The following is a 72,089-nucleotide window of genomic DNA, read 5'->3' on the forward strand; positions in this document are numbered from 1 at the left end:
CGTATGTTACACGAAGGCTGCTAGGTGGCCATATCTGCCCACATGCTACATTTCCTGCCACAACAGTCTCACATGACCAGTTAAGGACCATAGTAATTCCCCTCCTTTGGGCAGCTGAGGCCCATGCTGAAGCAGTCACCAACCTGCTCTCCCCACACAAATCCTCCAAACCTCCTGACAGTGCAGCTGGCCCAAATGATGGCTATCATATTAAGGCCTGTGTTTTTCCACTGCCCCAGCCAAACTGCTTGCGTGTCCCTTCTCTATTTCCTCTGATGTGCTGCAATACTATAGTCACATGGCATGTACGGATGACTTTTTTTCCTCTAAAGGAGAAACTCCCTATCCCATCTCCTTTGTACAGAAGCAAGTAGCCCGTGTGTATACCACCATAAATAGCTTTCCGTTGCCATCACATTCTACTGTGAATGCGTGAAAAAATGACCGTCTTAGAATTGGTTTATATATTACATTTGATGACAGGCATATTTGAGGAGAAATGTAGATTAATGTTTATCTGTTGAATGTATTTTTTGTTCTGGTGTATTACTGCAATAAGAAATACTGACAAAAGAAATTAAAAATATACCTTTGGTTGCAAAGAAAGAAAGAAAGAAAGAAAGAAAGAAAGAAAGAAAGAAAGAAAGAAATTGTAAGCTAAACTTCCTTCAAAGGGTACCTCTGTGGAAATTTTCAAAATCTGTTTGATAGGTAAATTGCCTAAAAGAAAAATGATTGCCTAAAGATACGCCTTTCAGGATTGCTGAATGGAACCCCCATATCTGGAGGAAGTGGATCTTGGATCCACTGGATCGTACTTGCCAGGGCACAAAGGATGGGGAAGGAGTTGTTTCCTTCAAGGGTTGTTTGTGGATTCCATTAAAGCAAAGCATCTGGTTGCCAAGTTAAACAGGACACTGGAGTACATGAAGTCTTGATCTGACCTTAATTGGTAGAGGCCACCATAAACAAAACAACCATGATGAATCCCTTACTCCACCAATGTTTTGGATCTATATTATGTGAAGTGGCCATAGCAAAATAACAGTGATATTATATGGCAGCACTTGGAGAATGAGGGTGATACATCTGTTGTGGAAACTTACTGGCTTGATTCTCCAGACATAAAAGTCATTGCTTGCTTTCTCTATTTCCCTTCTGATCTACATCAGTTCTCTTCCCCCTGCCCCATTCTTTCCAATGATGATAAAATTATTTAGCAGCAAAACTACTGAAAACAAATAAACAAACACAGCCCATGGATCTTTGAGTTCATTCTTTTTTTACCATATAATATAGCAATCTAAACTGGAACTTGTAGACTGGCCTTAGAAGAATCTCACGGTATAACGAACTTTCACTTTGAAAATATGAGCTAGCTTACTTCATGTGAAAAGCATTTGCCATTGACTGATGCTAGTTACTAGTGTGTGTGGATGAGCTATACAAAACTTCACAGCTATCAGCACTGACCTTTTCTAATTATCTTCTTTCTTCTTAGATTCCAAGCTGAAATATCTTTGTTTGATGGGAGACCTTTCAAAAATTATTGTACTGGTCATCTCTTACAGACATCCACTTTACAGAGTGTATGTGTACCAAGCCAAGTTAAAAGGGTTAGACAACATCAAGGTGACACCAGAAGATTAAATGCTTGAATTTCCTCCATCTTCCACTTGGACATGTTCATGGAGGAACAGACACATTTGTGTGTGTGTAAGAGTACCTTGAAAGAGATGCCCCCGTGGTCTTCCCTTCCTCATCCTCAGCCATCTCTGCTCTGACCACTGGAAGTTTTTGCTTGGCACAGCAAGTGAAGGTTGCCAGAAACCTCATGCGGAAACGCTTGTTCATGAAACAATAGATAATGGGATTCACACAGGCTGATAAGTAGGACAGCAAATGTATGAAAGAGATGGGGGCTCCAGAGAGAAGCTGGTTTGCTGATATGGTGTCAAAGGCACGCCAGGTGTTGACGCTGAAGATTGGAGTCCAGCAAATGAAAAATAAGATCACAATCACAATCAACATTCTGATGACCAGCTTCTTGGCCATCAAGTTAGCAGTGGAGCAGCTACTTCTAGGCCGGCTGATTTTGGTGCTGCCATTATTTGCCGAAAGTTGATGAAGTGGCATCCCTTTCTTCTTCTTGCTTTTCTGCAGGTAGCATCCATCTCCTTCATCATATTTACTGCTGCTGGTGCTAGCTTTCCTTTCTGTTCACACAAAGTAGCAGAGATCAAATCGCTTTCTACCAGAACGTGCTCAGACAAAGCTTTTCCAACACATAAAAATATTATGAGAGTGTAAAACCTGCCCTTGGGCTGCTAAAAGATAAATGGCAATAACAGAAAAGATGCATGTCAAATGCCTCTCTGTGAAATTGGACTAAAGCCGTGTTTCCCAGCAAACTTTCATTTCTCAGTTGAAAATGAAAGCAAACTTCAATTTTGCACTCAAACAGGTTGACTTTAGAATGTGTATGGGTAAGAATTGCTCAGCCTTGGAGGACAAGTCTCTGTTCTCTGGTATACAGACTGAGCCTGTTCTTAGATTCTTATTAAATTACCAATTATTCTTAGAGTAAATTGTGTATCAGTGACAATAACTTGCTTAAACAAAAGCATTCCATTATGGAGTCCTCAAATGCCATTAATGGCATATCCTTAGAAATAACTCTCACAATAGTTACAGCTCCAGCTCCAGGACCGTTCACTAACTAGCACATTTGGACTTCATCCATGTGCAATGCTGAGCCCATTAGATGTAAGTTGTATAAAAAACCACACTCCTCCACCACCCCAAAAGATCTACTGTCCTGCCTGTGATATGGCTTTAAAAATAAGGAATGGATACACCTGTAGGCACAGGTAGTCAGACTAGTGGAGGCAGACTTCAACTCAAGGTCCTTTTCCAACAGAAAATCTTTTGCTGAGCATCTGGGACTATAGCAAGATAAATCAGTAGGAGTTCCCTTAAGAAATGGCTCCTAGAAAACTTCAGTGTCACATGTTAGGAGGTTGTCCTAGAAGAATCCCCTTTCCCTAGGCATGGCAATACAATCCATGGCAATACAATCCATGGCAATACAGAACGCTCTTGCCAACTGAGCATTAACAGAGACCCAACAACTTTAGGTCCATAGACATCTTTGGGGGCTTTTTGTAGTCAATCAGTTTAATTAATGTTTAATTAATTTAAATCCCCTTGAATTCATTGGGTGAGGCCAGCAGTGCTGACATCCAAGTTTTGAATGAAGAACATCGCAACGTTTTCAGCATGCCCTTTCCTGAATGAATCCACCCACCCAGGACTGCTTGGCAGCGAGAAAGCCCATTAGCAAACAGGCCATGGCATCTCCTGTGCTGGCTCCTCACCACCATGCTGGCCTGGGTCAAAGTGGGAGTTAGGTGGACAAGCAGGTCACGGTGGCAAAGAGGAGCACCACCTCCTGGGAGCTCTTGTTGGCGGGCGAGGGGCTATGCCTCTCCTTGCTACTGGTCCTTCAAGCCAGCAGCTTTGGGTGGGACTAGCTCAGTCTCCCCCAGCCTGGCTTCTTCCAGGCAATTGGCAGGGAATGATGCAAGTTGCAGTTCAGCACATGTGGGGAAACCAGATGTGGACTAGGTAATATGAGAGAAATATGGCAATCCAGCTCTGTACTGCTTCCCTTATAACACTCATGTGTGGGTGCCTGTGGGCACCGACAGGGGAGTCAGTCAGCAAGAGGGGGTTCTTATCTGACACCAGCTCATGCTCCCTGTATAAGCCCCCCAGCCATTTTTAATGAATCCCCCCTTCCACTGGAGCCAGATTCCTGCTCTGGAAGGAAGCTGCTTGAAAAGAAACCATTCAGAGGAGAAAATAGGAAGAAAATAAGGGAACAAAGCACCCTCCTACACACCCACCCTTCCCTGTAAGAACCAATGTGTGCTCCCATTATTACACCTGGTCTATGCTTTCCACTCTTAGAATGTTTCAAAACATAATACCTTATTTTATGCCTTAACTATATTCTCAGTGTTATGAGGGGGATAACAGTGCTAGGCTTTTAATTGTTAGTTCCACCACTGACCTTTAAATGTACTTGTACATTCACATGTAAAATGCAGCTGAAAAGAAATGTCAGAAGCTCCACAATTGTTCAGCTAGATAATTGCACACTGAAGAATAATGGTTGCAATCATTCTTTACAAATAATCTTCCTAAAAATGATTAGGCAGCTGGAAACAATTGCAAGATTATTCTGAGATGGTTGAATTTGCTCTGCTTGACGTGGACCTGAAGCATAACTGTCTTCTACCGATCACATTCTCACCTCTGAAACCATTATGGAGGAAAGAAAGTGTGGGTTCAATCATCAAGATTACCTCGTGAAGACTTTCTCTGACTGACATCAAATTTGATTCCTCTATAGAGCTCCAAGGAGATTAAGCCATATGCAATCATCATTACAATCCCTGGGATAAGGAAAAGAATGAGCAGCTGGAAGATGTACCTGCAGAGGGCACAAGCAAGATTTAGACTAGGAAAGACAGATATTACCAGTCTCCAAGCTCTAGTTGAATTTTAAGGGATGCCTTCTCCCATTTAAAAAAAAGTCGAACTGGGGAAACAAGTGTATCAATTATTATCATTTGCAGTGTAAAAGAAAGTAATAGTGGGAGATTAGAATCTATGCCTTTCAAATTTCACAGATGTTTCAAGGCATTTGTTTTGACACGTAGAGTGGAGGTTATTGCTCTTTGGCATGGCTGGATCCTACCCCTTTTGCTTTGCTATTTCATTTTCTTAGCTGCTCCCAAATCAGTGTGAGCCAGTTATCAGCCAAACTCAGCGAGGATCAAATCATACATTCTCCTCCCACTCCAATTATGTTCTACAATGAACCCTCAGCCATTACATGTTTCTTGTCCTAAGAGAAACCTGCACAACATCCAGTAGAGCCAGATCCAAATAAGTCATGACCTGGGTTCCCTCAACGTAACAATGCATCATGGGTAACTAGTCACAGTGGGTTGTCATGCTGTGTAAAGTCAGGTTACTTCCTGCAGAGTGGTTTGTATTTTTGGAACAACCCACACTGACAGTCCTTGTGTACTGGAGGGGTTGCTGGACCCGTGACAGACTGTAGTATCATCAAACCAATCCCACCACAGGTCCCAGGAAGTGGTCAGTGAGCCATTCAGCAGGAGCAGCAAAAAGCCATTGCTGCTCTTGCTGAGCTTGCCCCTGAGAGCCAAGCTACCAACCCCCAAGTGGCACTTTGAGGTGACCACCATGGCTTTGTTCTCTCCACAACTGTAACCCCATTTTGGTCACTGTCACAAAATATTGGTCGCATTTGTATTTTTTTTTACATATTAGTATGATTTGCTGTATTTTATGTTGAATTCGACAATGTAATGTCTGCTTAAGTTTGTGCAAATCTGTGTTTGCAAATACATCTGCTGTATATAAGGAAGGGACTGGCAGTTGCTTCCTATCAAGTTCACATCCAGTGTCAATGTTACATTTGCAACTGCTTCATGTGTGCAAAGAACCACAGAGCCATCATTGTTCGGGATGAAAAGCAGCAGAAATAGTTAACAGAGTAGATGTCTGGCTTGTGCCTACTTCCTTTTTTAGGCTCCCTGTTGTCTTTGGTCATACAGGACTTGGAGGTTTTTGAAGTGCTACTAAATCCTGCAAAACCTGTTTGATTGAAGACACTTGTGGGGCAAACGCATACAGCTGATACTTTCAAATGTCTCATCCCACAGCTGTATCTCTGGGAACTGTTCATGTGAAAATATTGGATGGTGCGGATGGTGTCCTGTGCTACTTATCCATATGTTTATAGAATCATTGCTAACTTGCTAATGCAACCACAAAATCTAACATGTTTAATAGGCTGCAATCTCCCTGAATATAATACTTATTTTGCCCCACTAACAAGGTGAACTGGTAGACTGCCCATAAGTTTCCAGATTCAAGTGTAACAACTCTAATGCCATCTAATCCCATCTTCCAGCAAATGCCATTGAAAACACACACAAGCACACAAAGAATCAACACATTCTTACCAAGACTGCTGCATCACTTTGCTTGGCCAATGGAGGCGACACATATTCGCAGTGCTGTTGTGGAGTGTTGTAAACGGTATCAACATGCTGTAAATCGGGTAGGGCGTCATGATGATGAAGGAGGCACACCAGGTTGCGGCAATCACTTTCAAGGCATGTGATTTTGTCTGCCAGACCCGAGACTGCAACGGTTTGCAGATGGCGCTGTACCTCTCTAAAGATATCGCAATGAGGCTGAATGTTGACACGCTGACTGAGACGCCTGTGCATGGGGGCGGGCACAGAAAAGAAGTGATCGTCTCTCATTTCAGAAAGTGCTTTTCTCTTTGTCAACTGCAGAAGTGAAACCGGCAGCCAAGAAAAAAGAGCGGCAGACTCTCCTGGCAAGACAGTCCACCTTATTTGTTTTGCTTACTGGATTCCTATCCCACCTTCTTCTCCAGGAAGTCCAAGGAGGTGCACAATCCTCCTCTTCTACATTTTATCCTCACAACAACCCTGTGAAGTAATTTAGGCTGAGAATTAGTGACTGCCCCAAAGTTACGTGAGATTCCTGGGGATTTGAACTTGGATCTCCTCGACCCGATACTGTAATCACTACACCACAAAGCCACTTCCCATATAGCGCTTCTTAACATTGCTCGGCTATTCCATAGCCAGTCCAAGGTACAATCAAGCCCAAGATACAATCTAGCTAACAAAGGCTAGCCTTTCAAACAGGCCTGGCTAATGAGACTTGAAACTCATTAGTTGCAAGCTAGGCCCGTGTTCTGTTCTGAAGTGCCAACTTCCAAATGTACAGAGGTCCATTACGGAATGCAGAAAAACCCTCATTTGCAAATCTTCAGTGGGCTGTTTCTCCCTGAAGTAGCAGTTTCTTGCTGAGTTCCTCCTTGAGATTTGATTTTATATCATGGAGGTGAATTTGCCCTATTGTACAGCATTTTGGATATACAAGAAGGGGTATGTGTACACGCACACATGTGCATGCGGGGGCATTAAACTGAACAGGTGCAGGTTGCTCAAGTATTTTAAAAAATTACTACACAACAGAAGAATTACTTTTTTTGTTTAGGTCTACTAAACAGCAACTAAACAGTGCTAATCCATCAGTGGGTTGATGATGGGTGAATTGTATTCTTTAAAATTTGGCACGGTGTGTGAACACCAGGGGAATGCTTATTCATTGAATATAGTGCTTATTAGAGGACATGGAACAGCGGAGGTGGCGGGGGAGAATTAGAGAGGCTAAAGATTTTTCTGCCAACCAGACGCAAGTCTTAATGGCACAAGTTTCTGAATCTTGCTGAGATATTATCCACTGCTAAATGAATGACTGAGAAAATTCTATTCATGGCTCAAGGTCAATAGCAATTGATCCATGAATCCAGTTATTGCTGTGACTGATCCTGCTTTAAGGATGCTCTGCCTGAATGATGCCTCATTTCTAAGCAACATCAGTGTTTTTCCTCTTGCAACTTCTGCTTGAAGGGACAAATGTAATAGCAGCAACTGATATGAGATGTTAACAAAACATTGTCTTTTGACTGGAAAGTCAGTACAGAAGCTGTTTACTGAGCTGGATGACATCAGACAGATGCCAACTAATATTAACATTCAATTGCCAAGTTCTGTCAGCATGTTCTATTAAGTTAACTCATCAATAAGCCTTTCCAACAATTCAAAGAATTCTAACACTTCCTTCTGGCAAGGCAGAAGAGAGCGAGGAACAATGTTCACTGCTTTTCCTCTGATGTAAATTTTAAATTTAAATTATCCCCCTGCCCTACACATGCACCCTTTGGGAAATCATATAGTCCAGCTCCAGAGCTGTGGTCTTCCTATGGTGTGGGCACAGTTAAGAGATGTGGATCCTAAGCTTCTGGATTTGAAGATGCTGGATCCTAAGCTTCATTTGCTCTACCCCTAAGCCTATCTCCTTTCCCCTCTTCAGTGTCAAAACTCCAATGCTGGAAGGATGAGGCTATGGATTTTTCTGTGGCAGCAAGGAAGAAATTCCATAGTAGATCTCATCCTCTGAGATCAAAGCTCCTTCTGAGTTGAGAACTGTCTCTGGCTTATGAGGTGAAGATTCAATCTTTCCTAAGTTCCCTGAGACCTTAGGACTGCACCATAAACAACTGGAAATCTCAATTGCCAGTGAAAGGGTACCTGTAAAGAAGCTTCCACTTTCTAAAGTATTTAGGAAATATTCTAAATCTGTGGGATAAACCCGCTTCACAATCATGTAAGAGAAGGTAGGGGAATTCTTTCTGAACTTAGGCAATCTTTTAACAAAACTTAGCTTATTATATATTGTAGAAAATTATGCAATAAATTTGGTGTAAGGTATTATTGGCCTTTCTAGTTTAGAAAAAAAATGAGGGGTTTACAAAAGGAAGTTTTCTCCCTTTTGCATAAACCTGTGGTTCATCCAATAAAAGTCAGAGTCAATTCAGGAACGTCAAATAAAATACTCCTTCACACAATATATATTTAATATACTCAGTTCAAACCACAGGTAGTGATGACAGATATTGGCCTTGATGGCATTACGGAAAGTAAGTGGAGAGCAGGGGAAACAACACAAAGTGATCATGCATAGCAAACCCATTAACACAATGAGCAAGGATATCTCACCCCATTTTAAAAGGCTTATTGTGACTAGGCCATTGCTCTTCACAACATCTTTTTGCACAAGGCTTTTGCTTAGGTGACAAAATATGAGAAAATAATACACGGGGTGAAAGGAAGTATGGATTAAGGTAGTCATGGGAGCAAATGACTAAGATTAAATATCACTTCTTCCATACAGTGAAAGTTGTACAGCAGAGCTGTGATTAATCCAGAAGAATATAGGGTGAGGACACTGGAAGAGAAAATTGAAGTGGAGACCACTGAGATCCAAATGTCTGCAGAGATTCTGGGATGAATGACATCCCAGAATGCCAAATCAAAGGAGTGGCTTTTCTTATCTGACTCATCTAAATACTATTAAATGTCAGTGGCAACTTGAAACTAAAACTTATCAAGAAAGTCAACCTAACAGAATTCAGGAAGATTGAAACTGGTCCATAGAGCCATGAGGTCAAAGAGCATGAAGACAGTGGTGAAATGGAGGTATTAATTGCTAATATTGAAACCCCAGCTGCCTCAGTTAAAATAAGTATCATGGGAAAACAATAAGAATAAAGGTTTCTGTGGTTTACTGTTTGCAAAGCACATGGACCAAAGAAGCTTCACTGGAGGACTAGCATATTTTCAGAAATAATACAACAAGGAGAAACAGAGAAAGACTGGCAATACAACAAGCATCAGCTTCATAGCCATGGACAGCGACAGCAGAACATTTGAAACTTGGTGGCACATGGATCAAAGGCAGGGCAAACTGGGTGGGATGCAGAGCTGAAATTAAAAAGGATTAATGAAAGGACAAGCACAGTTTGTCTAACATTGGTGAAAATGGACAGTGATTATTAATTTCACTAAGAACCCCTATGTTTTCCTCATAATCCAAGTACTGGATCAGGACATTAAAATATTTGGAAAGGTGGAAAGCTGACCTACAAGTCTTTAACTAGGGAGACACAACAACAGTCCATTTGGCTTACAGCTTCAAATTAAATTTTCAGAATTGGTGGAAACTAACTCATGGCCAGCCATAATGTTAACATTATGTTAATATCCATAATATTAATTATTAATATCAATAATAATAAGTTAATATCCAAAGATTGCATTCTAACAAACCTTCTGGAAAAGAGATTCTACTTTTTAAGAACACTGTTCTAGTAAAATTGTTTTCACATATAAAAACACAGTGTAAGATTTTTATAGGGAGGGAAATGTGAATCAAAGTCCCAATATTAGGAAATGGAATCAAAATAGCCCAATCTACTGCCTAACATTAACTCAAAATTTTATGCCTATTTCTTCCTTCAGAAACTGGAAGAAAAGACCTTTTCAAACAATACCTCAGAAGATCCAGTGGGTAAGAGCACGTGCTTTGCCTCTGATTCATAAATACACTCATTGCTCAAAGAAGCAATTAGTTGCAACTTTTGTCACTCTGGCAGGATTAACTGGGATAAACTGGGTTCAAAGTTGCAGAGCACAGACAGCAACAGATCTTTTCCTCCAACAGAGAAATCTGTTGGTATGGAGTTACTATAACTACCAATGGCAATATCGCATTGCTCTTGTACTTCCTGTTCCTGTCCTTTACCGGATGCAATAACACAGTGCTTCATGACTCCTCGGACTAACAGCTTGCAGCGTTGTCCTTTCTGTACATGAAACATGGTGTCAGAAGTGACTTGAATCTGGATAGAGCCTCTTGCTTGGAGTGCAGTAGCCCCGGGACACAGCACTGATTTGTGAGTTACAGTTTGAGACCGTTCATTGTGCGTTTTCTGCTACTGGAAGGCTGTGAGGCCTACCGACCGCATGGCTGCCATGAATTGCATACCGCCCCCAGAGGGGATGAAAATCGGTGGGGACTGTAGCAGCAACTGGGAAACTTTCAGAGCTGAATGTGAGGATTATTCCCTGGCTACAGGGCTGAATGCGAAACCTACGGCAGTGCAGGCAGCCACTCTGAGAAGAGTCATGGGCAGTGAATGCAGGCATGTGTATAAGCACAATCTGAACCTCTCAGCAGAGCAGCAAGAGAATGTTACAGCCATTCTGGATGTACTAGAAGCTTATTTCAAACCTGCTAAAAATGTCATTTATGAAAGATATGTGTTTGGATGCTGCAAACAAGAGGAGGGAGAATCTCTTGACAACTTTGTTACTTGCTTATGAGAAAAAGCAGCTACTTGTGAATATGGCACCCTGAAAGATGAACTAATAAGGGACAAAATTGTTCTTGGTATATCTAGTGAGAGCACACGCAGGCGTCTTCTAAGAGAGCGCGACTTAACGCTAAACACAGCTATTGAAACGTGTCATACAGCAGAGCTTACTGACAGACATCCGAAAGTGATGGAACAGGACAGACAGAGTGACAGCATAAACGTTGCAATGCAGCAATGGCACACAAGCAAACCGCAAGGACAGCAACACATGCTTAAAGCAAATACTGCCAACTCTACAGCATGCAAATAGTGTGGGACTGTGCATCAAAGAATTAAAGAGCAGTGTCCAGCATATGGGAAGTCTTGTAGGTCTTGTGGAAGAGCAAATCATTTCGCTAAAGTTCGCTTGTCAAGTAAAAAACAAGTGTCATCTGGGAAATTACATGCTATGGAGGATGCGCCTACGTATGAGGAGGAGCCACGCACCGCTGAAATGATATACAGCAGTGAATTAATCGGTGCTCTGCAATCCAGAGGAAATAAATGGTTTGTCACTTTAATATTAAATAATAAGCCTCAATCCTGCCAGCTCGATTCAGGAGCAACATGTGATGCGATGTGCTTAAGAGACAAATGACGTTAGCACCGGAAGTATCTCTACTGCCAAGTGACACCAAACTAAAGTTATACTCAGGCAAAATTATGAAATCTCTTGGACTGTTCAGGACAGAATGTGTTGTACGTGGACTGTCACACAAGCTAGAGTTTGAAATTGTGGAAGCTTCCCAACAGCCACTGGTATTTGGCTCAACCTGTGAGTGTCTGGGGCTGATGCATTTCTCCATCCCTGCAGAGCTCAATGCGATGGACAATCATTTAAACGGCCCTTGACAAAACAACTGTTATTACAGGAATTTGGTGATGTTTTTACAGGGCCTGTTGAATCTGTTCCAGGGGAAGTTCATTTTGACCTTGATGTGAGTGTCCTTCCAGTCCAATGTGCACCACGCAATGTGCCAGTGGCCTTGAAGCAGGCAGTTAAGGCACAGCTTGACCGGTATGAGGCTGATGGTCATATCGCACCAGTTACCGAACCAACTGATTGGCTTAGCAACATGGTGATTGTAAAGAAGCCTGATAAGCTAAGGATATGTATAGATCCCAAATTTTTGAACCAGGCCCTGAAACGATCTCATTACATAATGCCAACTCTTGACGATGCTTTGTACAAGCTGCCTAAAGCACGTCTGTTCACACTTGTTGATGCCCGGGACGCATTTTTACAGTGTAAGTTGGATACTGCAAGTAGCTACATGACAACCTTCTGGACTCCCTGGGGCAGGAAAAGGTGGCTCAAACTGCCTTTTGGAGTCTCAGTTGCACCAGGGGTGTATCAACGTAAACAACATGAACTATTGGGAGGACTTAAAGGTATTGAACCAATAGCTGATGATATACTTGTAGTTGGCTGTGGTGATACAGATGGAGAAGCAGAGCAAGATCATGATCGCAAACTGCTGGACGTGATGAATCGTTGTAGGCAAGTGAAACTGAGACTTGGCGTGAAAAAACTGCAGTTCAAGATCAAGGAATTCCGCTTTCATGGTCATATCCTTTCAGTGGAGGGTTTGAAGGCTGACCCAGAAAAAATCAGGGCCATACGGGATATGCCGCAGCCGGAAAATGTGAAATCTCTGCAGCGCTTCATAGGATTTGTTACCTATTTGGCAAAATTCCTACCGTGTCTCTCGGAGGTTTGTGAGCCTTTGAGAAGACTTCTGGACAAGGATGCAGTTTGGCATTGGCTTCCTAAGCATGATAAGGCAGTGCAGGAAATCAAACGTTTGGTCACGGATACACCTGTCCTTAAATACTATGATGTTACATAACCGGTAACTATTCAAAGTGATGCAAGCAAAAAATGGAATTGGGTGTTGCCTGCTGCAAGATGGACAGCCGATCGCTTTTGCTTCAAGGGCACTGACCCCTACAGAGCAAAACTATGCACAAACAGAGAAGGAATGTCTGAGTATTGTGTTCGCCTGCCAGCACTTTCACCACTATCTTTATGGTCATGACAAGATCACGGCAGAGACTGACCATAAGCCTCTGATATCTATTTTCAAGAAACCGCTTTTGTGTGCACCTAAGCGCTTACAGAGCATGTTGCTCATGTTACAAAACTATTGTCTCAATGTGGTTTATAAACCTGGACCTGAAATGTACATCAGTGACGCTCTTAGCAGAGCTACTGCAGCAGGTGGTACATTTGAATGTACACAACACAGAGTTTGCAATGTCCAACAGGACCTGGATGCCCTGTCACAGATTAATCATTTGGACTATTTAAAATCACAGACCAGCAACTGCATCAGATAAAACAGCACACAGAAATTGATGAAAGTTTGCAGGTACTTAAATCTGTTGTTCTGAATGGCTGGCCAGATTCAAAGGATTGTGCCATTAATTGTGAGAGAATACTGGACTTTCAGGGACGAAACTGGCATTCAGGATGGCATACTATATAAGGGGCCAAGAGTCATCATTCCTAAATCTTTGAGGTTGGAGATGTCGAAACGCATTCATGCCAGTCACATTGGTGGAGAAGCATGCTATAGGCAGGCACGCGATACCCTTTACTGGCCCAACATGCAGAATGAGATTAGAGATTTTGTTAGTAGTTGCTCAGCATGCAATGAATATGCACAAGCACAACAGAAAGAACCCATGATGTCACATGTGCTGCCCACCCGCCCTTGGCAAATTGTAAGTATGGATTTACTGAGTTATGCGGGGCAAGATTTTTTATTAATTGTTGATCACTATTCTGACTTTTGGGAAATTGAGCTCCTTCCTGACCTGTCTGCTGAAACTACAATCAGGTGCTGTAAAGTACAATTCACACGTCATGGCCTACCAGATAGGGTAATCTCAGATAATGGACCCCAATTTGCATGTGAGCAATTCAGAAGGTTTTCTACAGATTGGGGATTTGTGCATGTTACCTCATCCCCGCTGCACCCACAAGCTAATGGCAAAGCAGAATCAGCTCTAAAGATAGTGAAGAAGCTTTTCAAGAAGTCCAAGTGTGATGGTAGTGACCCATGGAAGGCCGTTCTGCATTGGAGGAACACCCCGACTGAAGGCATGGACAGTAGTCCTGCACAGCGTTTGATGTCAAGGAGACTGAAGACATCATTGCCTGTGGCCAACAAACTGCTCGAACCTTGTGTGGTTACAGGTGTTCTGAAGAAATTGCGACAGAGGAAACAAATCTCCAAACTGACATACAACATGTCTGCCAAAGATTTAAGCACTGGAGAGCCAATCCGTATGAAGCTACTTCCTGGCGATAGGACTGGTCGCTGGAGACTGGGTACCTGTGTTCAGAGGGTTGCCCCTCGCTCTTATGTTGTGGATGTGGATGGCAGTCTCTACCGTTGCAATTGAGTGGATCTGCGAGTGCCAGAACAACCCACCTCACAAACTTTTGAGAGTCCTGCACATGATTCTCCGGAGGTGTTCAATGCCCCTAGTCCCGCTGGACCAAGTAAGCAAAATAGAGACAAGGCTACTGTCATATCTGAAGGAAATAATGCAACCGCACATACCAGTAAGTTCTTCTGTACCAAACACACCAGTCAGGAAACAGGACAGTCTCCTATTTACTAATAGTACAGTATGCTATGTTTAAGATTGTTTGGGATCTGTTTTGAATCTACTTGTTTACACACTGTTGAATCATATGTAAAAGAGGGGAGATGTTATGGAGTTACTATAACTACCAATGGCAATATCTCATTGCTCTTATACTTCCTGTTCCTGTCCTTTACCTTTGACCCGGATGCAGTAACAGAGTGCTTCATGACTCCTTGGACTAACAGCTTGCAGCGTTGTCCTTTCTGTATATGAACATCTGTTGATTAAAAACCTCTGTACAGAAAGGCACAAGAACTGGATGTGGAATGGCCAGTTTTTTCTGTCAAACAGTTTGATTCCAGAAAGACAAAACACTACCTGTTTTCACCTGTGACTTTTGTCTTACCAAATAAACATATGATATTGTTGTGCTGCCATCCTCTGTTCAAATAGGTTTCCTTCTAATAGCTATGGTGAGATTAGGGGGTGAACTGTCAAAGAGAATTGCTAATTGGCAATTATATTAAGCTGTGCTTCTTTTCTGGAACTGCCCTATGCACTATCAACAGTCATTTGAACAAACTAGTGGTTGCTTGTATTTTAATTCACCCAGTGAAGCCACTTTCACTATTTGAGATCACTAACAAAGAGGTAAATTGAATTGCCCTCTAACTTCAACAAGGTTGAAAGTGATGAGATCTTTGAAAGGTACTGATTCCATAAGAAGCAACTGGGAGAATCTGACTTCCCTATCTGTGCTTTCCAACTGATTTTGGATTGAGATCTTGGGACTGATACAGGGAGAACAACTGAAAATATCATGAGGTTAAAAAAAATCAAGGCAATTACTGGTACTCTAGCAGCAAATCTTAGCATGAATGTGAAATTCATGTCTGATGCCATCTTTCAAGTATTATTGTAAAGGGCATATTGTAACAAAAGCACATAGGATAGGATAATGCATCTTAGAGCAAGGATAAACCTAGGAATAGTTAGATCAATGAACAAACAAACAAACCAGGCATTCTGTATCAGTCCCAGGAATCGAAGACAGAAGCCTATTTTAACCAAAGGGAAAGAAATTAAAAGAGAAGCATTGTTCTAATTTGGACACAAGGACAATTTGTACCTCTGTCACCATGTTCAGATCACAGTTGCCCATGCTTTATAGCAGGGATAGACAATCTAGTGTCCTTTGCCTGTTATTGACTATCTCCCATATTTTCCTGATCATTGTCCATGCTGGCAGGAGATGGACAATGTAGTTTAAAAAATTTGAAGGGTACTAATTTGTCTACCCTTGCACTAGGGAATTATTTTCATGATTTGTCATCAACAGCCATGTGAAGCACCCATTTTGCATTAAGATTCAAGAGAAAGGTGGCATTATCAGAACATTCTGACAGAAACCATTTAAGTATCTAGAAAGCCAGTCCTTGAGAATATCTGTTGCCAGAAATAAGAAAGTAGGATAGTTTTGAAGGTAGCAGGATGGTTTCAAAGTGGGGAAAAAGTGGGATGCGTCACTAGGCTAGTGATACTCTCCTTGAAAAATATGGTTAAAGGTCCATCTAAAAAAAAGTTTAATGGCCTTCCACAGTATCTCGCCCCACATGGAACACCATTTGTCTCTTTGTAATATGCAATAAGTAATGGGACTGACTCCTTCATGGATCACTGCCTTGTTGTGGTGAAGGGGCTTGCGTAGCTCAATGAAGCTATGAGCTATGTCATGCAGGGCCACCCAAGATGGACAGGTCATAGCAGAGAGCTCTGACAAAACGTGATCCACTGGAGAAGGAAATGGCAACCCACTCCAGTATCTTTGCCATGAAAACCCCATGGACAGGACCAAAAGGCAAAAAGATATGATGCCAGAAGATGAGCCCATCAGGTCGGAAGGTGTCCAATGTGCTACTGGGGAAATGCAGATGCCTAGTACTGGTAGTGCCAGAAAGAATGAGGCGACTGGGTGAAAGCCGAAAGGACACTCAATTGCAGATGTATCTGGTGGTGAAAGGAAAGTCTGATGCTGCAAAGATATACACTCCATAGGAACCTGGAATGTAAGATCCATGAATTAAGGCAAGCTGGATGTGGTCCAACAAGAGATGACAAGACTGAACATCGACATCTTAGGAATCAGTGAACTAAAATGGACAGGAATGGGTGAATTTAATTCAGATGACTATCAGGTATACTACTGTGGGCAAGAATCCCTCAGAAGAAATGGCGTAGCCTTCATAGTCAATAAAAGAGTAGGAAAAGCAGTACTGGCATACAATCTCCAAAATGACAGAATGATCTCAGTTCGAATCCAAGGAAAACCATTCAACATCACAGTAGTCCAAGTCTATGCCCCAAACACTGGTGCTGAAGAGGCTGAGGTTGACCAGTTCTATGAAGGCCTACAACACCTTCTAGAATTTACACCAAAAAATGATATCATCATGGGGGATTGGAATGCTAAAGCAGGAAGCCAAAAGATGACTGGAATAACAGGCAAGTTTGGCATTGGAGTACAAAATGAAGCAGGGCACAGGCTGGTAGAATTTTGTCAAGAGAATACGATGGTCATAGCAAACACTCTTTTCCAACAACCCAAGAGAAGACTCTACACATGGACATCACCAGCCAGTCAACACAGAAAACAGACTGACTATGTGCTCTGCAGCCAAAGATGGAGAAGCTCTATACAGTCAGTAAAAACAAGACCAGGAGCTGACTGTGGCTCAGATCATGAGCTTCTGGTTGCAAAATGTAGGCTTCAATTGAAGAAAGTAGGGGAAAGCACTAGGCCACTCAGGTATGACCTAAATCATATCCCTGATGAATATACAGTAGAGGTGACAAATAGATTTAAGGAATTAAATCTGATAGACAAAGTGCATGAAGAACTATGGATGGAGGTTTGCAATGTTGTACAAGAGGTAGCAACTAAAACCATCCCAAAGAAAAAGAAATGCAAGAGATAAGAATGCCTTCTTAAATGAACAGTGTGAAGAAATAGAAGAAAACAATAGAGTAGGGAGGACCAGAGATCTCTTCAAGAAAATTGGAGATATGAAGGGAACATTTCATGCAAAGATGGGCATGATAAAGGACCAAAATGACAGGGACCTAACAGAGGCAGAAGAGATTGAGAAGAGATGGCAAGATTACACAGAAGAACTACACAAGAATGAGCTTAACGTCCCTGATAACCACGATGGGGTGGTCACTGACCTCTAGTTAGACATCCTGGAATGTGAAGTCAAATGGGCCTTAGGACGTCTGAGCAACAACAAAGCTAGTGGAGGTGACAGTATTCCAGCTGAGCTATTCAAAATCCTCAAAGACGATGCAGTAAAAGTGCTACACTCAATATGCCAGCAAATTTGGAAAACTCAACAGTGGCCACAGGATTGGAAAAGGTCAGTTTACATTCCCATCCCAAAGAAGGGCAAGGCCAAAGAATGTTCGAACTACCGCACCATTGCACTCATTTCACATGCTAGCAAAGTTATGCTCAAAATCCCACAAGCTAGGCTCCAGCAGTATGTGGACCGAGAACTACCAGAAGTACAGGCAGGATTTCGAAGAGGAACTAGAGATCGAATTGCCAACATACACTGGATCATGAAGAAAGCTAGGGAGTTCCAGAAAAACATCTACTTCTGCTTCACTGACTATGCTAAAGCCTTTGATTGTGTGGATCACAACAAATTGTGGCAAGTTCTTAAAGTCATGGGAGTACCAGACCATCTTATTTGTCTCTTGAGAAACCTATATGCAGGTCAAGAAGCAACGGTGAGAATTGGACACGGAACCACTGATTGGTTCAAAATTGAGAAAGGAGTTTGGCAAGGCTGTATACTGTCGCCCTGCCTATTTAACTTATATGCAGAGCACATCATGAGAAAGGCGGGGCTAGATGAATCACAAGTTGGAATTAAGGTTGCTGGAAGATATATCAACAACCTCAGATATGCAGCTGATACCACTCTAATGGCAGAAAGTGAAGAGGAACTAAAGAGCCTCTTGATGCGGGTGAAGGCGGAGAGTGCAAAAGTTGGCTTGAAGCTCAACATTAAGAAAACTAAGCTCATGGCATCCGGTCCTCTCACTTCCTGGCAAATAGATGGGGAAGAAATGGAGGTAGTGACAGATTTTATTTTCCTGGGCTCCAAGATCACCGCAGAAGGGGACTGCAGCCAAGAAATTAAAAGACGCTTGCTCCTGGGGAGAAAAGCTACGGCAAATCTAGACAGCATACTTAAAAGCAGAGACATCACCCTGCCAACAAAAGTGCGAATAGTCAAGGCTATGATTTTCCCAGTTGCAATGTACGGCTGTGAAAGGTGATCAAACCAGTCAGTCCTAGAGGAGATCAACCCTGACTGCTCTTTAGAGGGCCAGATACTGAAGATGAAACTCAAATACTTTGGCCACCTAATGAGAATGAAGGACTCACTGAAGAAGACCCTAATGCTAGGAACAATTGTCGGCAAAAGAAGAAGGGGACGGCAGAGAATGAGGTGGCTAGATGGAGTCACTGAAGCAGTTGGCTTAAGTGGACTCCGGGGAATGGTGGAGGACAGGAAGGCCTGGAGGAATGTTGTCCATGGGGTCATGATGGGTCAACAATAACAATGGGACTGAAAAGTTCTTTCAGAGAAGAACTGGTTAGTGAACCTAGCCTATTAAAAAAAATCCAATTTATCTACTAATTGCAAGAAATATTTATCTACAAATTTGCACTGACTATGCAGAAACTAAGAGCAGAATATGTTGAAACAAATGCAATGGCTTTAAAAAAGTATATCTGTAAGAATGTTAAGCTGTTTCTGAATGATATTCTAGGAACAATCTGTTTGTTGCTGAAGTTTTATGATGGATCTAACTCAGTGGTTCCCAACCTTTTCTGTGCTTCACATCCCTAAAAAATGTTTATGTTTGCACCCCCAACAATAGTAGTATCACATCCGAAGATGAAGAAGTCAAATTTCTAATTTTTGAACCATACACTGAACTAAAAAAATTAGTTTTTCACTTGGTGCGTAAAATTCAAATATAAATTGCACAATTAGAAAACATTGTAAATAGTAAATTCAATCCCAATTGTGAACATAACATTTAATGACTTCTTTGTTCCTACTTCTTATTCATGATTTTGTCAAAATGTGAAACTTTCTTGCTGATTGTGATCTGCTGGTGAATTCAAAGCAATTCCTGTAGTTTGTCTTGATTGACAAAAGAGAACTGAGTCCGAATGAAAACAAAGTAATTTTATTATTGGGATAATTTTTGGCAAATAGTGATCTAGCCTTCCTCTTTATCACACCCCCTGAAATACCATCTTGTAGCCCCTGGGGGTGCAGGCATCCCAGGCTGGGAACCCCTGATCTAATTTATTTGACAATGGTAAAATTTTACTCCTGATTCCAGGAATAGATAATCTAGCAGTTTCAGTCTCACACATATTCAAGCTCATGCAAAGGCCTCACATTTTCTTCGAAACCTAATGAACTTTTGCATCTTATTCATAAGGAGGGAGTCAATGTAATTTCAACAGGTGGTCACATTCACCGATGTAATTCTCCAGATGCAGTTTGTGTAATTCAACTAAGGTCTGTATCTAACAGAGCAGAAAATTAGAATCAGTCAAATAAGTAACCCTGTACACTTTTCCTTATTATTTCTGGTATACAGCAGGGAGGCCTCTCTGAAATGGAACAGGCACTCACTCTTGAGGGTGATACATTTCTTCAGAGGCACTTAATTATTTCCATGATGTTGGCGTTAAAACATCTTCACTTTCAGTATTTTTGTCTGTGTGTTTTGCCTGTTTGTGCTGGAGCACACTGGGCTAACAGCAATCTGAGGCTAACATTTATCCAAGAGCCTAATGTAATTGCAAGACCACAACCAAGCCAAACACCAGGAATCCAGATCTCCAACATGTATGGACTGAATGCCCAGAATGTATCTGCTGTTATTTGTTTTTCTAGTCCTCAAAAATGTGAAGGAAAGCTTGTGGTTCTTAAAATCTCCCCTTCTTTGATTACTTACCCCTCTTGTGTTTTATTAATGGACAAAACACTGTCTCTTAATTTTATGGTCACAATGCATGTTGAGGTCATGTCAAGGCCTGGGCTAGCAAATATAAAATATATCTGAAAAATCCCATGGTGACAGAATGTATTTTAAGAAATAAAATGTAAGTGATAGCCAAAATGCAGAGGTAAAGAATGTATCTTTTGTCAGCATAGTCTTTACCAACTGTATGGCCTCTCTTACATAATAAATTCTCAAAGGTATTCATGAAATCGTAAATGTCACTTTGATATACTTCCTTGAAATGTCCGTATGATAGTAAGCACCGAGAAAAAGAGAATTTCCATTCTTCTTCCGAGTTTATATCTGCAATTAGTTTTAACTTGGTGACTGTTATTTTTATACCACACTGATTTATTGATCATCTCATCAAAACTATTTTTCATTTTCTTAAACATGGACACTTATTTTTATCAGGTTTTCACAGGCATAAGCTGCTTAGTTTAGCATATATTATTTAAGAAACAGTTTGCCAAACACTCTTCAGAACTTGATGCTTTTCTTTTTGCAGAATAATACCAAGGCATTCCCCCCCCACCCCAAGAAGACCTCTGAAACTAGTTAGCAAGCCTACTATAGAAACATACCACACCTGAAAGTTTTTGTTTATGAGCAATAGGCAGCAAAAAATAAATTAACCTCCAGACAGAGTCCTAGAAATCCCACCATCAAGCTCTATGATTTTACAAAATATTTATCTGTCTGGTAAGAAAAGCAGTAGGTCAGATCAGTATCCTGAACTTAAACACATGAATTAGAAGAAGGTCCTATTGATTTCAGTCCATGTGCTTGTATGTGGGTGCTCATACTGAGAAATGCTTTCAGAAAAGCAAGTGAAATGATTCTTGATTTTTTTTCCTTAATCACACAACACACATACCCCAGCACAATTACTTAATTGTTGGGGTGTAGAACAGCACCAAGATGTTGCAATATCCACTACATATACGGAACATTTAAATTGTATAACTACAAGCAAAGCTGGCATGAAGCACAGATGGGCAAACACCTGCCAAGGACCCCAGCAGGACCCGCCTCCTCTTCCCCATTGCAACCTGCTTACTTACCTGCTTCTTGCTCTGCCACAGGCAGCACAGCCGGTGAGGCAAAGGAACCTACTTGCTCTTGCCTCTTTGCCTGGCAGGCAGCAAGCAAGCAGTGCCAATTCTGGAGAAAGGAGTCAGAGCATTAGCAGTCAATCACAATGGCAATGAGGAGGAGGAAGCAGGGCCCTTTGAAGATGCCCTGCCCAAGCCCCCCCTCCCCCAAACCTAGAACAGGCTACGAGAAGAAGCATCTAAAAAGAACCAGACACTTGGCCACACTGATGTTGCCAGGTATGTCCTTCAGGGAAAAATGATGGACATTCGACTTGCCTTTAAAACCATCCTATTCCCCAACTCTGATCCCCAGAGAACTGATCCTTGAGTTCAGATGCATCTCTTAGGGGATTCTTTTTGCATGGTAAGTTGACTTCACAGCATAATCCATACCGTTAAACTGGTTAAGAAAATGTTTTTTTGTGGTCTTGGATAGATAACTTGATTTTTTACTTTCAATCTATTAGTGGCATTTGATTATGAGTTTGTCATTTTTGCATTTGCATGCAAATATGATTTTCCTGAATGCCAATACTTGAAATTGCAATGCTTTTAAGGATTCTTCAAAGCTACCTGAAACACCTATGGGTACATAATCCATGTTTACAAATATTCATTATCAGTTAATAAAGATGATACATGAGATCTAATGCAGGAATGGGATAGGGAATTGCTGTGCCATATTTAGTCTAATCAATGAATTGTTGCTTTACCGTCTATATAAGAAACTTCAATGGATTTCAGTTTACATCCTATTCAATGACATCTCGTTTTGTTTTTATTGGAAGACACAATGTCTCTTTAAAGGTTTCGCTTTATTGAAACTTATAAAATTTAAAACAATAAACCTCGATTCTACTTCAATATTCTAGTAGGTTAGGATTTGCCTTACCTCTGTTTCAGAAGAAGAAATTTCTGTACATATAACACCAGCATGACAGAGTGAAGGGCTAGCTAGAATCTTCTCCTTTTCCATGGAAGGTTGCTTCCCCTTCCCTCAAAAAGGAGCATTACATCCTGTAAGCCCATTCCTGTGGTCTGAAGTGGTAAAGAAGTTGCTTTGGCCTACTACTCCCATTATCCTTCAGAGATAATGCTGACTAGGGCAGACTAGGGCAGATGATTAGGGCAGATGAGAGTTGTGTGCCAAAACATCTGGAAAGCCACAATATGCTCAGCCCTGCATGTTAAGAGACACAGGCATTCCCATAAGAAATGGGCATCTGCAAATACAGCCTGTATAGTTTTTGTTTATGAACAATATACAGTGAGTATAACCATTGAGCAGTAGGTTAACCATCTGTTTTCATTTTTGCGATGGGGATGATGTCTTTACATCATGTAGCAATCACATTAAAGTGAAGCATCTTCTCGTTAAGTCGATTACACTTGCAGTCCTATTCTCATTGGCTGTTTTCAGAAAAGTACATTTGAATCTCCTGGGTGTTATTCTGTAACGTGTGACCAGGGTTCATGGAGAAAATAAATTGAATATACTTTCTATTCATATAGGCATTCTGTGTAAATTCAGCTTAATTTAAGAAAGATCCACTACTAAGCCTCAGGAAAATTCCCATAGTCTTCAAAGTAAATTTGATTTTCACTTAAATCCAAATAGTTTCTAAGCACATATATTGAAGATGGGGAAGGAATTGATCCCCAGTGGTATCAATGGCTCAGAAAGTCCAATTCAGAGTAGTCTAAAATGAAATTAAATGGTTTTAAGCCAATATGTTATTTCTAAGGACTAAGATAATGACGGACAATAGGCAGTCCATCAAATGCATCTGAGCTCTGAAACCATTTTACTTCAAGTCTCTATCCAAAAACATTGCCCCCAATTTAAAGCAAAGTATGTTTTTTAGCATAGTAAAACATAGAGAGATTCTATATACAATGCTACATCTGTCTTATTCTTTATAGGCAACATTTAAATGAACATATTTATGCAAAATGCTGTACCTCCACTCTATGCAAAACCTTTTAAGGTTACAAGGTACTAATCCTATTGTGCAGCCTGATTATGCATAAAGGGGTCACTTTTTGCAGAAAATACACTTCTCCCCACAGACCATCATCTAGAAAATAATATGGCCACCAAAAAGTACAGATAAACCCACTTTAATGGTCTAACAGTATAATTATAATGGTCCATGTTAACTCACAAATAAGGAACGCTGAACTGCTTGTAGCTTATTTCCACGTTAGCACACATGGGACTGTAGCATTTATCTGCTTTAAATCCCAGCCAGTTTGGTATACCATAACTGAGGACTAAGCTTTTCAGCTGTAATACTCAGCATATTTACTAATAGGTAAATAGAGTTAAAGTATCAGTGCCTTAAATTGGACTGATTAGGAGGAAGCTAGATGCAAAGTAAATGCATAATTTGCTACTCCAACATTTTAGAAAAATAATCAACATCAGGCACACAGGTCTTCCTTATTTGTTCATCGGGACTATCATGCAATGGGTGTGGGTTAATTTTTTCATTTGCCACTGTAACCCTGACAAAAATCACATCTTGTGCCAGATATTACCTGTGTGAAACACACACATTCACACAAACAATTGAACAGCAGGCACAAGAAAGGGCAAGTTTTTTCACAGGGACTATAATAGGAAGAAAGGGCTTAGCACATACACAACGCATGGATCATGGCCCCAATTAAATTCAGGGCATCTACTTGCCTACTATTAATTGTTCTTTTTTAAAAAAAAGATGCAGCAGCAAGGACCAGAGTAAATGTGTTTAGCATCACATTTACTCTGCTCCTTTGCTCTGCCCTGTCAATAACTCTTGAACTGCTTTTGGCTATTGCATAGTGCAATAATGTATGAAATGAATAAATATGAGTGTATACATTCATTGTGAGTGCTAACATGAAATCTTTAAAAAATAAATGAAACCTGAAATTGGATCTGCTTTTATACTTAAACCAAGCTCTTTCCTCACCCATGCTAGCACAAGAATCTTTGTTCTCTCTCTTTTACAATCAAGGGTATTGCTTAAACATTTGTGGCCTAGGATCATAGAACAGAAATCTGCACAAAATTGTATGTGCTAATCTATACCTATATATGCAAACTCAGAAATAATTACTAGAATTTATTTACATTCACAGGAGGCCAGCCAATTAATTTCTATTCCAAATGATCTCAAATAAAATAAAAGTTCAATTCATTTGCCCTGTGCCCCAAATCCTCTTCAGACACAAATACTTGGCAATGGTGTGAAAACAACATGCAAAACAGAAAGTAGCAATTGCTGTAGTTATTGCTTTATCTCTCTCTCTCTCTCTCTCTCTCTCTCTCTCTCTCTCTCTCTCTCTCACTTTCTCATACACACAATGCACCTAAAAAATTGATTTTTTGTATCAAACCGAGTTTCAAAACTTTGCCAGAGTGCTGATCCACAACCAAGTTAAGGGCAAATCAGGAAGCCATCTCAATTAATGTCACTATCTGCATCCAGATTCTGCTTGAAAATATAAACAATTTGCCTGTGGCCTTCAATTACTTACCCATTCATCACTCATCCTTAGCTCCATAAACTACCTTCAACATAAAGGGTAACACAATTCCATTGGGTCCTCTTCCCCAGTCTTCAAACACTGAATGGCAGCAGGACAGAGGATGACTTAGGAAGGAAAGCAGAGGGGAAAACAGGATGGAGGGAAAGAACAGGTGAGTTTGTGCGGGTGGGCGGATCAGAGAGAATGAAGGAATGGAGCTAGGGCTGGGCAGCAAAGAGCAGATGGAGTCAGGGAAGAGAAAGAAAAAGAGGCAACACAGACACAAGAGTGGAAGAACGTCTTTCTTTCTGTGGTTCCTCCATGTGGTACAGCCTAGTCACTCCCTGCCCCCAAACCCCAACACATAGGTGCACACAGAGGAAGAGAAAAGCAGAGCAGGCTAGAATGCCCCACATTAACTACCACCTCTCTCTGTGTGGCAGGGAGACACAGAAAGAACATTAAGTGCTGCCACCACACACACACACACAACCTTGACCTAACATATATATGGGTACTGGAATAGGACTCCTTACCAGGATGTTTAACCTTGTAGAGCAGGGATGGCTAATAAACAGCCTGAATGCCATGCTTAGTCCCCAAGGTGCTGTCAGATTTGGAATTAGAAAAAGAAATTAATTGGCATGTTAATTGTACCTTTAGTGTTGGAGAGGATAAAAAGGTTCAAATGGACTGTTATCTGAGCAAGCTAAATTTGACCTTCTAGCATTCTCGTTATTTGGTGATTACTTTTTTAGGGATGCTAAACTGCACTGCAGAAGCAACTGGAGTACAGCCCATGTGGAGGAAGGACTGCCCTGGATGCTCAAATGTGATCCCCAGACCCTCCTATGTTGCCAAACCTGTTTAAAGAATACATTTCTTTCTCTTTTGTCCACACTTAACTCCCTCTGTTCCTTCCTTTCTGGAGCAAAATTTACTCATACAATTAAGGTTAGGGAAGAAGGGACTTTTTCCTAACTGCAACTGCTACACAAGGGCGAATGTTGTCATATGGGAAGAGTTAACCCTTTGTTTCATAGCTACAATTTCCCTTGAAAATCGCCTCCTGAATGGCAATTCAGCTGAATGCTTCCTCCACCTCACCCGCAAAACACCTTCCACTGGCTCAGACAGGTATTCCACATGCCTCAGGCTGAGTATGTGTGCAGCCCCAGTGACGTCAGTGACCCAAGATGTTCAGAGTGAAGCAGAGGGAGTTAAGTGTGGACTGTCCACACTTAACTCCCTCTGTTCCTTCCTTTCTGGAGCAAAATTTACTCATACAATTAAGGTTAGGGAAGAAGGGACTTTTTCCTAACTGCAACTGCTACACAAGGGCGAATGTTGTCATATGGGAAGAGTTAACCCTTTGTTTCATAGCTACAATTTCCCTTGAAAATCGCCTCCTGAATGGCAATTCAGCTGAATGCTTCCTCCACCTCACCCGCAAAACACCTTCCACTGGCTCAGACAGGTATTCCACATGCCTCAGGCTGAGTATGTGTGCAGCCCCAGTGACGTCAGTGACCCAAGATGTTCAGAGTGAAGCAGAGGTTTATCTTCAAGGTGGTAGCATTACTCCTAGCTTGTGAATATCCTATCCTATCTTCTCCCCAGCTGGTGGTTCTTTTCCAGTTTAATAGTCAGAGAACACTTCATCAAAACCCACTGGTTTCTTCCAATGATCACTTATGTCTGGTGATTACTTACTACCTGTGACACAGCCTGACACACATTATTGCAGAGCGAGAGGGAGAGGGACACTGAACCCAAGTTTATGCTATTTGCTTTTTTGGAGAACTGCTCTGTTTTAAAGACTACCAGTAGTTGTCTAGCTGCTCGCCTGCTCCTCTTTGGCAAGCCTGCATTTTGCATAGTTCACAAAAAGTTATGCCAGAATAAATGTGCTCATCTTTAAGGTGCCACAAGCCGCTTTGATGTTTTTACCAAAAATGAGGCAAGGCCAGTATGTTTATGTATTTAAAGCAAATGGGCAGAAAACAACATTCACTGGCAATAAAACGTTACCCAATGCCTACAGCATAATCACTGCTTCAGCGCCAAGTTGTCCAATGAAGCATAGTTGGGAAAGACCAAGTGGGCTTTCCGCCTTCCTAAAAGTTTGCAATGATGGGACCTGACAGACCCCAGTGGAGACAAGGAAACCTACCTCCTCAAAGACCTACTGCGGTGTAGTGATTAAACATCCTGGACTGGGACTCGGGAGATCTGCTTTCCAGCCCCAACACAGCCCTCTGTGTGATTTTGGGCCAGTCTCTGCCAATTGGCCTACCCTGCCTGCCAAGGTTAATATGAATGCCATATCATGAGAATAGAGCCCGGGCTTCAAAACATCCTGCTACTCAGGAAGTGCAGCTCGGGACTCAGAGCTAGAATTTGCCTTACTTGGCACCACAGACAGTGAAATGCACCAGACTTGTTAGGCTAGCAGAATATCTGCTGAGTCCGAATTTGTCTCTTTTACTAGGGCAGAACACAGTTTGTTGCTGTTTCTAAGTGCTCTCTCACTCAATAAAGGTATTTGGCTTTGCAGGCAACCTTTCATGCTGGCAGGCACCCAAGTTATTATACTGCCTCTGTTTCAGACAGCTAATTTTTCGTGTAAGCGTTTAACAGTATGCCCACCTGGTATTTATTTGTGCTGTGCCCACTGCTTGAGCAGCTCAGAATGCCACCGTAGCCTTTGCACAACTTTATGAGGGGATTTAATGTTGCTGCTGAAAAGTCCTCTGTTGTGCTGTGAGCACCACAACGCCCCCCTCCATTCTCCATTTTATTGGAAGTCCCAGGAGCGCAGTAACACAAGAGACTGATTCTCACAAAATTGGATGCAAATCAATAAACGTGTGAATGCACACAAAAGCGTCATTTGAGTGCTTCTTCATAGTAGAGGGGTCGGGAACCTGAGGCTTACCAGCTCATATTGGTCTAAAGCTCCCACCAGCCCAAGTCAGCAAAGTGATGGCCAAGGCTGACTGATGTTATAGTCTAAGCACATCTGGAAGGCTACAAATTCCCAGTCTCCCGGGACAGGACCACAAGTCCACCTTGTCTAATATTCTGTTTCCAACAGTGGCTTCTGGAAAGACTGCAAGGAGGGCAGCGATAATCTGAGCCATACATCTCTTATTCAGAGCTAAACTACTTCCAAACATGAAACCCAATTGAATGATCATGACTAGTAGCCACTTAAAAACCTAGCTTCCTATCTGAATTATCTAAGCATCTAATAATTTCTATCTGAATTATCTAAGCATGCTTTAATACTGTCTTGTAATGCTAATGGCCACCATTAATATTGGCTGTAACAATTTCCATAAGTTAAAAATGCAGAGAAGTATTTAATTTTGTCTCTCCAGAAATCTACTGCTAACAGATTTAAATGGGAAGCCAAAGCTTCTCTGCTTCTCAGCATGGGCCATACAGTCCCTCCGGGGGGCCACAGTAGACTTTGGAGGGCAACATCCAAATTTAACTGCCAGGCATTTGGTTAATTTGTCATAATCCTCACATCTTATCCTCTGTGCTAATTTCAGCAACAAAATATTGAAAATTACTACAGTTTACAATCAGTATCTAAATGAAAAAGACTGTCTGAAATAAGTGAAATTTTATATTCGTTAGGAACCAACCATATGATGTAGCTGAGATTAACAAACAGGGTAGATGGTGAACTACCTTTTTCCGGCTAAATAGAAAAAAGGTATTTTTTTCCCATTTAGGTAGAAAGGCTCCAGTAAATGAGGCTCAGAAGGGGGGCCATAAAAAAAAATTCCCAGGGTCAGCAGCCCTGCTCTGCACAATGCATAATTTTATGCACCTCTGTGATAGCCTGTCCTCTCTATATTGTCTATATTTATGTATTGATCATTATTGTTATCATTTCTGGTGAAGGTTCCACTGTAATGCAGCATCATGAGGTCCAGGTAATTGAGGGAATGTATCAATAGCAGGACAGAGATTCAATTGATTATTATTATGACTGACAACACAATCAGAAGGATGTTTATTCAGAAGTCCTCCCTGCTCAGTTCCCCCATGTAAATGCATATTGGAGTGCAGCCTGAATTGCTCTGATGGGATTTACAGGATCAATGAAACTCACGCGTAAAAAATCAACTGCCAGCAAAAGAATGATTTTAATCAGATGCTGGCAGTCAGTAAACTGTTTTTAGGACTATAGAATAATATGTTGCAAAGCTTATAACGTTTATATCTATGGTTGAATCAATAAACTAAATAAACTGATTGACCACTACATCCACTGCATGGTTACTGAGAAGAAATCCTCTCTGAGATCAAGGGACTTTTCCCCTCAATTAAGCGGCTACAGAATTGCTGCCAGACAGTGCCATCTTTCTCGTATTCATTTAGAAGTCAGTCCCTCTAAGCTCAATGGAACCTGTAGCCTCACCGCCTACCTGCGGGTGGCAAATACTCCTGTGGTGACTAAACAGTTAATTAGGATTCTGAAAGTGACAGAACAGACAAACCGACAGACCCTGTATGTAAGAAGAAGGGCCACCTGCCATATTTACTCATTTTATTTTATTTAGCTCCTGCTTCATCCCGTAAGAGCCAGTGTGGTGTCGTGGTTATGACCTTGAAACTAGAACTCAGCAAATCCGAGCTCAGGGGGTAACTTTGGCCCATTCAGATCCTCAACCTAACCTACCTCACAGGGCTGTTGTTGTGAGGGTAAGAGGAGGAGAATTGTGTAAGCTACCTTGAGTTCCTTGAAAGGAAAAATAATTAAAATATAGACAAATATTATAATTTATAAATTGAAAATTCATGCATTTGAAACATGGTGCTGGAGGGGAGCTTTGCAAATACCATGGACTGACAGAAAAACATACAAGTGGTCATAGATCAAATCAAACCAAAGCTTTCCCTAGAGGCAACATTGACACTACTGAGGCTGTCAAACTTTGAACTCTTCACGAAAAGGCAAAACTCTCTGGAGAAGAACATCATGCCAGGGAAAGCTGAAGGCAGAAAAAGAAAAGGAAGACCTACTATGAGATGGAATGAAACCATAAAGGAAGCCACAGTCTTAATTTAAAACAGCTAAGCAGGGCTGTCATGGATAGGACATTTTGGAGGGCTGCCATTCATACTGTTGCCCTAAGTAGGAGACAATTTGATAACACATAACAGAAGAACTGATAAATTAATGGCCTCTTAAAGGCTTTCAACAGTTTTACTGATTGTTAACCATTCTGTTAACAGCTGTTCCCCAGTGTGAGAACAACAATGGTAATTCCAAAAGGCTTACCATGAAGGACACTCAACAGTTTAGGAGATTATAGAGGCTAAATGAAGTAAGCATGGCACTGCAAACAGAATATTTACTGGAGAACAAAATGAAGCCTGTGATACCCATAACCAATCAGTCCAAAACCCCGTAAGATGGACACCGGTCCAAGGAGTCAGAATCTGCCAGGCTGGTCGGTGAAAAGAGTTCAGTTTCATGTGGGAAACATACCAATGTACAAACAAAATTGCACTTCAATTCTTATTGACCAGAATTCTTATTTACTCATGCCTGCTTACACAGACACATTTCCAGTGTAAGATGCTTGCATTAAACCGCTCTTCCGCAGTACAGAAACAAACACCCTGCAGCCTGTTTTGCAAATCCCCAAACATTTTGAGCAGTGCAGTCCTCCTTCAAGAGAGTATTTTATTAGCAGCTGTAAGGACTCATGGCAGAGGTGGTGCTGGAACCCCAAATCTTTTACTTGGAGCCCCATTACTCTTTTGTCCATGTGCCTGTGCTGAAATAAAGGTACGGGGCCTCCGATAATATCCGTTGCATCTGAGCCCACTGGGTCAGCCAACTTTTGGCGCACACGTGCTCCACCTTGACTCTTTCTAGCCAATTTCCCCCCTAAAATCATACGCCTTCCTCTTCTCTATCCATGCACCCTTTTTTACAAGTAGGGGTGTCATTTGGAGACAGGTCTCTTAAAGACACACATGCAGACTTCAGAGCCTGTGCAGAGTTTTGTTTTTTGGAGGGGAGTCTGCATGTGTGTCTTTTGGCCTGAACCTGTAACTTAAGGAGGTAAAACAAATAACCACTCAATGGGCATGCCAGCCTTAGACTCTGAAGGTTCAAACTGCCTCCCTGTCAGTATATGTAGCTATTATAAATGATATATTGTGTTTCTCAATCCTGCCCCTGCCCTGCATAGCCGCAAATGCAATGCGCTGAGGATAAACTGAAGATCTTAAACAATCCATTTCTCTTTCACACCCCATGCATTGCATTAATTTTTCCAGTTCCCTATTTTCCTTTTTCAGACACTGTAGTGCTGTCTGGACAGGGACGCTGCACAAACCTGAAGAGCTAAGGTGGCTCTGTTCATCATCCGCGAGTGCTGCCAGCTTCTTTTGTGGCCAAACATTCCCGCTCCTCAGGCTGACTGCCCCTTTACGCAATCCCCCTGAAATGCGTTTTTGAGGGGGCCTTCATGATAAAATCCCTCTCCAGAAGCACAGCATTCCTTTCCTCTTTGAAAAGATGCAATGGAAAAACAGCAAAGCTTCCTCCCCACCACAGATTCCTTAGTGCTCCTGCATTTGCTCCAGGAGCAGCCCAGATTGGAAATCCAAATCCGGGTGGCTTTTTTGCTTCTAATTTGGGTAATCGAGCCCAAGGGCAAAGAGCTGGCCAGTGGGTAACTCTCCCTGGGACCCAGGAGGAGAAACTCACTTCGGTCCCCTGTGCCCAATGTGCTGAGACTAGCAGTGTAATCCTACGCAGGTTTACACAGAAGAAAGCCCCACTGTGGTCAGTGGCTTTATAAGCACCTGCGGGGGATATGAAAAGCTTGATCCTCAGAGGCAGAAAGTGCCTCCTTCCCCCTCCAGCGATGCAGCACTGCCCTTTTTTGCTTTGTTTTCATAAAGGAAAGTCCACCTGTGTCCGATTGAGAGAACTATACAAGCTGCTCAAAGGCAAACCTGGATGCCCTTGAACAGCTTATCCAGTTCTCTAAATGGCATACGGGTGGATTTTGCCTTTGAAGAACGGAGCTATAGACCATCGTGGGGAAGGCCAAACTAGAGAGCACAGAGTCTGCTCAGGGGTTCTGCTGGCTCATATAGGGAGAGAGTGAGATGCAACACAACCCCAGGCAGTTATCAATTGCACAAGCATGCTAGGAGATGCCAGTATAATGTAGTACTGCTTTCCTCAACCTGGATGTTTTGGGCTACAGCTCCCAACATTCCTGATCATGGGCCATGCTGGCTGGGGCTGATGGGAGCTGATCTCCAAAATATCTGGAGAAAACCTGTTTGGGGGAGTGCTGGACTAAAATGGGGGAGGGTCAGTTCAAATCTTCACTTAGGAGAGAAGGAGCAAACTGCAGATGCGAAAAAAAGGTTTATCTGTAGGGTGCTATATACAATATGTACAAGGGATGGAATAATCAGAAAATGAACCATAATAAAATAAATTTCATATTAAGGTGTATTAAAGCAAAACCGTTCCAACTGTTTTAGTGGGAAAGCCTCAAAACATTTAAATCTAAACATCTCAACCTAACAAATCTCACAGGGTTGTTGTGAGGATAAAATGAGGAGAAACTTGAAAGCCACTTGCAAGGTAATATAAATGTAATGAAATGAACCTGTAAATAGAGATAATACTAATTTCATCCTCCCCTTCCTCTTTTGTTTGTGGTGCCAGTTTTGCTGCTGAATCTCCACCCAGCCATCAATCTTGTCATTCCCTCTCAGCCTAAGCTACCTTGCCAGTTCTCATGGAAATAAAATGGGGGTGGGGAACTGGGTACTCCATTCTGAACATCTTAGAGGTAGTATGTTGTAGTGGTTAATGCTGGACTCAGGAGAATCAGGCCCTAGTTCTCCCTCAGCCACAAAGTTTACTGGGTGACTTTACGCCACTCACTAACTTTCAGCCTAACCTGCCTTGCAGGGATGTTTTGAGGTGAGGAGGATGTATGCAACCTTAGGTTCCCTGCAGGAAGAAAAGTGAGATAAAAATGCAATACATACAGATAAATAAATGTACTAAAATAAAGAAAGAAATGCCTGTAATCCCCTGCTGTGATCCATGGCCTATTATGCAGGGATTTCGCAGCAGGCAAATCAACCTGGAAGGCTGGAAATGTGAAAAGGGATGGAATCGAGGCGATAGCTGTTCATCAACTCACCCATGAAGTAGCTGGTAATTTTACAGAAGGCACTGCCAAAAATGAAATCCTGGAGGAGGTTGGGAATGAGGGTGAAAGGCATGCAGAAGAAGCAAAGCATGAGATCACTGATGGCCAGCGACAAGAGGAATATGTTGGTGACGGTTCTCATCCTCTTGGTTCTGATCAGCACTATGATTACCAGTGTGTTTCCCAGGACACCGAGCAAAAAGATCAAGGCATACAGGAGGATTCGAACGGTTTGGTTCAGATCTGAAAACAAAAATGAAAAATCATCAGAGCTGGAAGGTGCACATTGTGAAATTGTGGCCACGTTAAGCGGCTACGCACAGCGGAGTCCTGATTCTTTTCTAGATAGCTTACTGTGGCCACATGCAAAAGAAGGCGGGGGTCTTATACCTTTCATAGTTGTGCCAGAGAAGGTATTTCAACTGATGCAGCTTTTCTCAGCCTTGCATGGAAGCTTTTCCTAATGGGGCAGGGGGGCTGCACCCACAAATCAAGCAGCTTGCTCCCCTACACCAGTTCTAAATTCCTGCAGCTTCGTAATTACAGAAGGGCACTTTCCACATTCTCAGCCCCACTTTCCCCCCTCTGAAGTCACTGCACTGCCCTGCCAGATCTCCCTCTGCTAAATGGCTCTCATAAGTCCAAGATCCTGTGGCCATTCACCCTCCTTCAGCAATGGCTGGAACAGGTTTGCCAGTCATGGAGTTCCCAGGCCGTACTCATGGCTGACAAGCAAAACAGGTGTGTGTGAATTGGGGGCATTTGCCAAGAAGAGGCTGGAGGAAGGCCCAAGGGTGCAGAACCCATTCCCATGGTAGCTGTGCCTCCTGCTACCAAGCTAACTCGGTAGCTCCCCCCACATGCAACACCCACAGGGGTTCAGAGGCATGTCTGTCAGCCAGCTTGAGAAAAGTCGGTGTTTCTTTGCCACCTTTGGAAAAAAGGAGAGGGGAGCTGTAAAGGAAAAATGAAAAACGGAGAAGAACTTAAACAGCCTCTCCTGCCGTCTCTTTTCTAAATATCTCCTTGCACACACATACAGAGCCTTGGTTTGCAACTCAGAGCAAAGGTGGGACTGGCACTTCTGTAACAGGACATGTAGCCCTGCCTTAGAAGACTTAAAAAGCAAACATTAAAATAAGTAGCAGAGGGTATTATCTCAAATGGTATAAAAGTGGCAACAATGAGCCCTTTCCAGCCAGGCTAGTGCAACCTGAACGACTTCTGACTGGAATGCACTTTCTACTTTCTTTTAAAAGCGTGGGACACTCAGGATCTTATACTTTATTATTTACAAGTAGCAGTGAACTATAAAGTTTGCAATCATATATTGGATCACCTAGGAATCTGATTCTATTAGACAACAGAACGCAGCAGTGGAGAGAGGGTTTAATTTGTGCATATTCTTTCCTTCTGTATACCCTGCATGACAGTTACAGTGGCGCTTATAGTGCTAAAACAATTATTAAAATTCACTAATGCCTTAACTTACTCTTCGAAGCATTTTCTGCTCCGTGTTGCAACTGTTCAAGCTGCACAGTGTTTTCTAGGTGCAGTTATAATCAGAAAGGTAAAATATTGCTTTACTTTTCCTCTTTCCTCAAAACTTACAATGAATGCCTGTTTTCACAGAGGTAGACCTAAAATCCTTCTCAACGTGTTTACCGTAGATTAGCTGCAGATGAAACGAGTTTAAATCTGTGTTTAAATCGCACCTACCTTTTAAAGGCTGTGGAGAATGGTTCATACAGAAAATTGTATAATTTTCTAAGTTGAGTTCACACAGGAGTGCAGAAATATTGGAGTCGATGTCATCTAGGCTGATATTAAATATATCCATCCTTCACTCTCCAGAGGTTAGTTACTAAGGAAGAAAGCGTAGTTTGGGGACAGTCTGTCCATTCTTATAATGAATGCAAACAGGCCTAAAAAATCTTGCAGCAGGGGGCTGTGCCAGAGTCAGCAGCCCACGGCAGTTCCTCTTCAGCCCCCCATGGGGAATGCTTAGTCCACAAAATTCTGTGAAGCATGGGAACGGCTGCTCCTAGGAAGACACGAGGAGGCTTGGATGCTGCAGAGAGAAATGCATGCGTGCACACACGCTCCGCGTTCCCTCTCTTTGGAGCCACCCCCTCTTATTCCTCACCGAGCCGGTGCTGGGATCATAACCATGCCGGAGAATTATTGCAGAATTAACCCTTTCTATCATCGCTGTAAGCTGCATAGATACCTAGGACCTTTGCATACAGTTATTTCTAAACCAGGGTCAATAAATCAATTGCAATGCAAGATGCCACAAATCAAATCTGTGCAACCTGCCCTAAGGCATGTTTGCTTGGAAGTAAATCCAGTGAGTACAATGGGACTTCCTCCAAGGGGTGCACCGAATGACAGCCTATGCAATAATGTAAAAAGCATAGTTCCCGTTAACATACACAGATTTTTAGATCCTTATTATGCTACATTCGTTAGAAACTATTACTTAAAGTATTTTTTAAACTGACTAATATCCAAATCATTGGATTTAAGAACATTTTAATTCTGTGTTGGATTTGGGTTGGAGTCTCTCGCTACATGTATTAAGTCTAGCTCAGCTTAGACAGTAGGGTGGGGAAGGAGGTGGCAGATGACTGCTATTGGTAAGAAATTAAGAAAAATCCTGAGTGCATTTTATCTAGATTCTGTTACTAGAATAACATGCTTTCTAGAGAAAACCAATTACATCACAGAAATATTTATGAGTACATTACTATTTTGAAGAAAGAAAAAAATCTGTGATGAGATGGAGATGATACACTAGGGATATCTTAAATAATTGATACCATGCAATGTAATCGGCATCAATTCATTTTTAAATATATTAAAACAACTTTTCTGTAATGTTGATTCTTTGTGCTATTGACTGATAGCACTGTAAATATTTTGTGTGTAACTTGCTTTTTATATTCAGGATTTGCTTGTAGTAATCTATTATCGGACCTGCATTTTCTACAGGTGTCTTAAAGCTTTGTAAAGTGATTTGATACAGTTCTGAAAAAATTATTTCACCAAGTGAGAAATAGAAAATAATCTAGAAGCATGACACATTTCTAGTGACTGTCTTTAAATTTAAAGGGCTTTCTTCCTCCCATTTTTTTAACTGACTCTGTGGTCTTATTTCTTACAACTAGTAGACAATCTAAGGAATTAAATCTTTAACCATTATTTTCCCTTTTCATATTATAAGATAGAATCATTGACATGATAGATCCCAAATTTACAGCGCAGTTCTATACATGTATATGCAGAAGTATGTCCTGTTGAGTTCACTGAAGCTTATTCCTAGGTAAGCATGTACAGGATTGCAGCCTTATTATCCAATTTCTCTCACTGTTGCCTGTGTCCAGCTATCTTGCCAGCATTCAGAATTGTTGTAAACTACCCAGAGAGCTTTGGCTATGGGGTGACACAGAAATGAAAGTAATAATAACAACAACAATAGTGTGCTCATGTTTGTTTCATTTTTATACTGCCCAAGAGCCAAGGCTGTGTCTGGGAGCCCTGTCCACTGATTCCATCCCCATTCCACTTAAATCACGGGGGCTCTAGACCAAAGCAGATGCATCTCCTCTCATTTGGTTGGCTGTAAAGAGACCAAGAAAGGCCACAGCTGGGAGAAATGGGATGTGAAGGTGTAAGTCTCTCCCATCCCGAAATTTTTGCACACCGCCACCATAGCTGTATAGGGGAGGATGTGGGTTCCCTGTACAGGTTCTGCTGCAGGTTTTTTTTTAAAGCAGAGTAGGGAGGGTGTTTTGGAGTAGAAAAAGGGTGGATGGAGACAGGGTTCAGGGCTCCATCCGCTGATATCACTTCACCCTCCCAGCTTCTTTTCAGTTTTAAAAAAGATGCCCCCCCCCAAAAAAAAAGATGCTGGGAGACTGTCCCTGCATCATATCTTGTTGATCCTTGGAATGATCTGCAGAGCCAGTCTGATCCTGTTTGATCCTTTGAGGGAGATGTCGTGGTTGGAGTGTTGGACTGGGGCTCAGGAGATCCCAGTTCTAGTTCCCACTCAGCCAACTCCATTCAGCCACTTTAAGCTAGTCATTGCCTCTCAGTCTAACCTGCCGCAGAGGATTGCTGTGCAGAGAAAAATGGAAGGGAGGGGGCTCTTGTAAGCTGCCTTGAGATCCTTGCAAGAGGGAGGAGGAGAGTATAGATGATTGCACAGAAGGAGGTATAGATGATTGAGGATCGTGCCTGCGCAGGTGATTGGGCCTTGCACTGCATTGCACTGGATGCAGCGTCAAACATTTCTCCCCATGTGCCATGTGAAGATTTTAAAAATATATTTTTAATGTCAGGGAGCACTCAAAAATAGGGTCTCAGGGTGCTGTCAGGAGGAGAGTCCAGAATTCTCACTTCTCTTACCGATTGTCATGATGCTTTCCAGAGTGTGTGTTTTTTAGTAAGTTTTATTTGAAATTATAATCCTAAAAAACAAAACAAAAAGCTAAAAACAACATCCATCATCAAAACATCAACCCCGCTGGGTCAGCCTCCACACCCTTCTTTTTCCATTTATGATAACTTAAAAACATGTTTAAATCTATGTAAAGTCCCGTTTCTCTAGCCAATAATAAAAAGAGTCCAAGTTTGATACAAATATGCTTTCCAGAGTGTTGTATGCATTAAAACATTTTTTAAAGCAGGTCCCTGCCGCAAACAGGGTTACAGCAATGCAGCTGCAGTGAAGGCAACAGAAGGAGAGGAATATAGAGAGATCATGGTAGAAAGGGCTCATTGGAAGCAGTGCAGTCATATGCACTTAGTTCAGTTAAGAATAAAGGTTAAGGGTTAAATCCAAAGGACTAGTTTTAGGGTTTGCTTTGCAGGGCAAAGGCTTTGAATGAAGAGCATGTTGGCCTGGGGTGCCAGGCAAGAGTCATTATGGCAATTTGCAAGCGCCTCCTACCCTGTGTTTACAATTGATTACAGCTAAGTCCAGAAAATAAACACTTGCGAATATTAACAATTCTTTCTTTTTCTTTGCATGTAGCTTATGATTTCCCCTTCCCCCTAACAGCACATGAAAGTCACAGGTTGTTAAGATCAATACAGGAAGACAGAACCTACTAATTTTTCTCCAAGTTTGCCCTGGCTTGTTTCTAGTTGATAAATTTCTAAGCACACACACCAAGCTTATCTCAAGGACAGTGAGCAAATTTCAAAATGTTGCAAGTGGAAGCAAACGGTTTGTTTCTTTTTTAATGCAGTGGCCATGATCGATTCAGCAGTGAATGCTCTACTCATGCTTACTCTATTTACTTAAAAAATAACTCTACACCTTCTATACCTTAAAACATGGTTGGAGGCCAAACTGGACATAACATTAAATGCAGCTTTACATGCAATGTGCACGTTGCACTTTTTAAAATGCAAACAGCAGGTCGGGGACTGATAATTATCAAGATCATGGCACAGCCCCTGCTCCAGCCCTGATGAAAAATACTTCTCTGGTGCTACTACCTGTCCTGGGAGAAAACTTCCACTGATGCATTTAATGTCATGTGTACTTTGGCCCAAAGTCAACTGTCAGGAAGCAATCAGGAAATCCAAAAGCTACAGCCAACTCTTGGGTGGTGAAGAGCAGAGCTGCAGCTTGGTGGTTGAGAGCTGTGTTTGTGCGGAGCTCTGGGGAAAGGCCGGATAGCCCCTTCCCCTCTCCTGCTCCCCTTGCCTGTCAATCACTGGCATCTCTCTTTAAAAATGAAATAAGCATGGGAAGAACTACTGGCAGTCACAGGAGTGGGTCTTATTGCAGAGGTCTATGGTCTTGGTCTAAGGCTGCACACAATAGAACACAGCGACAAAACTCAGGCTGTCAAACTGAAGGACACCAGGGGTCTAATCTTGGCGTGCTCCGGCCAATTAAGCACAAAAAAATGAGAGCGAAAGAATCTGAGTTTTATTCTCAGGAATAGCTTGATCACAAGCAAAAGGACAATCAATCCAGAACAATGGTGCAGTCCCCTTTCCTACCTTTGATGACCAGGTTGCACTGACAGACACTCACTGGATTGATGTTCCTGCTGTGGATGCTGTTTGGTACATTTGAATTCTGATGGTTCCCACTCTCCCCTGGGAGGCTGGGGCTTGGAGCAGCAAGGGTCTTCTCAAGCCCTTCCTCTGTGACTCAACTTCACTTGCATCAGTGTTGCAATGCCAGGGAATGTTGAAGGCAGAAGAAGAGGAAGACCAGCTATGAGACAGATGGATTCCACAAAGGAAGCCGCAGCCTTGAGTTTGCAAGAACCGAACAGAGCAGTCAAGGACAGGACATTTGAAGGACATTTTTCATTCCTAGGGTTTCCATAGGTTTCAAATGACTTGATGCCACGTAACAACTACAAAGCCTCTGCAAAGCCTTTAATGTGAAGGGCCACCGATTACACAGGATTTGCATGTTGAGGATTCAGTCCAGTGAGCAAAAATAGAAGGCTCTTAGGTAGAAAGTCTCCATGTCCTCCGTTGAAGTTGCCCCCGCCCACACACACCTCTGCTTGAGATTTTGGAAAACTGCTGCAGGTCACAGTGTATGGCCACTGGGATAGGAGGACTAGGGGCACAAGATGGCTTCATGCTGGATAGGCCCCACCACAAGCCACGCTGAGCCATGTGACTCAAACTGCAAATTAGGAGACGGAGCAATGTGTGTGCTGGCATCCATGGCCCACAGGGCACTGGCAAGACCTCCTGGTGTCGGCCATCACTGCCATTGGTGTTGCCGGCGGTGTTTCTATAGGGCTCTCTGGAGCAGCCCTGCCATGACTGGGGGCAGAGCTCCTTCCCCAGGGTAGGCTCCTGTGGTCAAAAGGACCCTCGATAGCGCTTGTGCTGCCACTGCTCTGCCCCAATGGCAACCCGCTCTGTTTCGTGTTTATTCAACTCTGAATAGCTTTTCGTTGCATTTAGCCAGCTCTAAACAAAATTTGCTGCTACTTCCTTATCCTGACTGCCTTGTTCTGAGGAGAGACCCCTTCCTTACAGCACAGCACCAAGGGACAAAATGGCCCCAGGAATGTGACAGTGCTTGCACTGTGGCTGCTGATGGGGCAGGGAGAACATTTTGAAAGGGTGGCAGTGGGTGGGAAAGAAGTGGGGTAGCTTGCGCCACGTGCATTCAGGGTAATGTTTGGTTCTGGTTTCCCCATCTGGGGAGGTATGTTGATCAAAGCTGCATGCTTTAATAAACTTAATTGGTAAATTAAGTCAATACAGTTTTAGTTTGGCTTTTGGTGAGGATAAAGGGCAGTTGGTTGACTGAGATTGAAAACTAAACATGTTTTGTTTGCTTTTGTATATTGCTTATGATGACTCTAATAGAAAACACCAGACAGTCCTTGCTCCTGATAATGTACCACTTTATTCATTAAATTACAGTTGTTAAGGGATCATGTCCTTAAAAAGCACCCAAATTAAGTTTTGGTAATATACAAATATATTTAAATGTGATTCATTAGAAGAGGTAGAAGAGACTAAACCACTGGGTAGTCTTAGAAATCAATTAGTTGGTTCTGAAAGACTCAGTCACAGTTTTCCCAATTGTCACTATAATTTATTTATTTAAAACATTTTTATGCCGCCCGCATCGCAACAAAGCCTCGGGGCGGCTCACAACAAGAACAAAATACAACAAATTGTACAATAAAAATATTAAAACCCGGTGCATCTCGGCTTAAAAGATTTAAAATCCTATAAATAACCAATAAATTAAGAATTAAAATAAGTTTTAAATAAAAAGGTCTTAGCCTGGCGCCAAAAAACAAATACCAACGGTGCCAGGCGGTCCTCTCTGGGGAGCGCATTCCATAGATGGGGTGCCACCGCAGAGAAAGCCCTCCTCCGGGTACTCACCCTCCTAATATAATTCACAGAGGGTTCCCAGAGAAGGGCATCTGTTGCTGATCTCAGGGGGCAGGAGGGCATATATGGATGCAAGCGTTCCTTTAATGGCCCTGTTCTATGTACCATCATGCAAGCACAGGAGCTTATGGAAATGGTGGTATCCTAGTCCTTGAATAAGAGCAGAAACGGCATCCTTGCACATTCTCTGTAGCCCACCCTGTCCACTAACAGTGTGTTTGCAGTGTGTGGATGCATGCTTTTTAAAATGAATTGCCTACTAGATATACATTAGATGCAAGAGGCCAGCTTCCTCCTGCTTCATGATGAAATATAGTCTTTTTTATTTTGGTGTTTGGGTGATCATAGCTAATGTCTGGTGAAATGATTGCCTTCTTGTGACAGTTAACCATGACAGCTAAGTGAACTTCCACATACAGAGGCTGTGTGCCTCTGAATCCTACCTGCTGGGTAGGCAAATAACAGGGGAAGGGGCTGCTTTTGGGCCTTCCCATATGCCTAGGGAAGGCATCTGTCTGGCTACTGCTGGAATCAGAATGCTGAACTTAACTGATCTTGGGTGTGATTCAGGAATGATACGACATCAAGAAATCAAAATGTTCAGATATCCAGAACATTCAGCTCTGTGTTGTTTTGCTATCCTAAAAATGTATGTGAGCACAGGGCATCACAGGGAACTGACTGTAAGAGCCACGTTTCCTTGAGGTCATTTTGCCGTGTGCTCCCATCACATGGTAATAGGTGCTGCAGGATATTTGCAGAAATCTGCAGCCCGTCGTGGGAGATGAACCCACTCTCAGAAACACAGTGGTGTGGGGGGCATGATAGCTTATAGGCAGCCACCCAACCTGAAGCAATTGCTGACCAGGGACCAACCCACATAACTGGGCTCAGAGGAAGGTGCCAGATCTTACATTAAACCTAGTTTTGGTGTGATCATGAAAAACACCAGTGATAACACAAGTGGAGCTGATAGAGTTATCCACCACATCCAGGGCATGTATACCTGGACTGAATGTTGTGCATTCGATCTCCTGCATCAGGTGTCTGCAGTGACTTACACTGGTCAAATGACCCTATCTTTAACACAAAGATTAAATGAGCACAAATCAGACACTGAACATAAGAACATCAGGAAGCCTGACTGTGAACATTTTAACCTTCCTGGAGAGACCATCAATGACCTCAAGGAGACAGTACTGAAGAAATTGAAATTGGAGGGTCACTTAGAATATGAGACTGCAGAGCGTGAGAAAATATGGAAGTTTGTTTGAATCAACAAGGGAATCAATATGTACTGTGGTTTGTGGGCACATTATACAGATTTTTAATGAACTTTACGGTTTGCAAATGTCACTTTAACAGTTTAGAATTATGGCTGCAAAGCTGCCTGTTTAACTGTATCATCAGACTCAAAGCCTCCAGTTGTAAATAAAACATCTTAAAGCATCTGAGGAAAGCATCTGAGGAAAGAGGCTGTAACCCATGATGGCACATGCTAATTTATTTAAATATTGAAAGAATTAAAAGAGTCTATATGTGTATCCTTGGAAATGATTGTCTATGTTCCTTTTGGCACCATTCCAATTCCGGCATTCCGGGGGCAAACTGTTCCACACAGATCAGCGTTCCATGCAACACGAGATCCCATCTTGCTTCCTTTTTATATGCACTGATAAGTATCCCTTTTCTTGTCGGTGGATTGACTGAGCCTAGGCTAACTGTTCCACTTCCTTTTCTCTCCTACTTGAAACCATCTCAATTTTTCCGCCCAGACTGGGCAATGAACCAGATGGGATCAATCCCTCACCCCTCACAGCTGACTGTTGGTGAGAAGCACAGCAGAGAAGAGGAACCGGATGCATCCTCTTGTTCTCGTCCACCTTACCCTGCTTACTGTTCTTCTCCCTCTGGGGCTCCAGTAGTATGTATAAAATGATAATTAAGTGTGGAACTGTGTGGAAGAAAAGTGCTTGGGTGCATTATTCTGCAGAGAAAATAGACTAGGAAATGACTAGGCAAGGGACTGGAGGAGAACCTGTTGGGAGCTGAGGGAAGGGATGGAACAGGACCCAGAGGAAGGAAATCTGGAGGTGGCAGGGATTAGTGGGCAAAATGGGCAAAGGCAGCTAGGAACAGGGAAGAGAACCTGGGTCTAATAGCCCCCTCTCCTGCCCCTTCCCCAGTTACAGCCCATTGTTATAGCCATATTTCCCATTTTCACCAATTCCTGGCCACCTTGCTCCTCCTGTAACAGCACATATTTTATGTTTATGAGAAAAGCAGAAATGAGATTAGGCTAAATTATTTCCATGCAGCTTCATAAAATAATCTTATCCGCCAGCTGTCAGGGACAAAAGTTTCCAGAGTCTTACTTTGGATGAATGTTGCAGATTATGTTATCAGCAATGCTTTTGTCTATATTATTCTTAAGAAAATGCATTTTGGAGAAGAATGGTCCTAGGTAATCTGGACAATGTTCTGTGTTTATAACAGTATTATATTTTGCAAGAATAAGTGGGACTGGAAGGATGTAAATGTTATACTCATTCCTATCAGCAAGTCTTCATTTACATTATAACATTTTTTAAAACTTCAAAAGTGATATACACAATACTAACTGACAAAAGAAAACCAGGATTTAAGAACAAAGTAAACATTCCATGTTTCTGTTTTGCTCACCTTCAAAGGACTCCTTCCTACAGAGCTGTCCTTAAAAGGTTCTCCCATTAATTAGTCTTCTGAGAGGTGTTTTTTTAGATACTTGTCATCAGTCTCTAGAGCTCTGTGCAGGTATGGTGCCTGAACAGGCCACAAGCAACTTCAGCAACAAGGATGCAACTGGGAACACTAGCTCCATCCCCACATCCTTATGCTTGTATTCACTGGGAGGCAAATGGTACCTTTATGCAATCAGGAACCCTGGTAAAGCAGGGCTCCCAGTCTCCAGGATGCTTGTGCTCATGTTCATATAGATTCTTTTCCAACGTAGCCAGTGTGGTGACAAGAGCCAGTGTGGTGTGGTGGTTAAGAGCATGGGACTGGGACTCAGACGATCTGGGTTCTAGTCCCCGCTCAGCCATGGAGACAACTGGGTGACTCTGGGCAAGTCACAGACTCTCAGCCCAACCTACCTCACAAGGTTGTTGTTGTTGTGGGGATAAGATGGAGGAGGAGATGTAAGCTGCCTTGAGCCCTTTGAAGGAAAAAGGCAGGATATACATTGATAAATAAATAAATATGGGGCGGGGGGGATTAGTGAGTGGGGCTGGCACACCATACCCCATGCCACTTATGTATTTTTTTTGGTGGAGTTGTCCTCATAAAAGTTAGAGTCTTATATTTTGGAATACAAAAATCTTTGCCTCCTTTCCTTCACTCCCACCCCCCAGAAATATCCAGGAGTTTTCCACTGAGGTTTCTTCAAGGGGAAAATGAGAGGAGCCCCAGGATATGTGAAGAGATACTGTTGCAAACACAACCTTTCCAGAGACTCCTAAATCTCTGCTAGCCTCTTCTCCCTGCCTATCTAAAACACCCAATCGGTTTTCCCTTTGTCTGTATGGAATTTCCCACCTCAGACTGTAAAAAGCAAACATTGAAACCTGTTAAATTCTGTAACTTTTGATTGGTCTAGTGTTAATCTGTTTTTCTTATACCTGATGTGTCATATTTTCCCAATGTTTCCCCAGTGATTTCTCAATATTTCTGAATTGCATGCTTCTATATTGTTCTTTTGCAATGTATGGCTGTGAAAGCTGGACCATAAGGAAGGCTGAGTGCCGAAGGATTGAGGCCTTTGAATTGTGGTGCTGGAGGAGACTCCTGCGAGTCCCTTGGACTGCAAGGCGATCAAACCGGTCAGTCTTAGAGCAGATCAACCCTGGCTGCTCTTTAGAAGGCCAGATCCTAAGATGAAACTCAAATACATTGGCCACCTAATGAGAAGGAAGGACTCCCTGGAGAAGAGCCTAATGCTGGGAACAATAGATGGCAAAAGAAGAAGGGGACGGCAGAGGATGAGGTGGCTGGATGGAGTCACTGAAGCATTGGTGTGAGCTTAAGTGGACTCTGGGGGATGGTGGAGGACAGGAAGGCCTGGAGGAATGTTTTTCCATGGGGTCGTGATGGGTCGGACACGACTTCGCGACTAACAACAGCAACAATATTGTTCTTGCATATCATCCATTTAAAGTCTCCTTCCCCTCCCTGCAATATGTATGTGACACTAACTTCATAAACACTCTGTGTATGCTTTGTTTCTTTACAGTCAGTCTTAAAGTGGCTACCCCTCAGCGCTGTTATAATGCTTGACTGTATGCTCCCTTTTGGATCCAGACATTCATTCTTTGCAGGTCTGAAATCCTGACAGTTTACATCCTTTTGAGGCTGGTTGTTATCCTCATATAATGCTGGTCCTCTACCAGCTACACTGGCTTCCGATTGAAGTCCAGACCCAATTTAAGGTTCTGGTGCTAGCCTATAAAGCCCTAAACAGCTTGGGACCAGGATACCTGAAAGAATGTCTACTTCCTTATATGCCCTCACACTGTTTAAGATCAGCAGGACAGGCCCTGCTCTGGGAACCCTCCCTGAAGGGGGTCAAGAGGGTGTCCACCTGGAGAAGGGCCTTCTCTGCGATGGTGCCCAGACTATGGAATGTGCTACCCAGAGAAGTTCACCTGGCACAACTTTATACTACTTTCCGCGCCAGGTAAATACCTTCATATTCACCCATCATTCTAAGCATTAGGGGTTTTTAAATAGTTTTTAACATCTACAGTCACATTTTGTTTTTGTTTCTGTTTTTGGTTATTAATGTTATTTATCATTTGGTTATTTAATGTCTTAAATTATTGTAATTACTATTGTTTATTGTAATGATTATTACTGTAATTGTTATTGGTTTTATTTATTGTAAGCCATCCTGATCTTCCATATTGGATGGGGCAAAAATGTTTTAAATAAATAAATAATACATTAAGACCACCATGATCCCATTAGAACTTGCTCAGATTCTCTTCGTTGATACCTGCAAATCTGGTTTGGGTTCTCCCTTTCCACCTCCCTGCTTGGATTCTTTCTTCTTGCCCTTTCACCCCTTCCACTGAATTCCTGCAGTGATGAGTTGTGTATTCATTGTATGACATTAAAGCATTTTTCCTGGGAAGGAAAGCACCTTTGTGGAAGACAACTCTGGTCAGTTATATTCCAAACCTCAAGTGTTTCTATTTTTAAGTTTAGCATTGAAGTACTTCTAATTTCCCTTTGAAAGATCAACTTTCATTTTAGATTTACAGCAGAGTATGTCTGGGAAATCTTGGTTACAGGAAAAAATATTTTTCTTGTCTGTGGCATATGACCTTCCCAGGCATTTATTGAAATTGGCCATTTTCCAAGCTGCACTGTGGAAATTGAAATGTGGTTTACAGTCTCGTGGTTTCTTTCTTGTCTGCAGGAAAGGGTTAATAAATGAATTCTTCCGGCTAAATGCAAATTAGGTTTGCTTTAGGTTTTTTTTTTAAATATTCAGAAAAGAAAGGTGGAGAGGTGAAAAAATGGCATTTTTAATAGACTCACTCAGCTTGCTGCTTCTTGAGTTATGGCACATTTCCAGCTAACATTTGAACACCAAACTCAAAATATGAAGGTTAAAAAAATCAAATAATATTAGGTGTATGGGGGGCTGATAGTTATTTAGACAGTAGCAGCTGAGGGACTGGGGTGAGATTTAACTATTACCTCCTTAGCTGTGATGTGCAAGGAAATTCCCCTCCCAATACAAACAACAGAGCAGATTTTCCTCAGAACCACAGCACAGAAGGAATATGTTACATGCCCCCTCCATCTGATGCTGCTTGCATTTTTAAAGTAGTGTCACTTTGATATCCTCTGATTCTATTTTTCCTCCTGAAAGTTAATCTTCCTCTAGACGATTCCTATCAGTCAGTCACACAGGAGATACAAACATGTTAGAAGATTAGACATTTTTACAGTGCCTTGTCTGAGTTTGGAGAGAGGCTGTAGTTTTTTTTCCCAGTTGAAGGAGGCTTCATGCTTTCATTCCACTCTAGTTCCTGTAGTGCAACTTCTGCAACTGGCTGATGTTTTGGCCTACAGCTCCCATCATCCTTCTTGTGCTGGCTAGGACAGATGGGCCAAAGCATTTGGAGGCCCACAAGTTTTCCACTCCTACCGTTGTGTTTTAAAAGCCTGTTTGGCCAGGAAAGACACTGGAACAAGAACAAATATTATACATGTGGTTCTTAGGCATCTGGATTTTCCTTTTCTTCTCCTGTCTATACACCCCTCCCCCCCGCAAAAAATCTTCCGAGCTGTCATTTATGATTGACAATAGCATAAAAAGCATTTGCAAGAAGCAGTCAAGATAACTGACTCCAGCAGAGAGAAGACAGACACCAAACACATATAGCTGGTGGTTCAGTCATATAGTCACAAAAATATCACAGTGTGTCATTTCGCAGTGACAAATAAGAGTCTCCCGTTTCTGTATGTGTTATGGTGCTAGCATTAAATAATATCTGTGTACAAAGCAGCCACCTGGGGTTCACGGAAGCTGGAGTCCAATCGATCCGGATGACACTGAGTTGAGAGAAGCAATCCTACAAAGATTATTTTTATATATCATATGTATATATATGGAAATATAAGACAAATAAATAAATAAATGTTTTATGTATAAACAAGTGTCTCTGTTATGTTTGTAGAAGGGGAGCCTGAAAACCCATGCTGGGCTTGTAAGAGAGGGCATGGAGTAGAAACCAAAAGGTTAATAGAGCGCAATGAGCATGCTGATAAGTGGAGGCAGCGTATGGAAGAATTAAAGTGGAGCTCACAGGCTGGCAGAGGCCATAGACAAAATGGACTTGCAAGAACGGATACATGTGGGTGAGGTGTGGTCCCAAGGTTTATGGAGGTGTGGTCCCAAGGTTTAGGAATGGTACCAGCAAATTGGTTGTTATCCAACCAAGATGACTCTCTGGTGGATGGAATCTGATACCAGATTGCCTAACGTTTGTGCAGTCAAGGGAACTCTGAACCTGCACTACATAGCTGAGGACTCACAGACGCAGGGGTGAAGAATGCCTCTCCTATGATACCTGTTGTTTTCCATAAGCCACAGTTGTAGCATTTCCTTGCCTCTGTGTGTGTCTGGGCAATATAGTGAATTTCTATCCCCTGTAGGCCCAAGTGGGACAAGAAGGAACTGAAGAGTGCCAGCCTGATCCTACTGAAATATCAGACAATGCAGCTATGCAAGTAATGTTAAATTTGACATGTGAATCTCCTAAATCATCTAGAAAATTAACATTTAGAACTTAGCATTGCAGTCTTGGGAAAACCAATGGTGACAGAAATTTGTGAGGTTCTGCAACCCTGTTCATGCTCAGTTCCATCCAAAATGCAATCCTGAGAGTGCTTTTAAAGCATATATTGGGGAGATTTTCTAGAGATACTGACCACACAAAAAGATCCAGAGCCCAACACCTAACTGAATTTAAAATACAGGAGCAGAAAACATTAAGGCTTGCATGGCAACCCTTTCCCAGAGATTCTTAGGCAAATGCAAATGTATGAAATCAGCAATATTGCCTCTAATAATGCCACAAATGCCAAGCTAATATACTGGGAAGAAGATAAGCATACTGCCTTTCTTTTCAGTTCAAAAATTAAAACCATATAGGTGAGAATATGCCTTTGGTCAGAAGCATAAATGACAAAGCACCTGAGATGAATACATCAAATATTTTTTATTCAGATCCATAGTGCAGAAAGCAAATGGTTGAAAGAGGTTGCTTGGAGCCTGTTTCGGCAAGATTCAGCCCTCATAACTGTCATACGATTTGGCTCAGGACTTTAGAGCCTCCTGTGGAGTGAAGAAATAAATGCAACCGACATGTTCAAGGATAGAAAAGCAGTTGCACCACACAGTTTGTTGTCTTACAACTGGCAGTTTTATACTAGGATGCGAAGGATAAATACATTTTCCTACCAACACTCCATACATGTAATATAGCACTTAGCCACACACTGGTAAACATAATACAATTTGTGATATATTGCGGATGAGTCCATGATTCTCAAACATCTTCCATCATTTCAGCAGAGAGAGTATGAAGACCTATCGGGACTATTCACAATAACCAAACTGGAGGACTTTAATAACAGTCAACAGATGATCAACCTAATTGCTATCACAGCAAACACGCAAGAACTGGCCTTCAGTCTTGCCCTGGTTGGAGAAATAGCATTTGATAAATTCCAATGGAATTTTCCATTTGCTGCCTACCTAAAATAGGGCCTATTCCCTGAATTTGGATGTCTGCAGGAATAACCTGTATTTTAACAAAAGTAAAGTGTAAATGACAAAGATGCCCGTTGTCCTTTTTCATTTGGTCATTGTAGTCCACACAGGCAAATAATATGCATGTTACTGGAAATAAAAGTGCTAAATAAAAAAAATATTGACTCCTGCCAATTGACTCCTTCTCTCAAATTCTTTGACTATTCTGCTACTCCTATGCCTACCTTAGGAGATTTGACAAAGATTTCCGATGCCTCTTGAAGTCTTAATCTTAGGGCTTTGGGCAAAGATCAATTGAATTTGTATCTAATGTATCTAGTAAATAAAAAAAAAAACTTGGGATATTTTTCCACATCCCCCTGAAATGTAACCACAACCTCTGATTCAACTTTAGCTTCATAAAGACATGGGTGAAACAAGAAGTTGCTCTTTTAGACAAGTTAAATTGATGGCTTCAAATCCAACTTTTGTGAGAAAGGAGCCACAAAAAAAAAAAAAAAAAAAAAAAAAAGGTCAGGCATGGCTTAATTCTTGCCTTTCATTCAAGCATACATGCACATGTATTTTACATTCATCACAAGATTTGGCCAAGAGATGATACTTACATTTAATGCGGACTTCTACAATATCTGTGAAAATAATGTCACTGTGGTATCTGATATTCTTGTGCAGCAATTTAGATGGGAAAGAAAGGAGGCTGGACACGTGTCAGGACATATTTATCCTGGCACAACGGGTTTTTTCTTGTCCCTGCCTCCTGTACCTTTCTCTGATGTTGCCCTTACAAACTCAGAGAAGCAGCAGGCATGGTTGTTTTTCCATGCCAATTATGGGGAGGAGAGGGATGTGAGTGCAGATCCCCAGCTCTGAGACTGGAGTTCTTTTTCCTGCCTCAGTTCTGGAATTCCAAGAGCCCTAAGTCTCCCTATATGCTGTCTAGGAGCTATAGGATTGCTTTGTCATGGTCTGTATTTACAGTAGTGATTTACCAGTTGAGGGGTCCATGCATTTAATTATTGTTGCTCAAGTATATAATACTTCTAAAAAGTCCCAAGTCGTCTTATAAAAGTTATCAGAGTTGCAAGACTTTTTTCTGCCTAAACTTGTATAGGATTGCACCTTAAATATTCTTGACTCATAGCCTCATCAGGAATACCTCAGTTACAGGGCAGGCTGGATAGCTGTTTTGCACCCCAGGTCAGGTTGCATAAAGGGAATATTGCATCCCTTTGACTGTACTCAAGACATTAAAATGAATGCACAGAGAGCTAGATTGAATTTATCATAATTTCTACACAGGGTTATGATGAGCTAAACTGTGATTAAATTGAGGTGACTCAAAAGCCAGTAAATATTCAGAAGCTTTTCCTTAGTTTCAGATCAGCTGCAAAGTAATTTCTTGTTTAAATAATTGGATTAAAATTTATTAGCTTATCATGCATACTAGCTCAAATATCCACCTCATATCCAAGCAGCTCATCAATTTTAAAGCTATGAAAACACTTCTGTTTGTAAAACCACAGAGGTAATGTTATTATTCTGCAGTTAAACTTTGCAAACAGAAGCTTACTGAAATTAGCAAGTGCCCAAAGATGGGTGGCAAAACACCACCTTTGCAGTTCTAAGTTCTCAAAATCAGTTCAGATTTTCAGATACTCTGAAATACTCAGATTTCAGAGTTTCTCCACTTTAGAGGACTCTAGGCAGCAGTGCTACAGGTATAAAGATTGTTTTTGTGACAGTGTCCATGGCACTGGGTTGGTGAGACCACTGGTCTGGATAAGTATGAGTCAAGATCTTGCTATAATCTGTCCTTCAGACCTGGAAAGATCAAGCATAAGTTGGTACCATTTGCTTTTCCAAGCAGATTAACCATAAATTTTACTAATTATTAAGTGCCTAACCAAGAAAAGGCACAAAGAAACTGGCAAGATTAAGAACCTTCTGCTAGATAATACACACTGAAGCATTGTTTGTGAATTGGTTGGCTATACTAAGCCCCACGGAAAAGGAGGGGGTAACCCAAAGCTCTTGGTGTTGCACTCTAACCTGTAAACAGCTTTTAAAAAAATCCCAGACTCAACATCCATATTTGGTCAACTGATAAGAAGAGTATGTATGATGGGTAATGATTTGTGAATAGACAGATGAAGAAACTGAAGGGAGAACTCTGAAATTTATTTAGGTTCTCCCAGAGTTTCAACTGCATCATGATCACGATCACCATCACCATCACCACCATTACCATCATTTTTATTATTTTGTTGCCACTTTTCCATGATATTGAAGGCTAGAGCCTATTTCTCAAACTGGGGCGATTTCTATTCCATACATTGATGCTTAATGGCTAAGAATTTATGCTGCATTTGTGAGAATATGACTAGAGTTTGTCCAGACTGGATCTTTTTATGTGATGTGCATCTGATGTACACAGAAGGATGTACAATCCATAGGGCATCTCCCAATCAATTTTGCCCTAATATTAAAGAGACAGTAGTTTTGGTCTACTTGGTTTAGACTAGTGGTCCCCAAGCCTTTTCAGGCTGCCATCCTCTTTCCTCTTGGTTGACAACCCTAGGGCCCCCATGCCTCTTTCTTTGTATGAGAGGCACTAGGGCTTTAGGTGAATTAATCAATACCCTTTGCTTGACTAGCATCTCTCTCTCCCTGTTCCCACTCCCACCAGTGCATTGTGAGGGGGGTACCATGGGAACGAGGGCTTGTGGGGCTGCTGAGGGATGAGGCAGTCTCCTCAGGGGTCTTCAGCGGCAGTGGTTTGTTTTTCGGCGCCAGGCGAAGACCTTTTTATTTTTATTTAAGCGGCATTTTAACTGTTAGTATTACTTGATCTTATCTGGCCAGGGCGGCTTATTTTATATTGTATTTTTGGATTTTTAATGTTTATATTTATTGTAATTTATATTATAATTACTTTTATTTATTGTTGTAAGCCGCCCCGAGGCTTCGGCGAATGGGGCGGCATAAAAATGTTTTAATAAATAAATAAATGAGGGCAAAGCAGGTGTGGATGGCCTTGCCATTGCTCCGTCACAGCTTGCTCATACTTGCCCAGGGTCTCCCTCTCCTTCATCCCCACTCTACCAGGGGATCAGGAGGGGGCCATTGCAGTGGACCTGGGCTTGTAGGGCTGTGTGAAGGGCAGGCAGGTTCCTCAGTGGTCCTATTTTACAAACGCTTGCCTTTTTGTTCCCGTTGTTTCTTTTGTAGTAGTAATCTATACAGGTAGTTCCCGGTTGTGGATGAGTTCCATTCCTGAGAATGTCCTTAAGTCACATTTGTATGTAAGTCAGATCTCACGAGGAAGCCAAATTTGTCCGTGTGTGTGTGTGTGTGTGTGTGTGTGTGTGTATAATATTTCTATGCATATGAAACACCTAAGAAACACTTCAATATTTGCTAAAACATCTTAAAAACAATACAGCATTGCAATAATGATAATGCTACAGTAAAAATAAAGTAACTGCAGGTACTGAAGACAGTGAGAGAATCTGTTTGTATTTGTGCAGGTATACAGTATTGTAGAAAACCAAAAGAAACAGTTCTTAAAACAGTTTAGAACATTCTTGAGGTAATGTGAAACCTAGCATTAACTGATGATGATGGAGATGGACCTGGTGCTGGAGAGTTAGGGTTTGATTGTGCAGCTGGAGAATGTGGGGAGCGGTTACCACTGGAGTAGACTTTCAAGGGTTGTTTGTACAGCAATTTTCTTTTTCTCATAACGAATAGCAGCTGAGGGCCTGGTTCTAAAAGCAAATGCTAAAGGAAAACCAAAGGGAAACTATACCCTACATGTGCCCCAAAATACACTGGTTTGGGTTTGCTGGAGCAGATGCTACAGGGCGAATAGCCACGAATGCTCTTATATCTAGGAACTATGCAGCCACTGATGACACATCATCAAACATGTTGCATAGTTCCCTAGAGATATCCACAGCTTTTTGTTAGAGATATTCATATAGGGTTTATGGCTGTCCATGTGTTCATAAGTATGGGTTGTAACCTGGGGACTACTTGTAATCTAATGTCCCTCTGCTGCCCCCTTTTTCCTCACCACCCCCCTGGATCTTTCCACCACCACCAGGGGGGTGGTCACTTTGGGAATCATTGGTTTAGACCAAACTGTCAGGCTTTGCCTTTTCTTGCCTTTCCTTTTAATTAGCAGAGACCTTTTTGTTTTGTTTTGGAATCATGGCAAATTTTCACTGTTCACCTAGACATCATGTCAACTCCCAATGTCTTTTAACAAAAGAAAAGCATTTCTTCTCCATAGATCAGAGCCCTGCTACTTCACAAATTGAGTCAGATTTATTGAGCGTTGTAGGTGTAATTGTTCAATGCAGGCATTTGTGGGCACAGTGATGGGGAAAGCTGAAATGAAATGTGGCATAATTTCCTGCTAGTCTGGATGTTTCTCTGGATTTAAAGATATTACTGTCAGTAGGTGGTAGTCTCTTAATATAGGAGCGGCCCATTTGATGTTCAGCTCATTGCTGTTTGGTCTTTTTTTCGGGCAGGAATGGTGGGAAGATCAACCTAAACATCAGGGTAACTGGCTATCATGACAAATCTGAAATGTGGGTCCAATTAGCATCATCTTCCAAATCCCCAAATATAAATTTTAGGAAAGGAAGCAATCATGGGTTCTTCAGACACAAACATAATGCTTCCTAAGCAAGAAAAAACAACAGCTGGTTGCTAGGTTACATAATTAGGTAATTAAGAATGTTTCCCTGCATTTCTTCCAGCACTTGTATTTTATTAAAGTTTGACATTACATGATTAGCATTAATTAAAATTTATCCCAGTCTTAGTTTTGTGTAGATGTCCTAAATGTATCTTAACCAGAAACTAAGTTGTTATCTGTTACTGTACCATTTTGCTAATTTCAAACTCTTGCTGATTTAGTTGATGACCACCAAACGTGCGAGGCTTTGAAAATAAAGGAACTGTCCTTGTTCATGTTGTACTCTCTTTCTAGGAACCCTGCGAGGTTTAGGTGATGACAAATGTAAAGAACCTCAGCAAGTTCTTCAATCATTGTGTGAGTTTGGCTTCATCCTGGCTTCACAGTTGGATTGGGGAAACAGTTGCAGCAAACAAAATATTGCTTCACAGCCATTAGTTGTATTTCCTGCAGCCACTGATGGTTCAGGCAGGCTGCCGGCATAGTTTTTCCAAAGGTGTCAACACAGCTTTATCTCTGATAATCCGTCACCTTTCTAATAAAACATTCCCGGTAATACATAAATATTAAAAATGTTGACGTGCTGCAGGGGTGTGCACGATATTGCAGGTGCCAAAAAATGCAATGTGCAGACAGCTTTTGCTGCAGGTTTTTGCAACTGTTTCTCTCAGAGCTTGACCCTGGACAGGATAAGGGATGCGTGTATGAAAGGAATGCAACCTGGCCATTTCCAGCCAGACCCAATTGCTCTGCGCATGTTATGTCTGTTTGTCTTCTTGCTAATCGCCTTTCAGACCCTTGTCATACCATTTCTGTTAACACCTGATCATTACACATGTAGACAAAAGAGTGAAGAAGAGGAATTGGAAATGTGGGAGAGAATCTCTATGACCCAATGTGATATGGTGATTCCAGTTTTGGCCTGGAGATCTGGAAGAAACCAGGTTCTAGTCCCCACTTGGCCATAAAGCCCACTGGATGACTTTGGGCCAGCCACAGACTCTCAGTCCAGCCTACCTCACAAGGTTGTTGTGTGGATAAAATGGGGAGAAACTTGCAAGCTACTTTGGATTCTTTGCATGAGGGTAAAGTCTTGGTATAAATGTAATGCAATAATAATATTATCAAAGAGATGTGATTTTACATTTGCGGTATGAACTGCTGGAAGCCAGAGTGAGAGTGAGTCTGTGAAAATACCCTTCATTGATCATTCCGTTTCTTCTGAGCAGTACTGTTTCAAACTGCAGGAAGAAGGTCAGTGTGTTTCACAAGAATGAATGACCTTCCACACAAACAAAACCGATTCTCCCTTTTCAGAACTAGCATGCCAGGGAGAAGAAGCCGAGAGCACCAGGCCTGATCAGATGAGACTCTTTCTAAAGGATTTCACCATTGCTCCAAAATCTTTTGACCACATTAGGAGAGCAAGAAAACAAATCTGCCGTCAGGGAGGGAAGTTGGCCAGAAATAGTTGAATCCTTTTGTTTATTTCTGTGATTCCTGGGGCCTATCCTCATTCTTTCCATTTCTGCCTGTTGCTTTGTAATCACTTCTCTTGTCTTCAGGTTTTCACCAATGATTCATAGAATCATATTATAGAATCGTACTGTTAGAAGTGCCCTAGAAGGCCATCAGACCAACCCCCTGCTGAATACAAAATTCGAGTCACCCATCCAGAGTCTGACCCTGACTCTGACTCTGCTTGCATATTTATATTTGGGAATGCTTTATTTTACATTGACTATTTTGAGGCCAACATTTTTGGGTAGCTACGAGCATTTAGAAATGGCATGGAGATGCCACCTTTGTGTTTAGGATAAAATATATTGATATATGGGAAATGCACTGTCTTTTCATATTTCAACCTAAAAGGAGGCCTCTGACTGTGCTGAGAAGTTGTCTCCCCATAGCTAAAGTTCATCCTCCCTAAAAGACCCTTCCACAAAAATGGAAATTGCAACCTTGTCATGGCTGGCGAATAACTTCTTTGTCCATTCTGCCTGGCTGAGGCTCTGTATTACAGATATTTACTGGCCATGACTCGCTGATCTGTGACTTGACCATCACCAACCAACTTCTCATTCAACTTCTGCCAATACATCCCAGATTTCTTCTGACTAGTTTTATCATAACTTTTTGATATGTGCTGTTTTCCCCATACTATATATTTATGAAGGAGCCTGATTAGCTTAACTGATGTTATTTGCTTTTAGCTTAACTAACGCTATTTGCTTTTGTAAACAGCCGCTTGCATAGGAGCTTGGTTAGCCTAACAAACGCAGTTTGCTTTTTGTATAACTGCTTGCTTTGGAGAAGAAAAAGGGAAGGCGAAAGAATGTTGATAAAGAGGCAGTGCGTGGAAGAAGACCCCCCCATGCAAAGACTGGCATGCAGTGATCATGCTCCCCCTGTGAAGGGATTGGACGTAGATAAGCACCTATATGAGGCCAGACATGCAGTGGACATGCAGACCCCGCAAGGGGATTGGGTTAGGGTCAGGCAGACCCTGAGAGGGGACTGGGTGAGGGAACAATGGGGGCGAGATTAAGTGGAAAAAGAGAGGAAAAGGAGGAATGTGTGTGTGTTGCTGTCTGCCTGCGTGTAGTGTAGGGAGCGGACACCCGGTTCCTTTGCTCAGCTGAATAAAGAAACTGAACGAATCTCCGCCTGACTGAACCTCATTGGCACTTGGTTTAGTGGGGTCTGTAAGTCACCTGGCTAGCAGGGACACCAACATTTCTGTGTGCAATGTTGTTCTGGGGCAGGGAGAGGCAGCTTCAACAAGGTGGTGGTAGTGGGGAGGAGTGGCATGCTACCATCTTTTCCTATTGCTTCTAGCCTGGGGGCAGGACGAGCCACGGAAAATGTTATGCTTTCTGCTCAGAAGTAAATCACAGAGCATTCAGTAGCACTTTATCCTGCAAAAGTCAGCAGGTGTTGGAGCTGCAAGTAACAACTAGCTGAAAAACTTCTGCCATACCTGTATACTCAGAAATAAATCACAGAGTCCTGATGGCAATTGCTTCCGCACATGGGGAACACTGGGTTTTGTTTTGTTTTTTTACAAAGGAGCTGTGAATTACTTTTTTTTAAAAAGCTCCTTTGCACCAGTGAACTTGCACATAATAGATGTAAAATAATAATAATAAAAGAACTTTAAAGGGTCTTTCCTTGCACCCTTCCAGATTCTCCTACTTCTGCTGCAAATAGATGTGTGACCCAAAATCCCATTTTCAAGACAGTGAAATTGTGCGGTATTCATTAGCATGTGGTAGGTGTGGGGGGTTTTTTGTCCCAACTCACTCCTTGATAAATGAAAGGGGTTTTAGGGTAGATCGTCCTCCTGATCACCAGTTTTAAGTACTCTATTTGAAATCCATATTGTTTCTCAGAGTAAGCAGACTGAAAATTGTAGTCATAAGATTATACCTTTTGGAAAGCTGAAATTATAAAAAACAACCTATTTCAAATGTTAAACCAATAGAAAGACAATAAGTTATCTAAAATCTAGAATTAGAGCAATCTAATTCCTTACATACAAGCACCAAAAGTGTTTGGCAGTGAAGTTTAGCTTTTGGATTCACTCCTTGGTTAGTGAAATTTATTACTCTTCAGAAAGAATGACAGGCAATGAAAGTTCTTTTCTGCTCTGATGTGTCAAAGTATATTATCCATTCCTTCCTATACTCTGAAGATTACATCCATAGCACTAGGATAAAAATCTTATTACGCTGATATTGAGGAATTGGTTATTTTAAAAAAGGTATTAAAATTTAGGAAGATATGATACCATATTTTCTGCAATGAGATTTACTGTAGCAATTTCAGGCCAAGCCAGTGGCTCTGTCTATATAAACAAGCCAATAAAGCCTTGCAGTGACAAAGATTAGGATTGTAATCACCAGTCTGATATAAAAGCTAGAGCAACAATAGTGCACTGTGACTCCCATGATTTTCCATTGAGGTAAGACAGCACTAGTGTTGACTGAAGCGGGGAATAAGGTACCACAATGCAGGGCCAAGTAGGGTCTGTAGTAAGACAGTGCTACAAATGTCAACCCCCCAGTCCCCACTTCATTTCTGAGGGGCCTGTTGGTGCTGACCTTGTAGCACCACTTTTTCTTCTGTCCCCTCTGTTGTTGCTATTTGCTTCTTAAAAGAAACAGAAAATGGAATTAAAATGTAATGACCTGTATCGACCATTGTATGTTCCTTCCTTCCCACAACTAGCAATTATAAAGCCCCAAATCCTCATTAAGCCAAGACTGAGTCTGTTGCCCAGGAAAACTGTACTGAGGAATTGCATTTCCTAGTAGACGTTTTTGAAGAAGGATTCGAGTGTTTACTCCTCTCCAGTGCTGCTCTCTGAATGTCCTTTGATAGTTATTAAAAATGTACAATATTTCTCTAGGTATATGACCTTTACAGACATGTGAAAAGATGGATCTGCAAAGTGATTAAAAACCATTTTATTATAGTTCTAGGGTCCTTCCAGATGGATGGCTTGTCGTACTACTAGTTGAAAGGCACTGTAGAACAATTCTGACTTTCCCCCCTGAACAGGTGATTTTGGTAAGTAGAAAAGCCAGAAGAAGTATCGGGGAATGTGGGTGGGTCCCAAATGGATGAACACATCATCTGGACCCTCCCATAAAATTCCATGAATGAGGCAGGATGACTGCACAGTAAAAGTTTCTGCTGGAACCATCCATAATGTATATAAAAAAGATGATATCACTAGGCTGTGATCCCTCTAAAGTTGATCATGATTTTGAGCTAAACAGGAGGACAAAATGGGGATGTATCCATTTCCCCCTCTCTTTAACTCTGAAGGCAAATACAAGCTTTAGGAGTGGGAGCAATTGAGTCCCAATCACTGGGAACAGACAGGATATAATTAATACTGCAAGAGACTGTGGCATCCTGCAAAAGGGTTCATTCTTTCCCTTGCACTGTTTCCTTAATAAGCCCCCACTTGTAGCTGCTGATATTTACTTAAGGCTTTTCCAACCTGTTTGATTAGCCAGATTGGCTCTCAGAATGGCTTACAAATCAGCCATCTAAAAACATAAAACATATGTGCATATAATAGATGTAAAATAATAATAATAGAAGACCTTTAAATGGCCTTTCCTTGCACCTTTCCAGCTTCTCCTACTTCTGCTGTAAATAGATGCAAGTGACTCAAAATACTCTACAAATTAATGGAATTCAGCAGTAGTACACAAGGCTTTTACTCTCTTATTTAGCAGGAACTGAGGACAAAGAACATGGGATGATATCCATCCTGCAATGCTTGTGAGCCTCCAGAGGTGTCTTACACAACCTGATGCCCTCCAGATATTTTGGCCTACAACTCCCAGCAGCACCAGCCAGCAATGAGATGATAGTGTTTGTAGCCCAGAATATCTGGAGGGTGCCATGTTGGAGAAGGTTGCTGCAGAGGCATCTGGAAGATAAAATGCTAAACTGCACAGTTCTGGCAATGCAATTTTTATGTCCTTATCAACTATTCATCCTTAGAAAACTAGTCCTGACTTCTGGAACTTTTGTTTTGTGGTGCACTGCAAAAACAGAAAGAGTCTGAAATGGTTTTACGTTAGTGAAATGTTGAAGAAGAAACAGCAATCCTTTAAAACAAATGGTGCACAACAGACCTATTAGTAACTGACAGCACTTATGACCCAAAATTATTGATAAGTCTGTGAAATCTGAGAAATTACCTTGATTGGTTTTTGTTTTCTCTGGTGTTTTTGAAGAAGAAAAAGCTCAAGGCAGCAAAACACGTTGAGAGCTGAGTGACTTGGTACTTTTTGATACTGTATTGCACAGACCATTGCTTCACCTCTCCCCACCTTACTTTATTAACACATTACCAAAGCCCCCCCCCCCCCCCGCTGCACTCTGCATTCATTTTCTAAGTGACACTGGATAAGAAATAAAGGAGAAATACTAGAAAATTTATTTTTAGAGGGTAGCTGGATAATTGTGTTGCAACAAAAATGATTTCTTGTGGTATCTTAAAGGCTCAACAACAAAGACTGTACTGGCACCTTAATTTCTTCCCAGTATTGTTGTCTGGGGGGGGGGGGAGGCACAAATAGAGGACATTAATTATTATACATTCTTCACTGAATTGTTCCCTTGTCCCAAGATAGTTCTTGCACCTTTGTTGAAAGGAATATCTGACTGAACTTGGCAGTACAAACTATTTTTAGAATAGATATGGATCTTTATTAACCAATTAAGTAGATTTATTCTTAGTTGCTGCTGAAGAGATTAGAACAGAGATCTTGAAATCTGTCTGATCTGCACATGATCAATCTCTTTTCTGGTAAAATTGTGAGAATCTATGATTATGTGCAGTAAAATTGACAAAATTATTCTGGCATAAACTTTCATGGCCCCCTCTTGGATGCATACCTTAAAGTGGTGAGGGGTTTGAAAGAAATGAAGAGCAATGATACCGGGAGGCCAGAGTCTTTCACTAGGTTGATCTCTTGGCAAGGTCACCCAAGGTGGAATGGTCCAAGCTGAGACACCAGATTAAGATGCATCTACCCCAGGAGTAACAGTTATCAGCAGAAGGGGATGTATATTTCTAATGCTGATGGGGCAGAACAATTCCTGAAGGGCAGCTACTGGGCAGTAATGGTAACTAGAGGTGACCCAGGAGGAGCCTCTTTCACAGACAACGGTAGTAGCACTCATGTTAATTCTGGTTAGTACTGTGGAGAAGAAAGAAATGGCAAACACTTCTGAATATTTCTTATCTTGAGAACCCTATTATGAAGCAATCAAAAATTAAACAAGAGTCAGTACCAGAAGATGAGTTGTCTAGGTCGGAAGGCTCTCAAACTTTTACTGGTAAAGAGCAAAGCACAAATAGTGCTGTCACTAAAGGTGCAGAAAGTAGATCAGAGAGGAAGTAGTGGCTATCATGTGCACAGGTGAAACTCCAGCGCTGCACAACACATACAATTGTAACATGGAACATGACAAATATGAATCAAAGCAAACTGGAAACTATAAACAAAGAAATGGTACAGCTAAATATTGGAGTACTTGGTGTGAGTAAACTAATGTAAACTTGGAATTGGGGTATTCCTAGTCAGACAAACCCAAATTGTTTTACTCTGGAAATGACAAACTCGCATGAATCAGAGTGGCTCAAATACTGAGGCAGGATATAGGAGAGGTCATTAAAGGCTATATTGCAATGTCCAGCCAAATAATACCAATCAGAATTCTTGGAAAGCCTATCAGTACAACCAGAATTCATATCTATGCTCCAGCAGCAGATGCTGAAGAAGAAATTGAAAACTTTTATGAAAATATCCAAGAGGAAACGGAAACACATGAAAAGCAAGATACGCCAATCATAATAGGTGACTCAAATGCAAAAGTAGAAAACAAAGCAGAAACAAATGTTGTAGGAGAATTGTCCCAGGAGTCAGAAATGAAGCAGAAGAATGACTCATACAATTTTGTGAAGACAGCAATTTATTACTACAAATACATAATTCATACAACTGATCAGAGGGCTGTATGCATGGCCATCACAAGATGGCCAATACTGAAATCAAATAGACGACATAATTGTCCATATAGGATGGAGAAGATTTTTTCTTGCTGCCAAAACAAGAACAGGAGCAGATTGTGGTAGTGACCATGAATTCTTAATGTAAAATAATAAGAAAAAATTAGACTATAGCTGAAAAAGATCATTAACAGAAGCATAGAGTCATAATGCAATTTAAACAGCATTCCTGAATAATGTAAAGTCTGCATAACAATAGATTTGTGTTACTGAATATTCAGTTGACTGTGAATCAGAATTGTAAATTTAAACCAGAGAATTTGAAAGAACACCATAGGGAGAATGTGAAAATACATTTTATATAGCAAAAAGAAAGAAAATTCTAGATGGACATAAGAAACACAACTGTCAAGGACAGGGGAGAAACAAAAGCAAAAGGTGACAGAAACAGGGTTAGAATTGTGAAGGAAACTTTTCAGCAACTATCATGTAGATACAAAAAGACCAATAGGGGAACATGGAACAGCAGAAGAGATGAAAAGATGGCAGACTCCTTTGAAGAGGTATCCTATGAGGAAGAACATTCAGTATCAGAAAGTGAAGTGAAAGCTGCTCTGAAAGGACTTGGAAGAAATAAAATACCCAGAATAGATAGGGTACCAACAGAACAATTCCAAGCTGCAGAGACTGAATTGGTACAACACTAAGATGAATATTCTTAGAATATTACAATAAATATGGAAAGACAAAAGTCTTAAAAAATAAATAAATAAAATAACAGTCTGGAACCATTCAGTATACATTCTAGCACCTATGAAAGGATCTGCAAGAGTACAGCAACTTTAGGATCATTGTACTCATTTAGCTCCATTGCATTGTATCCATGACAGCACTGCTCAGCTTTTCCAAATTCCAGTTTGTGGTTTTCCTAATGGCATCAGTCCATCCCATAGTTAATTCTGTGAACTGCCCAGGGAGCCTTTGAGCTGATGGGCAGTGTAAAAATATAATAAATAATAAAACATTTGGTCTTCCTTTTCTTCTTCTGCCGTTCCCTTTCCCTAGCACAATTGTTTTCTCCAGGGAGTTCTGTCTTCTCTAAATGTGCCCAGAGTGCAACAGCCTTGGTTTTTGCTTCTAAGGAAAGCTCTGTCTGGATATGACCTGGGATCCACTTGTTACTCTTTCTGCCTGTCCAGGGTATTCACAAAGCTCTCCTCCAGCACCATGTTTCAGATGCATCAATTTTCTTCCTGTCAGCTTTCTTCACTGTTCAGCTTTCACACCCCTACACAGTGATCAGGAATATAATAGTGTGGATGATCTTGGCTTTGGTCTGCAGTGAAACATCCTCATACATGATGCTTTTTCCTAGTTCTTTCATTGCTGCCCTTCCAAGTAAACTTCTTGGCTGTGGTCTCCCTTTGAGATGATGATATACAGAAGCGTTCACAATTTCAACTTTTTCACTGTTGACATGAAAGTTGTGTAATTCTTCTGTAGCCATAATTTATTGCTTTCTTACTGTTTAGCTACAGTCCTGCTTTTGGACTCTCTTCTCAACTTTTATCAGGAGTCATTTCAATTCATTGCTGCTTTCTGCCAGTAATATTGTGTTATCTGCATATCATATATTATTGATGTATAAGGTAATATTCTTGACTTTATTTATTAGATTTTTATCTAAGACTTATTAGCCATAAGTCTTTCTGGGCAGTTCACCGATTTGAGAAGGGTTGACACCATTAGGAAAGCCACAAACTTGAATTTGGAATAGCTGAGCAGGGCTGTCATAGATAGGATATTTTGGAGGGCTTTCATTCAAAAGGTTGCTATAAGCACACAGCAACAACAACAGACTTCATGGACTGTAGCCTGCATTTGTAGATTTTATGGGGCCATAAGGCTCTTTGCTGTTTTTTCCGCAATGCTCTGGAAATCATTACCTAAAGATTAACACATTTATTAAGGCATAAACTTTTGTGGGCTGGAAACCACTTCTTCAGATGCATGTGGTGTTATCCTAAAGTGTAAGTGTGTGTGAATGGGTGTGCATACTACCCCCCCCCCCCCGTGTGTGTGAGAGAGATTGCTATCAGTGAGGGCAGAGGAAAATAAAACGCAAAAAATTATGGATAATGAAAATTATGATGCCTTAATGATGCCTATTTATTGGTGGTAACAATATAGCACATCAATTAGCACTATTGGTGATGACACAAATATTCTGGCATTGGGAAGTTAATAAACATATTTCATGTTTATTAACCATCATCCCAATTTGAGCTACAGATATTAGATATGAACTTTTAGTGATTTCATATTGCAGTCTCCCTTTTAAGTTCCTGCTTTCTGGAATATGCACCTTAAGCTCAGAAGCAGAGTGTCTTGGGAAGAAATATTCTCCTACTGTTTTTTGAATATTGCCATATCAGATGTCAGAACTGAGAGATAAGTGCAAGACACATGGCAGAGGTTATTTTTTTAATCGTGTAATTTTAGGGGAAGCAACACATTGTCAGTACTCGTAATAATAAAGTCCTGTTTTAGAGCTAGAGGACAGAGATTGCAAATTGACTGTAGGTCGGACGCGGAACTTTACTTTCAACGGAGCTGTTTTCGACGGAAATGCAACTGAAGCGCCGACTCCTCGCCGTTGCTTGGCAACGCCTTGGTAGCTTGAGCCTGGCCTAGGCGTGGACGTCGATGAAATTAGTCCGCCTGCTGCGCAAACCCACCTGAAGGGACTGACGAGCCAAGGAGAGCGCTCGCCTGCTGTGCGGGTGCGTGACTGAGAGAATCATGCTAGGCCAGGATGGCGGCCTCTCACTCACCATTGCCCAGATCGTGCAGAGGTTGAAGGGCTCCGGACTTCACTCGCAGCTGGAACGACAGGCCCGGGTGAGGTTGCTAGAGCTGCTTTTCGGTGTCCTCCCCCCCCACTTTTTTCTTTCTTTCTCATTTTCTCGTCATCCCTCGCCGTCCTCTTTCCCCTGCTTCTCCCCTGCTTATCTCTCTTCTCCTCACCGTTTCTCTTCTGTTCTAATATAGAATCTTTGCGCTTTATATTGGTTCCCGTCTCTTCCGTTATTCTTCTCTTTTGTTTGATCTATTATTTAGCCAGTCTTTCTTTGTGCCTTCCTCTCCTTAATCATCATCATCATCATCATTGACAGAACATTCCTGACAGTTCAGAGTGCATTACACACATCCTGCATACAGAGAGACATACACAAGTGTGGTAAGAGTTGAGCACAGCTGGGCAGTTGCTGAGACCCCAGCATCATCAGCCTTAGTGGGCTGCCTAAGAAAACACCTGCAGAAGACGTCATTGGGAACTCCTGGGCACTGCTTTCAATTTCTCTGACCCAGATTCAAAAGAGGTGGCACAGGTGCTGTTCACTTTTCTGTTTAACTTGACAGGCAAATGGTAGTTTCAAGGAATAGACAGCTCTTCCATACCTGCCCCAGTTTTTGTAGCTTCTTGTCACCATACACAATTGAGAGATAGGCTGCATCCAGCCAATGCTCATTCTTGGAATTTTGCACATGTGTATCCACATGTCTTTCCCTTCAACTTCCATGTAATTCTTTTTACAAAAGTCCATTACGGAAGAAAAGATGGAACAACTGCCCTATTCTTTTTGACTGATTAACTCAGAAAAAGTACAGGCATTAAATAAGAGGAGGTAGTTATAGCAAGGAGCAGCAGTCTGTGTTCGCTTGTCAGTACTTTATTTATTTAAAGCTTTTATATACCGTCCAACTACTAGCATCTTGCAGTCTTACAGTAAAAGCAGCATAAAATGAAAGAAAGCACAGCATCCAAATAATTCCAATAAGATAAAACCCACATTAAAACCTAATCAAACATTAAATGGGAAAATAAAAAGGGTTTAGCCTGGCACTGAAAGGAATAGAGTGTCAGCACCAGATGAACCTCTCTGGAGAGCACATTCCATAACCAGGGCACCACCACAGAGAAGACCCTTCTTCAGGTTAGTCACCCTCCTAATCTCCTTCAAGGAGGGCTCCCTAAGAAGGACCTCCACCTTAGATCAGGAGCAGGTTTATCTTTCCAGACTATTCAGAAATAACTGCTTCTTTCTACTGTTACTTTTTCTCTTCCCTTTATTGATCACCTGCTCTCTCTCTGGGTATTGGGCCCACTCCACTGCCCAGAGTGATGAGGAAGGCAAGCAGAGGTGGTTGCTCCTTGCAACTATATCCTTAGTTTCTAAGGGGAAGAGTGGAAAAATAACAATGGCAAGTGCAAAAAAGGCTCAACTCCCTTAGTAAGAAAGTGGCTGAGATTGTTTAGCTTAGGAAAAAGGTGGGTAAGGGGAGATGTGATAGAAATGTGCAGAACTATGCATCTGTGGAGAAGGTGGATTGTGAGACACTTTTCTCCCTCTTTCATAATACAATAAACCAGAGTGATCCAATGACACTGATTGCTAAGAGATTTAAGATACATAAAAGGAAACACAGTGCATAAACTGTGGAATTTGCTTGCATAAGGTGTAGTGTTGCTCACAAATTGGAGAGCTTCAACATTTGTTGTTGTTGTTAGTCGCGAAGTCATGTCTGACCCATTGCGACCCCATGGACAACTTTCCTCCAGGCCTTCCTGTCCTCCACCATCCCCCGGAGGCCACTTAAGCTCACACCAACTGCTTCAGTGACTCCATCTAGCCCCCTCATTCTCTGCTGTCCCCTTCTTCTTTTGCCATCTATTGTTCCCAGCATCAGGGTCTTCTCCAGGGAGTCCTTCCTTCTCATTAGGTGGCCAGAGTATTTGTGTTTCATCTTAGGATCTGGCCTTCTAAAGAGCAGCCAGGGTTGATCTCTTCTAGGACTGACTAGTTTGATCACCTTGCAGTCCAAGGGACTCTCAGGAATCTCCTCCAGCACCACAATTAGAAGGCCTCAGTTCTTCGGTGCTCAGCCTTTCTTATGGTCTGACTTTCACAGCCATACATTGCAACTGGGAAAACCATAGCCTTGACTATACGCACTTTTGTTGCTTCAAAATGGGATTAGACAGATTCAGAGAGGAGAAGATGGTCAATGGCTATTAATTGTGAAAGCTATAAGTCACCTTGAATGTCAGATGCGATGTACTTATGAACATCAGTTGCTGGGGAACTTGGTCAGGGGGTGCTATTGCACTCAAGTCCTATCTGAGGGATTCTGAGGGCAGTTGGCTAGCTGCCAAGTGAAGAAAGTACTGGACTGGATACACAATTGACCCGATCCAGCATGGCTCTTCTTATGTTCTTAAGGTGAAGGTACCACTCCCTTTATTGCTTGTTTCCCCTTCCAAAACACACTTTAGAAACAGAGCTCAGGACCTGTGAAGGTGAGATTTGTCTTTGAAATGGGAATTTCTTCCATTTTGCAATGTCATCCAGATCTTGCCTCTGGGAGGCACTGGCAAAACTGAGGGGGGTCTAAGGGCATTTGATCTCACTGTGAAAACCAGGGGATATGTTTGGAAACCAGAGCAACTGACCTGTTTGCAAAAAGGTTGTTCATTGCTTTCCAATCTTGAGGCACATCATAATCATATCTGTCAAAGGCTTGGTGGTGGTGGTGGTGATCATGAGAAATCCCTATCTGCAGCCTGGGTAGGCATGGTATAGGAGGGGTAACTTCTTGATTTGGTTAGCAGGTTCCTGTGTTAACATTCACTGCCCAGTTTTTGCAAATCAGGGAGGCCTAGTTAAAAGAAACAAACAATGAGTGAAGTTATTTTCACATAATATTTTAATTAAAAATACAAATAGTCCTCACTGCTGCTTTAAGGGGAGTTGTGAGAGCCAATTGGACAGCCAACTTTTACAGTATCTTAGAGAGAGAGAGAGAGAGAGAGAGAGCCAAAAATGATTCATCTTTGCAGTTATGGGGAAAACTTTGGCCTCCCCCACTTGTGTTAAGGCACTTTTGGGGTAGCTAGCAGTGGCAGCTGCCACATAGCTGCTTGGCAGGAGCAGCAATGGGTTTTGCCACTCTTGCCAAATAGCTCACTTGTTGCTGAACTTGAGCAGCTGAGTCTGAGTTAGGATGACAAGCCATTGTGATTCAAACAGTCATAGGTTCTTATTGTGCTTGTCATCTGTGATAAGAACCAATTGTTGGTAACCAGAATGGATTCACATGCCTTGACCAACAACAGTTAATTGTCATGTAATATGAACCCATTGTCCCTGAAAGAAGTTGCAAACTGACATCAGTCAGCCTGGAAAGGAATTTCACTGGTGAACTTTTATTTGCTTTAGAAGTAGATCTTTAGCCCTGTTTCAGCCATAATAATCTGGGTCTGATATACCATAGTTTATTGGACTTCAGTGAGTTTTGTGTCTGTTTTGTGCTCCTTCTTTTCTCTCTTGCTTTTTTGTTCTCTTCCTAGCATTAAGCAAAACTTTTTTAGTTTCTTAAAACATAGATTGTTGTAATGTTAAAATGAGGAAACCATGAGGATTACGCACAATCTCCAAACTGGGTCATTGTTAGTTTTCTAGTTTTGAGAATTTTTGTTTCTCAGTTTGTATTAATAAGTTTTTATTTACAATGTGGGCAGAATTAGCATCACTGACTCTAACTAAAAATCTTGTTTGGAAGTTCCTATATAGATTTTGTTCCTCTTGCAACATCACCAAGTGTTTGGAGTTAAATTATTTGAAACAAGCACAATCAGCAAATGTGCTGCCAGTGAGATATTGTCTCTGTGTACTACTATTGTCTCTAATAGTAGCTTCAAAGGGAAGTGCTTGAGGGGGACTATGGCAGACTGGAGAAGGGTTAGCCTTTCTCTTCTGCCCTGTTTGCTTTCATGCATTTAAGCCTAGTTTGACTGTCAAGAGTTTTAAGAAAGCTGTGCATGTTTGCTTTTTTTAAAAATTTACTAGGCATTTATTTATTTTATTTTATTTATTAAAACATTTCTGTGCCTCCCCTTGCCGAAGCCTCGGGGCGGCTCACAACACAAAATACAATAAAATACAAAAATAACAATATAAAATTAACAATATAAAATAAATAACAATATAAAAGAAGTCACCCTGGCCAGATAAATAAGCAAATATTGTTAACAATTAAAATGACGCTTAAATAAAAAGGTCTTCGCTTGGTGCCGAAAAACAAATAACGACGGCGCCAGGTGGACCTCTCTGTGAATTTGTGTATTAGAAAAGACTTATTTCATTTACTCCTGCTATTGTAAATAAGTTTTCATTCACTTTTGTTTTTGACTTCTTTTAGCATTGATGGAGAACTTTTGAAGCATAATGGATGGGATATAAATAATAATTAAGCACGCATGTGTAAATTAGGCCTTATGGGACTACAAAAGGAGGTGAACTGTAATGTTGCCAATTAGTGGTGTTCATGCATAGGAAAGGGTAAAGTGCATTAAGCAGTACATCCTTGCAAAACTTAAGACTTACTAGTATACATCATGTGGTCTGAAATGATGTCATAGAAAACAACATTTTTAATAGGTATATCTAAGAAATCAATAAAAATCACTGACAAATCTATACATTTACAGTTTAATGGGGCTCTATCTGCCTCTGGCACTTCCAATGCAGATTCTGACTTGTTTTGATATTTATATATAGATTTATATTTATGTAGTTAAGACAACTGATGCATTTAATTTGGAATTATTTCCTGAAGAATCATCTAGTTTGTCTCTCCTCTATAAAGCTAAGCCCAGATGTTCCATTATTTTATGTTTTCTTCTTAGCTTGCTTACTATATTATGTGCCATATATTAGTGCGTTTACTGATTCCTGCAATTTTCTTTGCTGTCATCTTTTCAGTTTAGGTTTTTACCTGTTGCTGAATTTAAGTTAGCAGATCTTTAGTTTCATGGGTTGCTATAAATATTTATTATTGATGAAGTGGAAACATCGGTCAAACAACATACCTGAAGAATAATAGTAACTAATAAGTTCCATTTCACACATTTTATGAAATCCTTTAATATTTGTTGATTGTTATCTGCTTTGGTTAGTTGTAGCAACTAGATGGGAAATATTTACAATACATGTAACACTAAATTGAGTACAGTTCTGAATACATTGAACAATTTAAGGTGTTTCAAAACAAAGATGACTAGAAAGTGGATATTAAGTCTTTTAGTTGAATGTTTATCACAGGACAATCCTCTGTTTGAAGGCATCCTCTGAAGAGGTGCTCAAGTCCAAATCCAGGTCCAATTTAAAGATGCTCTCTGAGCATTGCAGCCCAATCACATGCATGTTTTTGGAAGTATGCCACTGACTTCACTGGAATTTATTCATTGGTAAGTGAACATAAGATTTTCACTTGCAGTGTAATTTTAAGCAATATACATAGTTTTCAAAGTACAGAAAAGTACTTTATGGGATGTTTATCTTAAGGCAAATTCAACTTCTGCAGTAAATGCAAGCAGCTGAGAGTCTCTATACTTTTTTCTATAACTTTGTCTCAGAGGAGAAAAATTAAAGAGAAGGAGGTAAAAGCATAAATATTTGTGTGTTTATTGCACATATATGCTGTTTCATCCTGGAATTGTGCAGTGCATTTTTATTTGTCTTTTTACCATAATAAATATTGAAACTGCACATTTGTGGTATTAGATCTTTACCTGGTTCTGATAAAGAATTCTGATTCTCTTTAATTCACCTGGCTGATGGAAGGATGAGGATTGTATAGTCAGGTTTGCTGATGAAATTAGCAAAATGCCTAGAGGATAAACTGTGCTCAAATGCAGAGCTGGAATGTCTTGGTTTAACAAAGCAAAACCCACAAATTCTGAAGGAGAAGTATTGGATAAAGGGATAGAAAGGGGAGCAAGAAAAGGCTTCTGATCAATTACTAAAAATCAGTTATATTTCATGGATTTTTTATTTAAAATAACTGATTTAAAAGAAGTGTCATGTTTGGCCCTAAAAGGGACTGCAGTGCCCTTTAAAACATTTAAAAATGCAATAAAACCAGAATACAGTAAATCTGTTAAAGAGATACAAACTGTTTATTTGGCTCTTAAACATACAAGCCTTTATACAAGGACATACAAGTAAATGGATTACCTGTAGTCCACAATGTGAACTTCATGTTTGTATGAATAACAGCTGCAGGTAACATGAAGAACTGCTAGCTCAAATGCATCCCTAAAGAGATACCATCAGATAAATCCAGATGCCTCCTTACATCTACATAAGGAACACCTGCAAAAATCATGGCTTCTGGTATTTGCATAGTCTATGTATACCAGAGTAGCTTGTTAGTGGTTCAGTTAGCTCCTGTTTTTTTTTTTTTTTTTTTTTACCTGCCTGGGGTCTGTAGGTCGTGCTGCATATGTTATGTTGTGCATGCCTCCTTTACTGAAAGTCATGACGTATTTGCTTCTGAAAATATTGTTACTATGTATTGATAAATAAATTCCTTTTCATTGCATATAGGGAAGCCCATGTAACTGTCAGTGCAAGAACAAACAACCACATGTTAAAATGCTTTGGTTCAGAAAGGTTTGGATAGAAGTACTGGAGTTTGAACAAATCCAGGACTCTTACTGAGAGAAATAGAAAGTAAAATCTTTACAAGATGTAGGATGACCTAGAAACCTAGGTGCTGAGAAGGGTAAGCGCTAGCAAGGAAGTATTCATCATTACCTCCAAGGAGCAACAAAAACTAGATAAAGAATTGTAGCATTATCTGCAAACAGAACCATATGTTATAAAGTCATTTAGTGTATTAAAACCTAGTCTGATATCACATAGTGATATTACTAACAAGAAGGCAATTTGTTAAAATAAAAGTGGATGAGGGAAGGGTGTCTAATCTTACCTGTTCAACCTCTTTGCCTTTTACACTTCTTTGTCTCTGCTGCTTTTTGTGCAGTCCTTTCAACTATGAAAGTCTGGAACCTGACTAAGAAGAACTGGAAAAGGGATGGGTGGGTGAAAGACTAAGTACTTCTTTTCCTCCCAAGATTTCTATGTCTCCTCAAGCTGCCTTGCGGAAGAGTAGTGGCAACTGGGGTTTCAGAACAGGAAGTATCCACAGAATCTTCCAGCCTATATATGACTACAGCATATAACCAGAATCCTTGTTTTGTGTGTGTGTTTGTGTATGTTTACCACTGATGATATACATGCTGGCTGGAATCCAAAAAAACTA

The 72,089-nt window shown here is 41.3% G+C and overlaps 2 protein-coding genes across 6 annotated transcripts in view; one reads left to right on the plus strand and one right to left on the minus strand.

Annotated features, from left to right (window-relative positions):
• Window positions 1-1,686: 1,686 nt before the first annotated feature.
• On the minus strand, window positions 1,687-35,277 carry CCKAR (cholecystokinin A receptor). Its single transcript, XM_044418232.1, has 5 exons — window positions 35,157-35,277; window positions 33,429-33,680; window positions 6,066-6,327; window positions 4,371-4,498; window positions 1,687-2,216 (listed from the first exon to the last, which is right to left on the minus strand). The coding sequence occupies exons 1-5, from the start codon at window positions 35,275-35,277 to the stop codon at window positions 1,687-1,689; spliced, it is 1,293 nt and encodes a 430-aa protein (XP_044274167.1).
• Window positions 35,278-64,637: 29,360 nt separating this feature from the next.
• TBC1D19 (TBC1 domain family member 19) overlaps window positions 64,638-72,089 on the plus strand; it is an 80,236-nt gene continuing 72,784 nt past the window's right edge. For 4 of the 5 annotated variants that reach the window (XM_044418411.1, XM_044418412.1, XM_044418414.1 and 1 more), the window contains exon 1: window positions 64,638-64,820. In XM_044418411.1, the coding sequence (XP_044274346.1) occupies window positions 64,722-64,820 (99 nt within the window). In that variant the 5' untranslated portion in view covers window positions 64,638-64,721. Of the gene's footprint in view, window positions 64,821-70,084; window positions 70,231-72,089 lie in introns of all 5 variants that reach the window. The other variant, XM_044418415.1, reaches the window with a different exon arrangement.

The sequence above is a fragment of the Varanus komodoensis genome, unplaced genomic scaffold (genome assembly GCF_004798865.1).
Source record: "Varanus komodoensis strain SLA01 unplaced genomic scaffold, ASM479886v1 scaffold9, whole genome shotgun sequence".
NCBI classification, from domain to species: Eukaryota; Metazoa; Chordata; class Lepidosauria; order Squamata; family Varanidae; genus Varanus; species Varanus komodoensis.

What these genes read in the sequence shown, in the direction of transcription:
- CCKAR (XM_044418232.1), bottom strand. Translation starts at nt 35,277, where the DNA reads ATGGATATATTTAATATCAGCCTAGATGACATCGACTCCAATATTTCT. An exon ending in TTCTCCACAGCCTTTAAAAG is followed by an intron (nt 33,681 to 35,156) that starts GTAGGTGCGATT and finishes TTTTGTTTTCAG; the next exon opens with ATCTGAACCAAACCGTTCGA. An exon ending in TCAGAGAAAGTCTTCACGAG is followed by an intron (nt 2,217 to 4,370) that starts GTAATCTTGATG and finishes TTGTGTGAACAG; the next exon opens with AAAGGAAAGCTAGCACCAGC.